This window comes from Prionailurus bengalensis, chromosome E3, assembly GCF_016509475.1.
Source record: "Prionailurus bengalensis isolate Pbe53 chromosome E3, Fcat_Pben_1.1_paternal_pri, whole genome shotgun sequence".
Classification (NCBI taxonomy): Eukaryota; Metazoa; Chordata; class Mammalia; order Carnivora; family Felidae; genus Prionailurus; species Prionailurus bengalensis.
In genome coordinates, this window is record NC_057357.1 from 40,703,554 (window position 1) to 40,754,633 (window position 51,080).

At 46.1% G+C, this 51,080-nt stretch overlaps 1 protein-coding gene and 2 long non-coding RNA genes across 4 annotated transcripts; 1 reads left to right on the forward strand and 2 right to left on the reverse strand.

The window, feature by feature from the left end:
* Window positions 1-1,731: 1,731 nt before the first annotated feature.
* Window positions 1,732-16,749, reverse strand: LOC122471881. The gene is made up of 2 exons (XR_006294295.1): window positions 16,421-16,749; window positions 1,732-3,268 (listed from the first exon to the last, which is right to left on the reverse strand). It is a non-coding gene; the product is annotated as an uncharacterized LOC122471881 (long non-coding RNA).
* A 3,052-nt stretch (window positions 16,750-19,801) lies between these two features.
* On the forward strand, window positions 19,802-22,021 carry LOC122471879 (serine protease 29-like). The gene is made up of 6 exons (XM_043561071.1): window positions 19,802-19,930; window positions 20,020-20,080; window positions 20,291-20,471; window positions 20,613-20,878; window positions 21,366-21,532; window positions 21,609-22,021. Exons 2-6 carry the CDS (start codon window positions 20,020-20,022, stop codon window positions 21,771-21,773), a joined length of 840 nt encoding a protein of 279 aa, XP_043417006.1. The 5' UTR covers window positions 19,802-19,930; the 3' UTR covers window positions 21,774-22,021.
* Window positions 22,022-32,270: 10,249 nt separating this feature from the next.
* LOC122471884 lies at window positions 32,271-50,817 on the reverse strand. 2 transcript variants are annotated; one of them, XR_006294297.1, is made up of 3 exons: window positions 50,147-50,817; window positions 48,325-48,543; window positions 32,271-32,356 (listed from the first exon to the last, which is right to left on the reverse strand). It is a non-coding gene; the product is annotated as an uncharacterized LOC122471884 (long non-coding RNA). The 2 variants fall into 2 exon arrangements; XR_006294296.1 differs by lacking the exon at window positions 50,147-50,817 and having other exon boundaries at window positions 48,325-48,877.
* Window positions 50,818-51,080: the final 263 nt, after the last annotated feature.

Genomic DNA, 51,080 nt, shown 5'->3' on the forward strand with positions numbered 1-51,080 from the left:
GAATCGGAACGTCTTCCGAAACTCTCGGCCTGTGGTCCTCCAGTGCGTCTACTTAGACCGCGTCGGGCACTACCAGAATTCCAGAAATGAGCTCACACAGAAAAGACGGAACAAACAGACACTAACCGTGGCCAGTCAGGCTCTCCAGGGGGGTCCCTCGGGGGTCTTGGAGATCCCGGACGAGCCCCCAAATGTTATGCCCAGAGACCACCAGGGAGCTGAGTCCGATGTAAAAGCAAAAGAGCCTTTATTTGAGCTAGCTCGAGCTCAATCCCCTACCTGCCCCGACGCATCGGTGAGATACCAGGGAGAGAGAGCGAGTTTCAAAAGCACAAAGGTTTTATTGGGGCCTAGGGGCAGTTGGCGAGGTAATGGCTGTGGCCTCAGCCGATTGGCTGGGGAAGGGTCCCAGTTCTGTTAGGCAGGGGAGGGGTGGTGGTGGTTACTCAAGGGGAAGAGGCGTGGTCAAGGTGAAGGACACAGAACAAGATGGAGTTGGCCGGCATAAGCCCGTCCTTTCAAAAAGCATACAAAACGGCTTGCGGCAACTGTGAACAACAGAATGTTGACGCATCTGGCTGAAAATCTCCGAATGAGGAGAAGGCCAGAACTCTGACGAAGAGGCACTGGGCCGCCAGATGAGGCACCCCCCGGGCGGCGCAGGGGGTTCCGAGCTCGGTCAGAAACGAGACGAGTGCGGGTCTCGAGCCGACACGGCAGAAGGACGCTGTTTGCTAGAAGACCTTCAAAAATTAAGGATCTCGGGGCCCCTGGCTGGCTCAGTCGGTGGGGGGTGCGTCTCTTAACCTCAGGGGCATGAGTTTGAGTCCCACGTTGGGCACGGAGCCTACTTAAAGATTAAAAAAAATGAAAAGTACGTTAAAACTTGAGGGTCTGTTGGGTCTTTTCCCCATAACGTGGTTGTATTACGTCCTCTTTAAAAACTTTTACTGTTTATGTATTCATTTTGAGGGAGACAAAGAGACAGCATGAAGGGGGGGGGCAGAGAGATAGAAAGAGAGAGAGAATCCCAAGCAGGCTCCGCAGAGGCCGACACGCCCAGAGGCCGACGCGGGGCTCCATCCCACCAACTGCCAGACCATGACCCGAGCTGAATCGAGAGTTGGACGTTGCAACAGGGGAATGGAGACCACGTCCTGAGTGAGGCAGGGACAAGCAGGGGTGTATGGCCAGGGGCAGGGGTTTCTGAACGGGCATTCGCTAAGAGGGGGCATCTGGGGACTCGTGCCAGAACCAGCCCACAGGGCCTCTGCTGAGGGCTGTGGGGAGTGAGGTGGGGGTGAGGCGGGGGTGGGGTCAGGGGTTTTCATCCCAGGTGGAGCCTGATGAGGTGCCAAGGGCACATAAAAGCCTTGAGGGCACAGAGAGAGAGGTCTCCTGGTCCTAAAGTCTGTCAACTTGAACAGTTGAGCAGACGCCAGGTTTTTTTTCCAGCAACAAGTGGAATTAGACAGTCCATGTCAGGACAGAGAAGACAGAGAACTTCCACTGATTAAAAGGAGTTTTGGCAGCGGCTTGGGAATATTCCTGAAAGCCTCCATTCTGAGGGAGACCAACAAGAGACCCCTGGCTCTAATCACCATAATCATTGACCCAGGAAACGAATGAGGGAGTAACTGCCCCATACAGTTACGGTAACCCGAATGTATTAGGAAAAACAGTAAAAGGGTGTTAGATTCCCCTTTGTTAGGGATGGCCTGTGTCTTTTTATTCCCCAGCACCCTGGGTTAGCTTTTGGAACACTTGTATATATTGCTCAGGGTTGTCTGCAACTGTGCTCAGGTCCTTTTGTTTGCTTAGAATATTGCAACGAAAATGGACCCTTCATGGGACCAAATTCACCATGAAGCATTTTAGTCAATAGATACATTGAATGTGCCTTCCTTTCGAGGGGAAGATATTTCATCTCTGACAATCCTGGATAAGGAGGGCATGAGGGTCTCACAGGTGGCTTTTCCTGAGAAGAGCCCTCAGAGGGCAAGTCTGCAAGAACTTGCTTTTCTCAGTGCCTTTAAGGCCAGAAGGTTGGCACCTAACTTACAAGTCTTACATAAGGACATTTTGACCATTTACCCTCTCTTTTACAATATAGATCTAACTTTAAGATAGTACTGATTGAGTGCCTCCCTCAGGAGACCTGGAATCTCTATTCGACAAGAGGATCCTTTGAAGGATTTTCTAAAATAATGTGCAGATACTCTGAACTTGAGATCCACGACCTACGATTTGACAACATTAACCAAAATAGCAAAAAGGGGAAACAGATGATCCTCTGACACCTTTTCTGTGCCGTGTCTGTGCTGGTCCTGAAGCTGAGTCTGGAGGTACTGATCATTTATTCCTATTGGATCAGCTCCCATCCTCTTTATGGGCAAAATCTTCAACTGGTCTTGGCAGAATCCACAGTGTACCTCCCGTCAAGATTCAAATTGACCTTGCAAAACTTCTGCCTAGAGTTAATATCTTTTCAATTACGAAGGCCTTCAAGGCATCCACACCATAATAGAATGTTACAAGGCTCATGGCCTCATGATCCCCTGCAGTAGTCCAGATAACACCTCTATTTCACCTGTGAGAAAACCCAACTGCTGAGGATAGTATTTTGTCCAGGAATTCCGAGAAATCAATAGCGCTGTAATCCCTCGACATCCCCTTCTTCCTAAACCTCACACTCTACCAACATCCACTCTTCCTGAAAGCAAAGTTTTCACTCTACACGACCCATGTGCTGCAGTTTTTAGCATTCTAGTTGATGAGGATAGCCAGTATCTTTTGACCGTCACACGCAGCGAATGACAATACATCTGGACTGCAACCTCCCTGGGTTTCACAGAGTGCTTCACGTGTCCCACAAACCTTAAAGGCTGATTTGGATGATGGAAAGCGTTCTTCAGGCTCGACTTTGTTACAATGTGTAGATGATTTGCTTCTCTGCTCCCCGGCTGGTGCCTCTTCACACGAAGACAGAACCCCCTTGGGAAAACTTCTGGTTTTAAAATGCCCATAAAATCTCCAAAGAAAAAGTACAGTTTGCTCAATCTCAGGTTAGGTATTTAGCTCACCTGTTCTCAGAACAAGGCCCACATCTAGATCCAGGCACTCGCGAGGCATCCACAATCTCTCACAACTTAAATCTAAGAGCCAATTACAAGGCTTTCTTGGACTGGCTGTCTACTCTCAAAACTGAATTCCAAACTTCTCTCTTAAGGCTCAGCTCAATGCAGGCTTTCAGACACCTGGGCAATATCTGAAAAAGTAAAAAAAAAAAAAGTAGTCGTTACTTCAAAAGCAACATTAGCGTTAGACACAAAGGGATCGTGATGAAAGGTTTAGGGAGAAAACATACGATTTCATGGTGCTGTACCCATGGTCCTGTACCCTCCTGTCTCACCAAATTATACCCTTTAACTTCAGGCTTTGTTATATGTAAATTATACCTCATTAAAGAGGGTTTCAAAACATAAAATACTAGAAGCAAATGTTGCAAAGTTCCTTTCAAATCCTGAAGTGCATGGGTGATATGAGTCTGTCTGCCCGTGTCTCAAAAATCCAAAATAATAAGACATTAAAAAAATTAATAACAGCAGAGTAAGCAGATCCTGAGTGCACCCTGTCCCACGTGTTCAACTACATAATATCCACATCCAAGTCCCTGAACCAGAGAGCGATCCACAGACTGGCAGAAGAAACTCCACACCTAAATAGAGAGAAGCTGCATCAGAAAGGTTAGGAAGGTCAGAAAGGTGGAGGCTGGCTGCCTGCAGAGAGGGCAGAGAAAGTGAGCCCTCACACCAGGGAGCTCACACAGAGAAGACTAATCTCCATAACACTTGGCATTAAAACCCAGAGGGGCTGAATCCCCTTGAATTTAGATCCTGGAGCTTTGGAGGTCAGCTGACCCAGCACTGGGTGATCCAGGAGGATGAGTGCTAGCCAGGTCCCTGCCTGTGTAGACAGGCAACGTCAACGTGGCATTTTACACATGCCAAGGCAACAGGAGACAGATGTATTCATGCTGATTCCTGTGTGTTGGAGGACTTCAACAATGAGGGAGCTCACAGGCACCATTCTTCTCCCCCAGCCTCCCAGAATAAGCATAGAAGCACCCACCAGAGGCTGAGGCTGCACAGACACTTGCTACCTAACCCGTTAGGCAGCGCGCCAGTCCCAAGGGTTCACAGGGGGACTCACCACACCAAGCCTGCTTGTCTCAGGGCAAACATTCTTTTTTTTTTTTTTCAACATTTATTTATTTTTGGGACAGAGAGAGACAGAGCATGAACGGAGGAGGGGCAGAGAGAGAGGGAGACACAGAATCGGAAACAGGCTCCAGGCTCTGAGCCATCAGCCCAGAGCCTGACGCGGGGCTTGAACTCACAGACCGCGAGATCATGACCTGGCTGAAGTCGGACGCTTAACCGACTGCGCCACCCAGGCGCCCCTCAGGGCAAACATTCTTAAAACCACAAGGGCACCCTGTCCGACAAGCTGCACGCATAGCTGCCACAGCACGCTGTGCACATCTGCACCTCACCCAGCTGTGCACATCCAGGCACCCTCATCTGTCTCACCCAGCCACATGTCCCCAGACACAGACATGCTCTGTGCATATCCTCACGCCCCTAGCTTCCACCGCTGGTCCACAGCCCGGAGCCACCAAAGGACATCGGGAAACCTGGCATAGGACTAGTAGCCTTGTGCAATTTTGCTAACACTCCTGCCCTGCTCCCAAGTTACCCAGCGGGCATACCACCCCACAGCTGGCCTGCCTGGGTCCCACTGACACCACTGAGTGTAAGCACAGCCCACAACAGGCACGCAATCACTGCAGACATCTACACTGAAAGGAAAAGTAACACAGACACAACAGCATTGGGTGAGCAATACCCATGCGATATCCTCCTGAAGGTCCAGGTCCTATAAATGGAGACGTGCACTACTGAGGACTCCAGGACCTCTTTTTCAGACCGTCGTTAATTCCAAGATCAGAAGGCACAGCTGACTTTCTCAACACAGAGAAATAGACCCAGAGAGACAGACAAAATGGACACATAGAGATGTTTATCCACAAGGAAAGAGCTAGTCAACCTCACAGCGAGAGATCTAAGCCAAAGAGATATTAGTAACATACCTGATACTGAATTGAAAGCAATGATCATAAGGATCCTCACTGGAGTTGCAAAATGAGTAGAAGAGTGAGACCCCTGACATGGAGATAAGAAATAACACAGTACACATTGAGGACACAATAAAGGGGAAACACGCTAGCTGGAATGAACAGAGGGATGGAAGAAGCAGGCGAACAAACTAGTGACCTCGAAGACTGAGTGTTGGAAATTAATCACACTGAACCAAGGAGAGCACAGGATTCTGCCACGTGAGATGAGACTAAGGGAACTCAGTGACTACAGGAAAGATAATAATATTCATATTGTAGGACTCCCAGGAGGAAGAGAATTTGGGGCCAAAAATGTATTTGAGGAAATAATAGCTGAAAACGTCCCCAATTGGGGGAGGGAAACAAACATCCACATCCAGGAGACTAGAGAACTCCCATCAACATCAACAAAATCAGGCCCACACACAAACATATTGTAACCAAACTTGCAAATTACAGTGACAGTAAAGAAAAACTCTTAAAAGCAGCAAGACAGAAGACCTTAACTCAGAAGGGAAGACCCATAAGGCGAGCTACCCGATTTCTGAACAGAAACTCGACAAGCCAGAAGCTAGCGACATCACATATTCAAAGTGCTGAATGGAAAAATCAGCAGCCAACATTATTCTATCCAGCAAGGCTATCCTTCAGAATGGAAGGAGACACAGACTTTCCCAAACAAAAACTAAAGGATTCTGTACCACTAAACCCGTCCTGCAAGAACTATTAAGAGGGATATTCTTTGAGTGGAAAGGAGAGACCAACAGTGACAGTTTAGAGACAGAAGACACAAATCAAGTAAAAAATGAATATGTCTGCAAAGCAAATCAGTTAAGGAACTCAGAGAAATGGATTTGAATTGTAATAACGTCTACCAAAAACCTAGGGAGGAGAAAATATTGGGTGCGAAGGTAAATGACCATCAACTTAATACGAACCGCTAAATGCAGAAGAGGTTATATAAACACCTGACAGTGACCATATGCTAAAACCAATCATAAATATGCTAAGAACAGAGATAAGGAAATCAAACTATATCACTAAAGAAAAGAAGCAAAACATGAAAGAAAGGCAAGAAAGGATCAGAGAAAATCATTAGAAACCACAGCCAAACAGGCAATAAAATGGCCATACGTACGTACGTATCAATGATTACTTTGAAGGTAAATGGAGTGAATGCTCCAATCTAGAGACGCGGGTTGTAAGCATGGATGAAAAAACAAAACCGATTTGTATGCCTATAAGTGACCCACTCTACACCTCAAGAATGATAGAGAGAGGACAGAGAAACATTGCACACATTAGTGTCAAATGAAACCTAGAGTAGCAACACTTATAAAAAAAAATACACTTAAAAAAAGTACATAACAAGAGAGAGAGGAGGACACTGTATAACAGTAAAGGGTACAACCCAAAAAGAAGATGTAACAAGAGTAAATGTATCCCACAATTCGGTGGGATTTATTCCCAAGCAGCCAAGGTGGTTCAATATTTGCCTATCAACCAATGTGACACAATACATCAGCAGGAGAAAGGATAAGGACCGCATGATCGGGGCACCTTGGTGGCTCAATCCTTTAACAGTCTGACATCAGCTCAGGTCATGACTTCACAATTCGTGAGTTCGAGTCCCATGTCAGACTCTGTGCTGAAGGCTGAGAGCCAAGAGCCTCCTTCGAATTCTGGGTCTCCCTCTCTCGCTGCCCCTCCCCTGCTTACGCTCTGTCTCTCTCAAGATTAATAAACTTTAAAAGAAAAGAACCATACGGTCATCTCAATACATGAAGAAAGGAGCATTTGACAAAGTACAACATCCACTCAGGATTATAACCCCCTAAACTAGGTTTACAGGAAACATACATCAACGTAATAAAGGTTATCTATGAAAACCCTGCAGTTATAATCCACCTCAATCGGGAAAATCTGAGAGGTTTTCCTGTAAGGTCAGGAAGAAGAACAAGATGTTTACTCTTACCAGTTTTAATAAATTACTGGAAGTCCTAGCCACAGCCAGCAGACAAACGAAATGGAACTAAACTGAAATAAATAAAATAAAATAAAATAAAATAAAATAAATAAAATAAAATAAAATAAAATAAATAAATAAAATAAAATAAATAAAATAAAATAAAATTGGATAGAATAGAATAAAATAAAATAAATAAAATAAAATAAATAAAATAAAATAAAATAAATAAAATAAAATGGAATCGAATGAATAAAATAAAATAAATAAAATAAAATAAATAGAATAGAATAAATAAAATAAAATAAAATAAATAAAATAAAATAAATAAATAAAATAAAATAAAATAAAATAGGATAGAATAGAATAAAATAAAATAAATAAAATAAATAAAATAAAATAAAATAAAATAAAATAAAATAAAATAAAATAAATAAAATAAATAAAATAAAATAGAATAAAATAAAATAAAATAAAAAATTAAAATAAAATGAATAGAATAGAATAGAATAGAATAGAATAAATAAAATAAAATAAGTAAAATAAAATAAAGAAAACAAAATAAATAAGCTAAACTAAAATAAAATAGAATAGAATAAATAAAATAAAATAAATAGAATAGAATAGAATAGAATAAATAAAATAAAATGAAGAAAATAAAATAAAATAAAATAAAATATAAAACAACTCCAAATCTGGAGGAAGTGAAACTTTCACACTTTGCAGAGTACATGACACTATATAGAAAACCCTAAAGAGTCCACCCAATAACTGCTAGAACTGAGAAATGAATTCAGCAATGTCACAGGATACAAATCACTGTCCAGAAATCTGTTGTATTTGGAGAAAACAATACTGAAGCAGTAGAAATAGAAATTAAGAAAACAGTCCTATTTACACTTGTACACCAAATAATAAGATATCTATGAATAAATCTAACCAAAGTGGTGAGTGACCTATACTCTGAAAAGTATAAAACAGTGATGAAATTCAAGATGACACAAAGACATGGAAGGGCATTCCATACTCATGGGTCGGAAGTACAAATATAGTGAAAATGTCTCTACTTCCAAAGCAATGGACACAATTAATGCAATTTCCATCAAAACACCAACAACATTTTTCACAGAACTAGAACAGTCCTAAAATGTGTATGGAACCACAAAAGACCCCAATCTTCAGAGTGAACAACCTTCATGTGAAGTGGTAATTATGGATGGCGTTATGCCTCTGGATCTTCTGCTCCAAAACACGGTAACTCTGGCCTAAGCATTTGAACAAACGGTAGACATATCCCAACCAGGGATCATTCTACAAAATACATTCTACACACGCACCCTCAAAACTTTGCAGATTATGTAAAATATGGAAAAATCTAAAAATTGTCATGGCCAAGTGGAGCCTAAGGAGACAGGATGACTCTACTGTGCCAGCTGGGATGAGTCTGGGACAGAAGAGGTTCAAACCGAAGCAATCTGAATACAAATATAAACTTTAGTTAATACTACCATATCTCTTCGGGATACCGATTGCGATCATGTACCAACTCATATGACATCCATAGTCAGAAAACAGTCTGTTGTATGTAGAGACTCAATAATATCTTCCCCATTTTTCTGGTAACTAGAAACCCATCACGAATGACAAGATTATTAGTAATCGTGGTTTTATGTGTGCGACACATGATATTATATGACTAGTTCTAATATTAGTTACTAGTGATGGCCAAGTACCTATTCTTGTTGTTCTTACTATTGTTTAATTGAAATAATAGCATTCACGGTAGAGAAAACTGAATGCATGATAAACACTTCATAGAAACATCTACTTTACATACTTTAAGATAATAACGTATGTATATACCACTCTATTATGTGGTCTGTAAATTAAGTGTTTTTCTGATCTTGAACGAGCATGTCATTGAAAGGCTTTCCATAAAGGTGGTTATCCTGGATAATGAATGATACTCAGATTTTACAGGATATACTTCATTTCATGCCTGAACACTGTCAAAACTAAAAATGTTCACACGGCCAGATGAATCATTGTGACTGGCTCAGTGATTGTAAAGAATCCTTGGTTTAATATTTTCACACATATTTTTTTATCAGGAATACAAGAGAATCAAATGTTTCCAAATCAAAGAGATATTCAAAGACTGGAAGAACAATAGGGAATTCGAGGGGTTTCAGAAGGATAAGATGTGACCATGAAGTGGCAGTCACAGGCAAGCAGCTTTTTCTGGTCCACTTTGACAGGTTTGCATGAGGATACGTGACTTGCCAAAGGATAGGTCCCGGAAGTACCAGAGGGAAAGACAACGCTTTAGGGACAGGTGACTTGGAAAGGGTGCTTCTGTGCCTAAATGATGGCTCAGCAACCTCGCTGGGGGTCGGTCCCTGGGTGAAAGACATCGAAAGGCCAACAGTAACCTAGACTCACAAAGATCTTAGTAACATAGATCAAAGTAACTTAGAGCCACAGAGTTGATCTTCCTCTATGATTAGGAGATAGTTACAGTGGCACAGGATATGATCATCGGGCCGCCAGTAGATGGCTAAAATCTTATTTCGGGCTATATATGTAATAAAAAATGTATAAATGAAATTTGGCTTTGGAATGTTAAGAAAAATCACAGGCCCACCATGGAGTTACTTATGCTAAGGCCCCATGTCACTAAACGTAATCTCATTCCTGTAGGAATGTAACCTTTAACCAGTCAGCAAAGAATTTCCTAGCCAGTGCTGGAAATACATCTCATAGATCCTTGCCATTCCCCTCAGAGAGGCAGTCTTGCCTAAACCAGGTATTCCATGCCCCTAATTTTTTTAAGTTTATTTATTTTGAGAGAGAGAGAAAGAGGGCCCATGCAAGGGAGGGGCAGGACAAGAGGGAAATAGAGAGTCCCATGACCACGAGGTCATGATCTGAACCAGGATCAAGAGGCAGACACTTAACCAAGCCATCCAGGCACCCCGAGAATGTGGAGTTTCAAAGGTTGGAAGCCTTGGCTGGGACACAGCCCCGAGGGCACCGGCCTACTCCTGAAGAGAAGGCAGCCAACAACTTGCAGGCAGATGGCATGGAAACAGTGATCTGGACAAAGCCTGGTGCACACAGTGGGGAGATTATACACTCATCGTGGAGACCATCCCTGAGAAGCAGTATTCACAATGAGAGGACAAAGAGCTAGGACAGAGGAGCTGCGTGGGGCCATTTCCCTGCTCTGCCCCCTGCCCCCTGCCCCCCAGCATAAACACAGAGCCGTCTGCTGGAAACAAGGCAGTTCCCACACTGGCTGCCTAAGCTGCTTACACCAACCCCACCTTCCTGTGCTCTGGCAAGACTGGCCTTCTAGGTCATTCAGGGTTGCCTCAGTCCCAGTGGAGCTGGCCCCTTCCCCAGAAGACCAGGTGAAGCCCATGACCACACCACCTCTCTTGACCAAAGAGTTGTGCAGGGCTTCACTTCTAGGAGCAGTCGTTTCAAGTCTCATTTAGCAAGCAGATCAGAGCAGACCTAGATCAGACTCACCACATTCTGGCCAAGGACCCTACCTTGCCCATACCACTGACCTGAAGGATAGTGCAGCCAGAACACAAAACAGTGCACGCAACACATGCCACAGACACTCCGTGAAGTGCCAGGCCCTGGACATTGGATGACCTCCTCTTCATAAAACCATTCAACTCACAGGCAGGTAACACAATGAGCTTTGGTAACACAGAGATGGCAAATACTCAACCAAAATTCCAAGACGAGAGGAAGGCATCCCAAATGAAAGAACAAGATAAGGTCATGGGCAGAGAAATGGAGGGAACACTTCCAAACTCATTCTATGAGGCCAGCATGGCCTTGAGTGCAAGCTGGACAAAGACCCCACTAAAAAGGAAAACTACAGACCAATTTCCCTGATGACCATGGATGCAAAACATCTCAACAAAGAGTGGCAAACTGGATCCGAGAATACATAAAAAGAATTATTCAGCACAACGAGGTGGATTTTATTCCTGGGATGCGCAATCGATTCAATGGCAAAACAACTAGTAGAATGTCACTAAATATATACCTATCAGTAATTACTCTGAATGTAAATCGACTACATGCTCCAATCAAAAGACAAGGATAGGGTGTCAGAACGGACAAAATAAAAAATAAATAAACAAAAAGAAAAAAAAAAAACAAGGCCCATCCAGATGCTGCCTACCAAGCGTTATTTGGACATATGTCACCTGCACATTTAAAAGGAGGGAATGAAAAAACATTTGTCATGACAACAATGTCAAAAGAAAGCCAGTAGCAATACTTGTATTAGGCAAAATAAACTTTAAAACCGAGAGTGTAGTTTGGTACCCTTTGGGTCAGTACCTAGTAGTAAAATGCATACACCCAATATTTATAGCAGCATTATCAACAGTAGCCAAACTATGGAGAAAGCCCAAGTATCCATCAACTGATGAAGGTATAAAGAACTTGTGTGTGTGTGTGTGTGTGTGTGTGTGTGTGTGCATGTATACGCATATGTACTCACGTGTATGCTCATATGTTTATAAATATTTACATACGCATATACAATGAAATGTAACTCAGCTTCAAAAAGAATGAAATCCTGCCACTTGCCACGATGTGGATGGACCTAGAATGTATTATGCCAAGTGAAATATGCCAATCGGTGAAAGACACATACATGATTTCACTCGTGTGGAATTGAAGAAACAAAACAGATGAAAACATGGGAAGGGGGCAGGAAAAGAGAAGAGTGGTGACAAACCACATGAGTCTCTTAACCGTAGAGAAGAAGAGTGAGGGTTGATAGGGGGAGATGTGTCGGCGCTGGGCTAGATGGCGGACCAGTATTAAGGAGAGCACTTGTTGTCATGAGTGCTGGGTGTCGTATGTAAGGGATGAATCACTGGATTCTACTCCCGAAACAGAGAATGTGCTATATGTCAACTAAGACTGATATTAAAAAAATAAATAAAGCTGTAACGAGTTGAAGACAGACACTATCTCATACTAAAGGGGACAGCCACACAAGAAGATCCAATGGTTGTAAATTTTGATGCGCCCAATATGCAATCACCAACATATAAAGCACTTAACAAAACCATAAAGGAATTGATAATAATACAACGATAATAGAGGACTTTAACACATCAGTCACATCAATGGACAGAACCTGTAAACAGAAAATCAACAAGGAAACAATGGCTTTGAATGACACACTGGACCAGATGCGTTTAACAGATGTATTCAGAACACTCCATACTAAAATGGCAGAGTACATATTCTTTTCAAGCGCCCATGGGGCATTCTCCAGAAATGATCACATTCTACATCACACATCAGACCTCAACAGGTACCCAAAGACAGAGCTCAGACCAAGCATCTTTTCTGACCACAAAGCTAGGAAACTTGAAGTTAACCACACTCACACACACACACACACACACACACACACACACACACACGGGGAAAGGCCACAAATAAAGGGAGGTTAAATAACATGCTACGAAATGAATGGGTCAAATAGGAAATCAATGAGAAAATACACTGAAACAAATGAAAATGAAAATACACTGGTAAAAACCTTTGGAATGCGGCAAAAGCAATCTGAGATGGAAGTATATAGCAATACAAGCCTACCTTAAAGAGCAAGAAAAATCTCAAACACTCCTAACTTACAACTAAAGGAATGAGAAGAACAGCAGAAGGAAGGAAATAATAGAGATTAAGGCAGAAATAAGGGATATACAAACCAAAAAGCCACTAGACCAAATCAATGAAACCAGGGGCTGGTTCCTGGAAAACAGTAATCAACATGAAAACCTCCTAGGCAGAGTTTTCACAAAGAAGAGAGAAAGGACTCAAATAAAGAAAATCACAAATAAGAAAGGAGAAACAACAGTCAACACTACAAAAATACAGTTAGAGGATAATATTATGAACTATATGCAACAAATTGGACACTCTGAGAAAAATGGACAAATTCCTAGAAACACAAAGACTACCAAAACTGAAACAGGAAGATACATAAAATCTGAAAACAGAAAGAAATCAAATCAGTAAGGAAAGAAAAAAATCTCCCCCAACACAAGAGTTCATGGCCAGAGGGCCTCCCTGATGAATTCTACCATCCATTTAAGGAAGAGGTAATATGTATTCTCCTCGAATTATTACAAAAAGTAAAAAAGAAGGAAAACTTACAAATTCATCTTATGAGGCCATCATTACCCTGATACCAACACCAGATAAAGCCTCCACCAAAAACGAAAACTGCCGGGGCGCCGGTGTGGCTCGGTCGGTTTACCGTCCAACTCTTAATTTTGGATTAGGACATTATCTTGCGGTGCGTGGGTTCGAGTCCCACGTTGGGCCCTGCCATGACAATGTGGGGCATGGCCAGGATTCTCTCTCTCCCTGTCTCTCTGCCCCTCCCTCACTTTATGTACTCTATCTAAGGAAAGAAATAAGCATTTAAAAGGATGTTTAAAATTTTTAAAATAAAACTGCAGACCAACAGCCTGATGAGTATGTATGCACAAATTCTCATTAAAATACCTTCAAATTAAAGTCAACAATACATGAATAGAATCATTTACCATAATCAAGTGGGATATATTCCCGGGCTGCAAGGGTGGTTCCACATTCACAGATCAATCAACATGATGCACCACAGTAATGGAAGAAAGGATAAGAACAATAGGATGCTTTCAACAGATGCAGGAAAACCATCTGACAAAATGTCACATCCATTCATGATAAAAACCCTCAGCAAAGTACATTGAGACTCAACCTACCTGCAAATAATAAAGGTCATCTAGGAAAAACCCACAACTCATCTCATCCTCAATGGGGAAACATTGAAAGTGTTTCCTCCAAGGTCAGGGACAAGACAGGGAAGACCCCTCTCACCACTATTATTCCACATAGTACAGGAAGTCCTAGCCACAGCAATCAGACAAAAAAAGAAACGAGGCATCCAAATTGGCCAGGAAGAAGCAGAACTTTCGCTGTTTGGAACTGACATGATGCTCTCTATAAACAACAGGAAAGACTCCAATGAAAATTGCTAGGATCGATATACGAATTCGACAAATCACAATATACAGAAATCAATGTACAGAAATCTATTGCATTTCTGTAGACGAATAATGAATTAACAGAAGAGAAAGTAAGGGATCCATCCCATTGACAGGTGCACCAAATACCCCAAGATACCTAGAATGAACCTAACCAAAGAGGTGAAAGACCTGTACTCTAAAGGCTGTGAAACACTGATGAAAGAAATGGAAGAGGACACAAAGAAAAGGAAATAGATTTCACCCTCATGGATGGGAAGCAGAAAATACTGTTAAAATGTCTACACTCCTCAAAACAATCTGCATATGTAATGAAATCCCTATCACACTAACAAAACCATTTGTCACAGAACTACAACAAATAGTCCCAAGATTTGTATGGAACGACAAAGACCCCAAACAGCAAAAACAAAATTGAAGAAGAAAACGAAAGCTGGAGGCATCACAATTCCAGACTTCAGGTTATATTCAAAAGCTGTACGGAACAGAACAGTATGGTCCTGGCCAAAAACAACATCAACAACAACACAGACGCAGAGATCAATAAAACAGAAACGCAGAAATGAAGTCACACCTATGTGGTCAATTAATTCTCAACACAGCAGGAAAGCATGTCCAATGGCAAAGAAAAGATAGTCTGGGGACACGTGGGTGGCTGCAAAGCGTGTGATTGTGGGTTCAGCTCAGGTCATGATCTCAGGGCAGTGCAGAGCATGTGTGGGATTCTCAGTCCCCATTTCTCTCTGCCCCTCTTCTGCATTCTCTCCGTCTCTCAAAAATAAACACATACACTTAAAAAAAATCTCTTCAACATATGGTTTTGGAAAAACTAGACAGCAACCTGCGAAACAAAACAAGACCAACAACGGACCACCTTCTTACAACATACACAAAAGTAAATCCAACACGGATAAAGACCTATGTGTGAAACCTGAAACCATAAAAATCCCAGAGGATAATTAACACAGGCAGTATTTTATTTGACATTGGCTGTACAAACGTCTTTGTAGATATATCTCCTGAGTTGAGGGAAACACAAGCAAAAATAATGGGACTTGGTAAAAGTAAAAAGCTTCTGTCACCAAGGAAATAATCAACAACACCTACAGAATACTATTTGCAAACGACATCTGATTAAGGCTTAGTGTCCAAAACAAATAAAGTCATACAGCACCCAAAAAAGGAGAAATCCCGTTAAAAATGGCCAGAAGACACGAATGGACATTTTCCCAAGGAAGACATACACATACCAAAGCCATGTGAAAAGATGCTCAACAATACTGATCTTCAGGAAAATACAACTCAAAAGTACAACGAGATAACACATCACATCTTTCAGAATGACAAAAATCAATGAATGTTGAAACAGCAGGTGTTGCCAAGGATGTGAGGCCAGAGAAACCCTCTTGCACTGTGGGTTGGAATGCAAACTGGTGCAGCCACACTGGAAAGCATCACGGAGATTCAAAAAAAAAAAAAGAAAAAAAAAAAAAAAAAAAAAAAGCAAATGGAACTACCTTACGATCCAGCGATTTCACTACGAGGTATTTCCACAAAGAATACAAAATAATCCTTCAAAGGGATACATGCACCCTGATGTTTACAGCAGCATTTTCTACAACAGCCAAATTACGGAAACTTCCCGAGCATCCATCAACTGATGAATAAGTTGAGATGTAGTATATGGAATGTAATATTATTGAGCTGTAAAAACAGGAAATCTTGTCATTGGCCACGAGGCGGAGGAGCAACAGAATGTTATGCTGGGTGAAAAATGCCTGTCAGAGAAAGAGGAATATCAGGTGATTTCACTAACACGTGGAAATGAAACAAAACAAAGCGGGGGGGTGGGGGGTGGGGTGAAGGACCCAGTGACAAACAGACTCTTCACTGGGAAACAAACTGAGGGCTTCCACAGCGAGGTGGGGAATGGGTGAAACAGCTGCTGGGGATTAAGAATGCACCTGGGATGAGCACCAGGTGACACGTGCAAGTGTTACTCTATATTGGACACCTGAAACTAACATTACACTGGGTCTTCACTCACTGGAATTTAAATTAAAAGGTAACACAAGGTTAATGACACCTACCTACCAGGTTTTCTGTAGTTTTCAATCACTTCACTAGGTTGGAAAAATAACCATGAAATTTTTAAAAAGGATGTATGATGTGGGGGACAGTTTGTGCCCTTACCTCGGTCTCTGGTTCCAGCAGGACGCAGAAACTGGGTCCCAGCTCATTCTTCTAGAAGGTCATGAGAATAGCATTTCATGTATTCACGTCCTAACGGAATGCAGCTCCCGTTCCTCTGAATTTCTGTCAGGGTTTCTTCCCGGAAACAAGCCTGAATCCGGAACAAACCATCGACTGCATCGATGAGGTGATGTCGTGGGACCCCGCAATCCATGAGTCCTTCAGTAAAATATGTCTTGTTCAAATACTGTCTGGGAAGGGGAGGAATGAAACACGGGGACAGCCCAGAAAATGAAAGTGCCTGTGCTGCCCAGCACCAGCTTGCCCAGGGAAGCCACCCAGCGCCCCCTCCTCAGCACTCAGCACAACAAGACAGCTTCTTCCCGGTGACTCAGGAGATGCCAAGTTGCTGCAAAGCTCCCAAGGTCTGCCCTGGGATGGGCGGCAGACGCGCTGGAAAGGCAGCTCTACTCTCTGTCCTGAGGCAGCGGCAGAGGCCCTGAGTCCTCTGGGAGCAACAGCGACCCTTCCTGCTCTCAGGTGTCCTGGGTCAGAAATGCCGATGGTGCGCCCTCTGCTGGCCATCACTGCCCAGGCAGAGGAACCCACCCCTCTGGGTCTGTGGTGCTGGAGCTCTCTCTGCTGGCCACCATGGGAATTCCTGCAATGTTGAAGGCCCCGAGGGCTCAGCTGAGGGACCGAAGGTGCTCTGGGCAACCCAGCCTGTTCTCCACATTGGGAAGGGTCTTAGTGACAGGGCCTGGGACACAAAGAAATCTTTTCCTTCTCCTTTCTTGTGAGTGAAGAATGAAACCGAATTTATTAACGTAATGACATCATTTGTAATGCTCTAAGCAATGTTCCCAGAAAAATAGACCACCAAATTACACATGCTGAACAAGAGGTAATGGTGTTGACCACCTAAGTGTTTAGGTTAGATAAAGAATGGACACTTTTGAGAGAGAGATACCGGCTTCCAGCTATGGAATGAATGCGTCCTAGGGATACAAGGGACAGCAATGGAAGAGAGTCCATCCTGTAATAATACTGTTGCATGCTTTCACAGATTAGCTACACTTGTGCTTAAGAACAACATAATTTAAAGACATATGGAAGGACTACAATGTATGCCTAAAACGAATACAACAAATGTGTGAAGAATATTTCAATTAAAAGTCGACATCCTTTATGCTATCTTTAATTTCTCTTTCTTTGCCAATAAACTATCATTCCTGGGTGCTTCGGTGGCTTACTTGGTTAAGGGTCCGACTTCCACTAGGTCATGATCTTGCAGCCCATCAGTTTGAGCCCCGCGTCAGGCTCTATCCTGACAGCTCAGAGCCTGGAGCCTACCTCAGATTCAGTATCTCCCACTCTCTCCCCCATCCCCAGCTCGGGCTCTCTCATAAAAGGAAAAAAACATTAAAAATGAAAAATCATTCCTAATTTAGAATCTGTGAAATTCTGTCTATACCAGATTCTCCAACATGACCATCTTGATGTTTAGAGCTTATCTGAAAAGTCACTAATAATATCTGATGACACATATGTGACAAGGTCAGCATGCAACTTACAGGGAGCTGCACATCTGTTTTGAATTTACGACATGCATCCGTGGCTTATATTTCCAATGAAATGTGCTTTAGGGATACGGATGGATGAAATAATGTCCATTAGTCATGTAGGTCAATTTCCTACAGGACCATCATGCCTTCAATTAGTAACTGCCATCTCTTCAAAATGAAAAGAAAGCTGGGAAAAGGAATTGTCTTTGAATGAGGTAAGAGAAGACTATGGTGTTTTGAAGGGTTCACCTACCTTCTGGAATTCTCAGAGTGGTTGTGGACAGGAGGATAGCAACCCACGATTTGGGCGCACACCGCTCTTTCCAGAGGGAGAATACGGACCTTCTTGTCAAATACTTTTTTATCAATATTAGCAGTTCAACTCTGCCAGGTCCAGACTGCCGGACCTGGGGGCAGCACAATGCCTCATGCCTGGGTTCAGAACATGAGGGACGCCAGCTGGTGGCGGGAGGGGGGAAACCCCACAGGGCCTGGGGCAGTGAGGCAGATGACCCCGGGACACCTCCCCACAGGGCGGGCTCTGGAGTTTACCTGCCAAAGAGCAGCACACTCTCCCTGAAGACATCCTTCTCCATGACAGAACAAAACGCTGAGCCCCACAATTGCAGGAGAAGTGACGGATGCCCATCTTTTCAATTGCAATGGCCTCTGCAGAGCTTGGCCCCAGGGATGTTGGAGTCGTAGAGTCATGAAACTATGATGCCCATGACACCGGCCCTTTCTGCCCCAGCACTCAGAGCCACTTCACACATCCCCTCTCCCCTGGCCCATCTCGCCCCGTCCACATACCTGGACCAGGTCTCCACTTTTCTCCTTGTACTTCCTCTTTGTCTCTGTTTCTCTCTGACCACACCTCTCTGTGTTTCTTCCTTTCACTCTCTGGATCTTGCCCCATTTTCCTATCACTCACCCAGTTTCTCTCTCCTTACCTGTCTCTTTGTCCACCTCTCCCCAGGCTTCAGGCTATCTGCTCTGTGCATGCAGCCCTGTCCAGGAGCACAGGGCACTCCTGTCTCTCTCTCGCTCGTCATGTTTTGTCCCAGGCCCTGATCATAATGGAGGAGAATCCCCCGTACAGCAGCTGCTCATGTTGACATTTGCTAGAGCAATGCTGGCAGCATGTGGACAGCCACACATTTACCCTTGGTGGCCCAGCCAGGACCCAAAAGCTGCTGGAGGGCTGGCTGCTTCCCTAAGCTGGAAGGAAAAAAGGGCTCACAGGGTTCAGGGTCCCTGATGTAGATTGGATTGGCCGATGTAGAAGGAGCCATTGGCTTACACCCAACTCTCCTGGGTGGTGTCGAAGGAACCTATCTCAGACCATGGACCTCTGCCCTCCCCATGCCTCAATACGGCATCAGGGGGAGCTTTAGGGGACACCGTGTGACTCGCCACAAGAATTGCATCATTTTCCCCCTTGGAGGCCACCGGGATGGGTGCTATTGGTGGCAGCTGGGAAGGTGGGCTGTGAAGCCGGGTTTGTCCACTCAGGATGGGGCGGAGGCCCGGGGACGGGGGGCGCTGCGCCATGTGCGGGGGTCTCTCCGTGGCCGTGATAACCGGGCCAACGCGGGGGAAGAGACGTGACTGCACTGGCCGGAAGCAGGGCAGGGTGGGTGGACAGCGCCCCGGGCCAGGCCTGCCACAGGCTCTGCGGCCTCTGGTGCTCAGACGTGTCGTGAGAATCGCAGTCAGCCGAGGGTGGGCAGCCAGGGTGGGAGTCTGGCCTCCCGGGTGTGTGATGGGGAACCGGCTCCCCACCCCCTGCACACACTCTGCCTGACACCCAGCTGCCTTTCTTCCCCATCCTCCACCCCCCCCCCCCCCAAATGGAACACTGCCCAAGCCGCCCGCCCACTTCCTGTGGCCAAAAGATAAAGGACCTCGGGGGCCCCCAGAGCAGAGACCCGTGGAGCCTGGCAAGGTAGGGGCGCTGTCCCCTCTCACACGGCTGCAGAGGCCCCTGGCCCCCTCTGGCCCTGAGCTGTCCCTCCGTGCCCTCTCTCTTTGCAGATGCTGTGGCTGTTGCTTCTGACCCCCTTCTTCTCGGGGACCTGCGTCGTGGGGAGCCCAGGTGAGTCCTGACCCCACGGGGGTCCTCCCTTCCCAGAGGCTCCTGTAACCTTGTCTCCAGTTCCAGTCGCTGGGGGGCCTCGGGACTGCCTGTTGTGCCCTCGGGGGAGGCCTAGGTGGGGACGGTGCTCGGCCCTGGGCGCCGAGGCCCGGCCTCCCTCCCCTCTCATGTTGCTTCCCAGCCTCCTTCCCCCCTCATGTTGCTTCCCAGCCTCCCTCCCTGAAAACGAGCTGGTGGGCATCGTTGGGGGCCACAGTGCCCCCCAGGGGAAGTGGCCTTGGCAGGTCAGCCTGAAAGTCTACGATTATAACTGGGCCTCGTGGGTGCACATCTGCGGGGGCTCCCTCATCCACCCCCAGTGGGTGCTGACCGCTGCCCACTGCATCGACCGGTGAGTCCCGCTCGCTGCCGTCCAGCTCTGGGAGAATCAGGAGGTGTGGGAATCTGGGCTCCAGGCTGGGTTCGGCCTCCCCGTGGGGTGGAGGGGGCCGCCCTCAAAGGACCCGCCTCCGTGGCTTCTTTGCGACCCCAGGAAGGACGCCGACCCGGCAGCCTACCGCATCCATGCCGGGGACGTGTACCTCTACGGGGGGAGGACGCTGCTGAATGTGACCCGCGTCATCGTCCACCCCGACTACATCTATGCCCATCTGGGTGCGGACGTGGCCCTGCTCCAGCTGTCACACTCTGTGAAATACACGGCTAACGTCAGGCCTGTCAAGCTCCCGTCGGCCCTGCTTGAAGTCACCCCAGAGGACGAGTGCTGGGTGACCGGCTGGGGCACCGTCACGGTGCACCGTGTGTACGGGGTGGGGGTTGGGAGGGGTTCGGGGCCGCGCGAGGCATTTCCCGACCTGGCCACACGGAGAAGTCCTGGCGGGTGGGCGGTTGCAGGTTCTGGAAAGGAATCGCCTTCCGACACCCTCCCCCACCCCACCCCGTGTGCGCCCCAATCGGGAGATCCGACCCCAGAGGCTGGAGGGTCCCTGAAGCACAACTGAGCTCGGGACCCAACACTGTGATGAGGAAATTCATATTCTTAGTTTTTTCCCAACTTATAGGAAGATATTGGGGAGGCGGGCAGAAACCCTCATCCCCCCCACCCCCCATTTTCTTTCCGGTCCTTCCAACTAAAGGCAGAATCCACCTTCCGGGTCTTAGGAATTTAGAGGCAGATGGGAACCCTGCACCCTGGGGTCCACACGGTGGCGATCCGGGCGGGAACGCAGGCTCGCGGCCGACAGCGGGGGCCACGCTCCAGCCTCCGGTCACGTCTCTCCCCCAGAGTCGCTGCCTCCGCCCTACCGTCTGCAGGAGGTGGCGGTGAGCCTGGTGGAGAACGCCGTCTGTGACCAGCAGTACCACAACGCCACCAGGTACCGCTTGGCGGGCAGGAGGATCATCCAGGACGACATGCTGTGTGCGGGGACCGAGGGCCGGGACTCCTGCCAGGTGAGTCCCAGCCCATCCCGGCCCCCACCCCGCGCTGGAGGCCAGCCGGGGCTCAGTGCTGTCTCTCCTTCCTCAGGGCGACTCCGGAGGCCCTCTGGTCTGCAAGACGACGGGTGCTTGGCACTTGGTGGGAGTGGTCAGCTGGGGCGACAGCTGTGCCGTGAGAAACCGTCCCGGGGTCTACGCTCGCGTCCAGACGTACGTGCCCTGGATCACGCAGCAAATCGGGAGGGGCCTCTGACCAGGGCCTGCTGGCCGTCCGCCCGGCTGGGCCCGGAGGAGAGACGCCTTCCTCCCCCCAGAGCCTGCTGCTTCAGCCTCTGCGCCCCCGTCCCTGCCTGGGCTCCGCCTTCGCTTCTGGCCTCCTCAGTGTCCGGGACTTCCCTGACTGCTGGGGGAAGGAGCAAGAAGATGCCAGGGGGAGGGCGGGAAGTCCCTGGGGCCCAGGGTGCCTCGCTGTGCTGTCAAATTAAAGAGCTTGAGGAATGACCAGAGTGTGGTCAGTCTTTGTGGAGTGGGCTCTCCGTGGGAGCGTGTCAGCCAGCCCCGAGGTACAGGGGGCCTCGCTGGGGCTGGTGTCCTACCAGGCTTGGCAAGGGAGAGTGAGGATCTCAGGGTTGGCTCCACTCTGCGGCCACAGCCCCCAGCTCTGTCCTGCACCAGAGGCCACCACGTGGTTCCAACCTTGCATCCATCCCTCCTTCCATCCCCCATCCTTCCAACCATCCGTCCATCCCACTTCTCTCGTAAGGCAAGATCTGTTCTCAGAATTAACCAGTTGCCATGCAAAAGTGACCTGGGTATGATGCCAATATGTCCTCCCCTTTAGGGACGTGCTTGCCCATCCTGGTACCTTCCAGTGAGGGTCTTCACTGGCTCCCCATGGGGAGTTGGGTATGAGCTCCAGATGCTGGGCAGCAGCTGGAGAGAAATGCCCCGTAGGCAGCCGGGTGAGGGGCTGGAGGCCACGGTGCCCCAGGGCCATGATGTGTGTGCGCTGCAGGGTTAGGGGGTGCCCTGAGCCCATGTGCCGGGCCTGGGGTGGGGCAGGGAGGGCCCATTCACCTGCCGTGCAGAACGGATGAGGGAGGCGGGAGGAGGGAGGAGGGAGGAGCTGAGGGGCAGGCTCCGTGGCAGGCCCCACCTGCTTCTTCTGGGCACCTGCAGCTATGGCTGTCCCCACCATTTGTGCCCCGTGGATGCTGCCCCCTGGACTAAGTGGCCGGCTCTGGGCCGCATAGGCCACAGAAGGACCAGGGCGGCCCCAGCTGGCCTGTCTGTAAATCCACGTTTGTTTTTCCTCGTACCCGGACAGGGGTGGGGATGGGTGTCCCCCACCTCTAGGAAGCCCTCCCCGGTTCCTGGGGGGCACACTGGCTCGCCTCCTCTGTCCTCCAGGAGTCGGGTCTTTGGGGCCGCCCCGGAGGGTCCCAGCTCGAGGCCCAGAGTGAGCCAGGAGACAGTCAGGCCCTCGTGACAGGCATCTGTGCCAGCTCACGCTGCCCACGTCCCTGCCCCGCGCCCGCTCGTGGTCCCGTGGTCTTCACCGCAGATCAGATGGGCACAGCCCCCAGCTGCCCAGCTCAGAGCAGGCACTTCCTAACCGTTTGCTGTGTGGCCAGGGCCTGATGACAGAGCCGATTAGGGGCCCTGGGAGGGGGCTGGACTTATCTGCACCTGGCCCCGGCTTGAGACAGAAACTCTGAGGGCCATCTGTGCCCCCCCCGCCAAATGTCTCTGGACACTGTGCCGTTTCTGCTCCCTATTTGACAGGAGAGCAAACTGAGGCACAGGGAGGGGAGTCCTGTCCCTAGGTGCCTTCCTTCTCTGGCCCCGGGGATGACCTCCCAGCCTGCTGGGGTCTCTGGTTGCCCAGGGGACATGGGTCACGTGGGCCCACGTGGTGGCCTCCGCAGGGGGACCCCTCCTCCTTGCCCACACCCCCACACTAGCCGCTGACTTGGCTCTGGCGGCGCTCGGCCCTGACCTTTCCTGGTCTCAACTGTGTGCGTTTGGTTTCCAGGCACACGGGAACCCCCCACCCCTGCCGTGCCCGAGGTGCGATTCATCTCTGATCTGCAGCTCTGGGCGTGAAGGAGCCTAGTCCTGTCTTTCCACCCTCACCCTGTCTCGGAGCCTTTCCTTGCCTTTCCTTGCAAGACGCGCCTCCCTCCACACCTCATCCGGCCCGAGGCCTACCCAGGCCTCAGAAAGTTCTAGAACTCATCACCCCAACAACGGACAGTGACAAACCCTGGGTGGGATTAGGGAAGGAGGAAGGAGGACGGATTTCTTGGTTGTTTCCCTTTTTTATCCTAGTACGTCCATATCCGCCAAGAGTTTCCAGGGGGCACGTACCACACTTGTCATAAAAATAACTTCCAGGTTAAGAAGGTGCAGCCTCCCTGCCCCCCTGTGCCGAGGTCTCACGTCACATGGCAGCCGAGGGGGTCTGATGGGCAGAGCCGGGGCCCAGTGTCCCGATGCCCCTCTGGCCCCCGCCCTCGCTGGGCCCCTTCCCTGAGGGCTCGATGCGCACCAGGGGAAGGTCCCGCCTCGGTTCTTCCACAGCCCCACTCGATGTGAGGTCAGTTCTAGAAGGAGTAGAGCGCACGTGTGTGAACAACTGAGAAATCTTCAGTCTACACGCACAAACACCTCCGACTGTGAAAATGTTATGCCCAGAATGCGTGATCCCCAAAGACCACCAGGGAGCCGAGTCCGATGTAAAAGCAAAGAGCCTTTTTTCGAGCTAGCTCGAGCTCAATCCCCTACCTGCACCGACGCAGTAGTGAGATACCGGAGAGAGAGCAAGTTTCAAAAGGACAAAGGTTTTACTGGGGCCTAGGGGCCCTTGGTGAGGTAATGGCTGTGGCCTCAGCCCATTGGCTGGGGAAGGGTCCGAGTCCTGTTAGGCAGGTGAGCCGGGGGTTACTCAAGGGGAGGAGGCGTGGTCAAGGTGGAGGACACAGAAAGATGGAGTTGGCTGGCGTAGGTCCTTTCATTCCTCCCTTGTCATGTAGCTTATGGACCCAATCATGGGACCGGCTGCATTTATGGTGACAAGGGGAATAGAGTTTGGAGGTTTACACAAAGTTCTGGGAAACAAGTGTCCCTGGGGTGGCTCTGGGAGGTCTGATTAAGTACTGTCCCCGAGCTGGTGTCTATGATCTGCCAGGTGATGTTTTGGGGGCATGGGGACTCCCGGCAGCATGAGCAATGACATGCAGAGTTAATAGAGTTACGAATATTCGGTGGGTGAGCTTGAGCGGGTTGTGTTGGTCCTGATTGACGGCTCACCGCGTGACAAAGTCCTTCTGGATCGAGGAGGGGTCCACTGGCCGAACGTGGGTGTGATGGACCCAGGTCGCGATGCCGTCTACTTTGAGAGCGGTGGGGGTTGTCAGCACCACAATGTAGGGTCCTTTCCGGCGCGGCTCGAGGGTCTCTCGGTGGTGCCTCTTAATGTAGACCCAGTCTCCTGGCCTGTACTGATGAGGTGTCGGGGTCGGGCCAGCCTCGTAGATGGCACGGAGGCGCGGCCAAATGTCCTCGTGCGCCCTTTGGAGCGCTCTCAAGGAAAGAAAAACTTCTTGATCTTTAAACTAAAGGTTGGGAATAATAGGGGGTGGCCTGCTAAACATGATCTCATAGGGAGTAAAACCCCAGTGTCAGGAGTGTTCCTAACCCGGTAAAGGCATATGGTAGGAGAGTCACCCAGTCCCCGCCAGTCTCCATGGTTAATTTGGTAAGGGTCTCTTCCAGGGTTCTATTCATTCTTTCTACCTGTCCTGAGCTCTGGGGCCTATAAGCACAATGTAATTTCCAGTGTGCCTCCACCGCCTTGGCTAATGCCTGGGTTACCTGCGAGATAAAAGCTGGCCCATTGTCTGATCCTACCATGGCAGGAAAACCAGACCTGGGTAAGATGTCTTTTAGGAGCTTCTTAGCCACCGTCTGAGCCGTTTCATGCTTGGTTGGGTATGCCTCCACCCAGCCAGAGAAGGTGTCCGTAAATACTAAAAGATATTTATAACTGTACTTTCCTGGTTTGACTTCAGTGAAGTCGACTTCCCATTGGGCTCCTGGTCTGGTGCCTCTGAGCCTGGTTCCTTTTGTATTTGAAGTGGCTCTCGCGTTGGTGAGTTGGCAGGTCTTTCAGCCAGATACAACTTGCTCTATTTTGGTGTCCTGTTGGTGAATCTTGATTCCGGCATGTTGGATTAAGTCTTTTAATTTCGGGCGCCCATGTGAGTAGACCGATGCATGTGCTCTAATATTGAGACTCCGAGCCGGTCTGGCAGCACGAGCTCCTTGTTAGGTGTATACCACCATCCCATTATCTCCTGGGCCATGGGGAGTTTCTTGATCTGCTGTAACTCCTCCTGGGAGTATTTGGGCTTGTCTGGTAAAACTGGGTCTCCCCAGCCTGGTAGTTGTTAAGCCGTTTTCCAGCTCCCAACGTTAGCGCCTTGGTAAGGGTGACGAGCTCTGCTCGCTGGGCTGACGTTCTGGAGGGTAGAGCCTCTGCCCATACGGTGTCCGTTTCGGGGACCACCGCTGCACCCGCATACCTGTGTCCGTCCCGCACAAAGCTGCTGCCATCAGTGAACCAAGTAGCCTCGGCATCGGGGAGGGGCCGGTCGGTCAGGTCCGTCCGGAATCCATGTACTTGTTCCAGGATTCCCGCACAGTCATGTAGGGGAGCACCTAGGTCAGGGTCGGGCAGCAGGGTGGCAGGATTGAGGGCTGCACTGGGGTGGAACCGCACTCGTGGAGGGCTGAGTAGGAGGCTCTGGTAATGAGTCACACGTGTGTTGCTCTGTCATCTATCTGGAGGCTGTTTCAGGATGCCTTCAATGGCGTGTGGGGTCGTGATCCAGATCTCCTGTCCTAGGGTCAGTTTGTCTGCATCCTTGACTAGGAGTGCTGTCGCCGTAATAATTCTTAGGCATGGCGGCCAGCCGGCAGCCACTGGGTCTAGTTTCTTGGACAGGTAAGCCACCGGGCGGTTCCAAGGGCCTAAGGCTTGAGTTAGAACCCCTTTTGCTATTCCCTTATGTTCGTCTACAAAGAGGTGGAAGGCCTTCGTAATGTCTGGTAGGCCCAGGGCTGGGACACTTAGGGAGGGCCTTTTTTAACTGATTAAAGGCAGTTTCTTCTTTTTCAGCCCATTTAAATGTTTTCCCCTCTTTGGTAGCTTCATATAGGGGCCCGGCGATCTCAGCAAAACCCTCTCGCTGCATAGCTGAGCCTTCTTCGCGGATGCCCGGTACTCTAAGTCCCCCAGGGTAGCCAGCAGGTCCTGGGTCCCTCGCTCTCAGTCTTTGGCTTTGTCGGCAGCAATCAGGGTGTCATCTACGTCATGTAGGATGGCGAGGCCAGGGTGCTCCCGTCTGTGCTCACCCAGGTCCTCGTGTAGTGCCTCGTCGAAGATGGTGGGCGAAGTTTTGAATCCCTGAGGTAGCCGTGTCCAAGTGAGTTGCCCACTGTAGCACTCCTCCGGACCATGCCACTCAAAGGCGAACAAGGGTTGGCTCTGGGATGCCAGTGGCAGACTGAAGAAGGCGTCCTTTCAATCTAGTACCGTATACCAGACCCTGGAGGGCGCCAAGGAGCTCAAGAGAGTATATGGGTTGGGAACAGTTGGGTGTATGTCCCTGGCCCTCTTATTTACTTCCCGGAGGTCTTGTACCCGTCGGTAGTCATTTGTGTGAGGCTTTTTGACCGGCAGTAGGGGGTGTTCCAGGGAGACTGGCAAGGAAGTAGTACCTCTAGGCTTCATAGTCTCCGGATGTGTGGCTGGAGCCCCTTCCGGGCCTCCTGAGACATGGGGCATTGTTTGATCCTTACTGGACTCTCTCCTGGCTTGAGCTCTACCAGGACCGGGGTCCTGTGAGCGGCTAGTCCTATCCCCCCCCCCCCCCCCCGTCTCTGCCCAAACCAAAGGGAACTCTTGAAGCCATCTGTCTATATTATCCTCTCTCGGGAGTGCCTCCTGGTGGAGGCGGTATTCATCCTCCAGTTTCATGGTCAGGACCTGGATGGGGTGACCCTTGCCATCGGTGACCTGAGGCCCCCCTTATCTGAAAGTTATCTGAGCTCCAATCTTGGTCAGTAAGTCCCGTCCTAACAGCGGGTAGGGGCATTCTGGTATTACCATAAAGGAGTGGGATACCCGGCCCATCCCCAAATCTACCGTTCTTCGGGTAGTCCATGAATACTGGCTCATACCAGTTGCCCCTTGGACCCAGGACTTCTTGCTGGCTAGTTTTCCTTGTGGGGTGCGGAGGACCGAATGTTGTGTTCCGGTGTCGACAAGGAAGTCAACAGGGGTCCCCTTCACTTTCAGAGTTACCCTGGGTTCGGGGAGAGGGTCCGAACCCCGACTCCCCTAATCACTCAGTTCATCTAGCTCTAGGACGTTTACTCAATCAGTCTTGCCTCCCTTCCCGCCGCCCCTTTTCGGACAATATCGGGCCCAATGCCCTATCTCCTTGCAGTATGCGCACTGATCCTTCTGCAGCCTCTGCCTCCCCCCCTTGGTGGTTCCTTTACCTTTTCTTGCGTCGTCTGCCAGCTGCCGGAGACGGCGGTCTCGTTCCTCGGGGGAGTCAGCAGTGGTAGCTAGTAGTATTCTGGCCAGGTCTCAAGTCTGCTTACTGCTGGCAGCCGCCATGGCGCGAGCCTGCTTGTCCTCAGGAGGATCCCGGTTGTTATATACCTTTTCGGCTACCACCAGTAAGTCCTGCAGACTTTTTCTCCTAGTGTATCTATTTTCTGTAATTTTCTCCTAATGTCTATGGCCGATTGGTTTACAAAGGCCATGATAACAGCTGCCTTGCTTTCCGGAGCCTCTGGATCCATGGGGGTATAGGTATGGAATGCCTGCATGATCCGTTCTAAAAAGGCAGCCGGAGATTCATCTTTTCCCTGTTGTACATTTCCTACCTTGTCCAAATTGGTTGTCTTTCTAGCAGCCATTTGGAGACCCGCCATTAGAGTCTGGCGGTAGACCCGGAACCTCTCCTTACCTTCTGCCATGTTGAAATCCCACTGGGGCCGAGTTTAGGGGAAGAAGGCATCTATCTGAGCCTGGTTGGTGGTGGGATTCCCGTCTGCACCCGGAACTAGTTTTCGGGCCTCATTGAGGATTCTTTCTCTTTCTTCAGTCGTGAACAGGACCTGCAAAAGCTGCTGGCAATCATCCCACGTGGGGCTAGGAAGGGCTTAAGCCAAGAGGGTGGGTAGAGGGGTAATCTGAGTCTGTCCCATAAGGTCCATCCAGTATGTTCACAGAACAAAACAGAGAAACACAGAAGCAGACCAACAGAGGGCCCTTAGAAAGTCTTCCAACTCCATGGAAGCAAAACTGAAAGCTAGCTTAGACCTTTGAGGGGATTCCACGTCCCTCCAAAACCGAGAGCTAGACGACGGCCTCACGCTGACCAGCGGGAGACACCCGCCTCGTCTTAGACCTTTGAGGGGATTGCACACCCCCCCAAAACAGATGAGGCGATTCCATGCCCCTCCAGAAGGGAGAATCGGAACGTCTTCCGAAACTCTCGGCCTGTGGTCCTCCAGTGCGTCTACTTAGACCGCGTCGGGCACTACCAGAATTCCAGAAATGAGCTCACACAGAAAAGACGGAACAAACAGACACTAACCGTGGCCAGTCAGGCTCTCTGGCCGGGGGTCCCTCGGGGGTCTTGGGGATCCCGGACGAGCCCACAAATGTTATGCTCAGAATTCGTGATCCCCAAAGACCACCAGGGAGCTGAGTCCGATGTAAAAGCAAAAGAGCCTTTATTTGAGCTAGCTCGAGCTCAATCCCCTACCTGCCCCGACACAGCGGTGAGATACCAGGGAGAGAGCGCGAGTTTCAAAAGCACAAAGGTTTTATTGGGGCCTAGGGGCAGTTGGCGAGGTAATGGCTGTGGCCTCAGCCGATTGGCTGGGGAAGGGTCCGAGTTCTGTTAGGCAGGTGAGGGGGGGGTTACTCACGGGGAAGAGGCGTGGTCAAGGTGAAGGACACAGAACAAGATGGAGTTGGCCGGCATAAGCCCGTCCTTTCAAAAAGCATACAAAACGGCTTGCGGCAACTGTGAACAACAGAATGTTGACGCATCTGGCTGAAAATCTCCGAATGGGGAGAAGGCAGCCAGAACTCTGACGAAGAGGCACTGGGCCGCCAGAGGAGACAACCCCCAGGTGGCACAGGGGGTTCCGAGCGCACCAGAAATGAGATGGGTGCGGGTCTCGAGCCGACACGGCAGAAGGACGCTGTTTGCTAGAAGACCTTCAAAAATTAAGGATCTCGGGGCCCCTGGCTGGCTCAGTCGGTGGGGGGTGCGTCTCTTAACCTCAGGGGCATGAGTTTGAGTCCCACGTTGGGCACGGAGCCTACTTAAAGATTAAAAAAAATGAAAAGTACATTAAAACTTGAGGGTCTGTTGGGTCTTTTCCCCATAACGTGGTTGTATTACGTCCTCTTTAAAAACTTTTACTGTTTATGTATTCATTTTGAGGGAGACAAAGAGACAGCATGAAGGGGGGGGGCAGAGAGATAGAAAGAGAGAGAGAATCCCAAGCAGGCTCCGCAGAGGCCAACACGCCCAGAGGCCGACACGGGGCTCCATCCCACCAACTGCCAGACCATGACCCGAGCTGAATCGAGAGTTGGACGTTGCAACAGGGGAATGGAGACCACGTCCTGAGTGAGGCAGGGACAAGCAGGGGTGTATGGCCAGGGGCAGGGGTTTCTGAACGGGCATTCGCTAAGAGGGGGCATCTGGGGACTCGTGCCAGAACCAGCCCACAGGGCCTCTGCTGAGGGCTGTGGGGAGTGAGGGCGGGGGTGAGGCGGGGGTGGGGTCAGGGGTTTTCATCCAAGGTGGAGCCTGATGAGGTGCCAAGGGCACATAAAAGCCTTGAGGGCAGAGAGAGAGAGGTCTCCTGGTCCTAAAGTCTGTCAACTTGAACAGTTGAGCAGACGCCAGGTTTTTTTCCAGCAACAAGTGGAATTAGACAGTCCATGTCAGGACAGAGAAGACAGAGAACTTCCACTGATTAAAAGGAGTTTTGGCAGCGGCTTGGGAATATTCCTGAAAGCCTCCATTCTGAGGGAGACCAACAAGAGACCCCTGGCTCTAATCACCATAATCATTGACCCAGGAAACGAATGAGGGAGTAACTGCCCCATACAGTTACGGTAACCCGAATGTATTAGGAAAAACAGTAAAAGGGTGTTAGATTCCCCTTTGTTAGGGATGGCCTGTGTCTTTTTATTCCCCAGCACCCTGGGTTAGCTTTTGGAACACTTGTATATATTGCTCAGGGTTGTCTGCAACTGTGCTCAGGTCCTTTTGTTTGCTTAGAATATTGCAACGAAAATGGACCCTTCATGGGACCAAATTCACCATGAAGCATTTTAGTCAATAGATACATTGAATGTGCCTTCCTTTCGAGGGTAAGATATTTCATCTCTGACAATCCTGGATAAGGAGGGCATGAGGGTCTCACAGGTGGCTTTTCCTGAGAAGAGCCCTCAGAGGGCAAGTCTGCAAGAACTTGCTTTTCTCAGTGCCTTTAAGGCCAGAAGGTTGGCACCTAACTTACAAGTCTTACATAAGGACATTTTGACCATTTACCCTCTCTTTTACAATATAGATCTAACTTTAAGATAGTACTGATTGAGTGCCTCCCTCAGGAGACCTGGAATCTCTATTCGACAAGAGGATCCTTTGAAGGATTTTCTAAAATAATGTGCAGATACTCTGAACTTGAGATCCACGACCTACGATTTGACAACATTAACCAAAATAGCAAAAAGGGGAAACAGATGATCCTCTGACACCTTTGCTGTGCCATGTCTGTGCTGGTCCTGAAGCTGAGTCTGGAGGTACTGATCATTTATTCCTATTGGATCAGCTCCCATCCTCTTTATGGGCAAAATCTTCAACTGGTCTTGGCAGAATCCACAGTGTACCTCCCGTCAAGATTCAAATTGACCTTGCAAAACTTCTGCCTAGAGTTAATATCTTTTCAATTACGAAGGCCTTCAAGGCATCCACACCATAATAGAATGTTACAAGGCTCATGGCCTCATGATCCCCTGCAGTAGTCCAGATAACACCTCTATTTCACCTGTGAGAAAACCCAACTGCTGAGGATAGTATTTTGTCCAGGAATTCCGAGAAATCAATAGCGCTGTAATCCCTCGACATCCCCTTCTTCCTAAACCTCACACTCTACCAACATCCACTCTTCCTGAAAGCAAAGTTTTCACTCTACACGACCCATGTGCTGCAGTTTTTAGCATTCTAGTTGATGAGGATAGCCAGTATCTTTTGACCGTCACACGCAGCGAATGACAATACATCTGGACTGCAACCTCCCTGGGTTTCACAGAGTGCTTCACGTGTCCCACAAACCTTAAAGGCTGATTTGGATGATGGAAAGCGTTCTTCAGGCTCGACTTTGTTACAATGTGTAGATGATTTGCTTCTCTGCTCCCTGGCTGGTGCCTCTTCACACGAAGACAGAACCCCCTTGGGAAAACTTCTGGTTTTAAAATGCCCATAAAATCTCCAAAGAAAAAGTACAGTTTGCTCAATCTCAGGTTAGGTATTTAGCTCACCTGTTCTCAGAACAAGGCCCACATCTAGATCCAGGCACTCGCGAGGCATCCACAATCTCTCACAACTTAAATCTAAGAGCCAATTACAAGGCTTTCTTGGACTGGCTGTCTACTCTCAAAACTGAATTCCAAACTTCTCTCTTAAGGCTCAGCTCAATGCAGGCTTTCAGACACCTGGGCAATATCTGAAAAAGTAAAAAAAAAAAAAGTAGTCGTTACTTCAAAAGCAACATTAGCGTTAGACACAAAGGGATCGTGATGAAAGGTTTAGGGAGAAAACATACGATTTCATGGTGCTGTACCCATGGTCCTGTACCCTCCTGTCTCACCAAATTATACCCTTTAACTTCAGGCTTTGCTATATGTAAATTATACCTCATTAAAAAGGGTTTCAAAACATAAAATACTAGAAGCAAATGTTGCAAAGTTCCTTTCAAATCCTGAAGTGCATGGGTGATATGAGTCTGTCTGCCCATGTCTCAAAAATACAAAATAAGACATTTAAAAACTTAATAATAGCAGAGTAAGAGGACCCTGAGCTCACCCTGTCCCATGTGTTCAACTACATAACATCCACATCCAAGTCCATGAACCAGAGAGCGATCCAAAGACGGGCAGAACAAACTCCACACCGCAGTAGAGAGAAGCTGCATCAGAAAGGTTAGGAATGTCAGAAAGGTGGAGGCTGGCTGCCTGCAGAGAGGGCAGAGAAAGTGAGCCCTCACACCAGGGAGCTCACACAGAGAAGACTAATCTCCTTAACATTTGGCATTAAAACCCAGAGCGGCTGAATTTCCTTGAGTTTAGATCCTGGAGCTTTGGAGGTCAGCTGACCCAGCACTGGGTGATCCAGGAGGATGAGTGCTAGCCAGGTCCCTGCCTGTGTAGACAGGCAACGTCAACGTGGCATTTTACACATGCCAAGGCAACAGGAGACAGATGTATTCATGCTGATTCCTGTGTGTTGGAGGACTTCAACAATGAGGGAGCTCACAGGCACCATTCTTCTCCCCCAGCCTCCCAGAATAAGCATAGAAGCACCCACCAGAGGCTGAGGCTGCACAGACACTTGCTACCTAACCCGTTAGGCAGCGCGCCAGTCCCAAGGGTTCACAGGGGGACTCACCACACCAAGCCTGCTTGTCTCAGGGCAAACATTCTTTTTTTTTTTTTTCAACATTTATTTATTTTTGGGACAGAGAGAGACAGAGCATGAACGGAGGAGGGGCAGAGAGAGAGGGAGACACAGAATCGGAAACAGGCTCCAGGCTCTGAGCCATCAGCCCAGAGCCTGACGCGGGGCTTGAACTCACAGACCGCGAGATCATGACCTGGCTGAAGTCGGACGCTTAACCGACTGCGCCACCCAGGCGCCCCTCAGGGCAAACATTCTTAAAACCACAAGGGCACCCTGTCCGACAAGCTGCACGCATAGCTGCCACAGCACGCTGTGCACATCTGCACCTCACCCAGCTGTGCACATCCAGGCACCCTCATCTGTCTCACCCAGCCACATGTCCCCAGGCACAGACATGCTCTGTGCATATCCTCACGCCCCTAGCTTCCACCGCTGGTCCACAGCCCGGAGCCACCAAAGGACATCGGGAAACCTGGCATAGGACTAGTAGCCTTGTGCAATTTTGCTAACACTCCTGCCCTGCTCCCAAGTTACCCAGCCGGCATACCACCCCACAGCTGGCCTGCCTGGGTCCCACTGACACCACTGAGTGTAAGCACAGCCCACAACAGGCACGCAATCACTGCAGACATCTACACTGAAAGGAAAAGTAACACAGACACAATAGCAGGGAGTGAGCAATACCCATGCGATATCCTCCTGAAGGTCCAGGTCCTATAAATGGAGACGTGCACTACTGAGGACTCCAGGACCTCTTTTTCAGACCGTTGTTAATTTCAAGATCAGAAGGCACAGCTGACTTTCTTAACACAGAGAAATAGACCCAGAGAGACAGACAAAATGGACACACAGAGATGTTTATCCACAATGAAAGACCTAGTCAAAGTCACAGCCAGAGATCTAAGCCAAAGAGATATTAGTAACATACCTGATACTGAATTGAAAGCAATGATCATAAGGATACTCACTGGAGTTGCGAAATGAGTAGAAGAGTGAGACCCCTGACATGGAGATAAGAAATAACACAGTACACATTGAGGACACAATAAAGGGGAAACACGCTAGCTGGAATGAACAGAGGGATGGAAGAAGCAGGCGAACAAACTAGTGACCTCGAAGACTGAGTGTTGGAAATTAATCACACTGAACCAAGGAGAGCACAGGATTCTGCAACGTGAGATGAGACTAAGGGAACTCAGTGACTACAGGAAAGATAATAATATTCATATTGTAGGACTCCCAGGAGGAAGAGAATTTGGGGCCAAAAATGTATTTGAGGAAATAATAGCTGAAAACGTCCCCAATTGGGGGAGGGAAACAAACATCCACATCCAGGAGACTAGAGAACTCCCATCAACATCAACAAAATCAGACCCACACACAAACATATTGTAACCAAACTTGCAAATTACAGTGACAGTAAAGAAAAACTCTTAAAAGCAGCAAGACAGAAGACCTTAACTCAGAAGGGAAGACCCATAAGGCGAGCTACCCGATTTCTGAACAGAAACTCGACAAGCCAGAAGCTAGCGACATCACATATTCAAAGTGCTGAATGGAAAAATCAGCAGCCAACATTATTCTATCCAGCAAGGCTATCCTTCAGAATGGAAGGAGACACAGACTTTCCCAAACAAAAACTAAAGGAGTTTGTACCACTAAACCCATCCTGCAAGAACTATTAAGAGGGATATTCTTTGAGTGGAAAGGAGAGACCAACAGTGACAGTTTAGAGACAGAAGACACAAATCAAGTAAAAAATGAATATGTCTGCAAAGCAAATCAGTTAAGGAACTCAGAGAAATGGATTTGAATTGTAATAACGTCTACCAAAAACCTAGGGAGGAGAAAATATTGGGTGCGAAGGTAAATGACCATCAACTTAATACGAACCGCTAAATGCAGAAGAGGTTATATAAACACCTGACAGTGACCATATGCTAAAACCAATCATAAATATGCTAAGAACAGAGATAAGGAAATCAAACTATATCACTAAAGAAAAGAAGCAAAACATGAAAGAAAGGCAAGAAAGGATCAGAGAAAATCATTAGAAACCACAGCCAAACAGGCAATAAAATGGCCATACGTACGTACGTATCAATGATTACTTTGAAGGTAAATGGAGTGAATGCTCCAATCTAGAGACGCGGGTTGTAAGCATGGATGAAAAAACAAAACCGATTTGTATGCCTATAAGTGACCCACTCTACACCTCAAGAATGATAGAGAGAGGACAGAGAAACATTGCACACATTAGTGTCAAATGAAACCTAGAGTAGCAACACTTATAAAAAAAAATACACTTAAAAAAAGTACATAACAAGAGAGAGAGGAGGACACTGTATAACAGTAAAGGGTACAACCCAAAAAGAAGATGTAACAAGAGTAAATGTATCCCACAATTCGGTGGGATTTATTCCCAAGCAGCCAAGGTGGTTCAATATTTGCCTATCAACCAATGTGACACAATACATCAACAGGAGAAAGGATAAGGACCGCATGATCGGGGCACCTTGGTGGCTCAATCCTTTAACAGTCTGACATCAGCTCAGGTCATGACTTCACAATTCGTGAGTTCGAGTCCCATGTCAGACTCTGTGCTGAAGGCTGAGAGCCAAGAGCCTCCTTCGAATTCTGGGTCTCCCTCTCTCGCTGCCCCTCCCCTGCTTACGCTCTGTCTCTCTCAAGATTAATAAACTTTAAAAGAAAAGAACCATACGGTCATCTCAATACATGAAGAAAGGAGCATTTGACAAAGTACAACATCCACTCAGGATTATAACCCCCTAAACTAGGTTTACAGGAAACGTACATCAACGTAATAAAGGTTATCTATGAAAACCCTGCAGTTATAATCCACCTCAATCGGGAAAATCTGAGAGGTTTTCCTGTAAGGTCAGGAAAAAGACCAAGATGTTTACTCTTACCAGTTTTAATAAATTACTGGAAGTCCTAGCCACAGCCAGCAGACAAACGAAATGGAACTAAACTGAAATAAATAAAATAAAATAAAATAAAATAAATAAAATAAAATAAAACGAAATATATAAAATAGAATAAATAAAATAAAATAAAATAAATAAAATAAATAAATAAAATAAAATAAATAAAATAAATAAAATAAAATAAAATTGGATAGAATAGAATAAAATAAAATAAATAAAATAAAATAAAATAAATAAAATAAAATAGAATAGAATGAATAAAATAAAATAAATAAAATAAAATAAAATAAATAAAATAGAATAAACACAATAAAATGAAATAAATAAAACAAAATAAATAAAATAAATAAAATAAAATAGAATAAAATAAAAATAAATTAATAAGATAAATAAAATAGAAAAGACTAGAATAGAATAAATAAAATGAAATAAGTAAAATAAAATAAAGAAAATAAATTAAATAAAATGAAATAAAATAAAATAAAATAGAATAGAATAAATAAAATAAAATAAAATAGAATAGAATAGAATAAATAAAATAAAATAAAATAAATAGAATAGAATAAATAAAATAAAATGAATAAAATAAAATAAAATAAAATAAAACAAAATAAAATATAAAACAAATCCAAATCTGGAGGAAGTGAAACTTTCACACTTTGCAGAGTACATGACACTATATAGAAAACCTTAAAGAGTCCACCCAATAACTGCTAGAACTGAGAAATGAATTCAGCAATGTCACAGGATACAAATCACTGTGCAGAAATCTGTTGTATTTGGAGAAAACAATACTGAAGCAGTAGAAATAGAAATTAAGAACACAGTCCTATTTACACTTGTGCACCATATAATGAGATGCCTATGAATAAATCTAACCAAAGTGGAGAGTGACCTATACTCTGAAAAGTATAAAACAGTGATGAAATTCAAGATGACACAAAGACATGGAAGGGCATTCCATACTCATGGGTCGGAAGTACAAATATAGTGAAAATGTCTCTACTTCCCAAAGCAATGGACACGATTAATGCAATTTCCATCAAAACACCAACAACATTTTTCACAGAACTAGAACAGTCCTAAAATGTGTATGGAACCACAAAAGACCCCAATCTTCAGAGTGAACAACCTTCATGTGAAGTGGTAATTATGGATGGCGTTATGCCTCTGGATCTTCTGCTCCAAAACACGGTAACTCTGGCCTAAGCATTTGAACAAACGGTAGACATATCCCAACCAGGGATCATTCTACAAAATACATTCTACAAACGCACCCTCAAAACTTTGCAGATTATGTAAAATATGGAAAAATCTAAAAATTGTCATGGCCAAGTGGAGCCTAAGGAGACAGGATGACTCTACTGTGCCAGCTGGGATGAGTCTGGGACAGAAGAGGTTCAAACCGAAGCAATCTGAATACAAATATAAACTTTAGTTAATACTACCATATCTCTTCGGGATACCGATTGCGATCATGTACCAACTCATATGACATCCATAGTCAGAAAACAGTCTGTTGTATGTAGAGACTCAATAATATCTTCCCCATTTTTCTGGTAACTAGAAACCCATCACAAATGACAAGATTATTAGTAATCGTGGTTTTATGTGTGCGACACATGATATTATATGACTAGTTCTAATATTAGTTACTAGTGATGGCCAAGTACCTATTCTTGTTGTTCTTACTATTGTTTAATTGAAATAATAGCATTCACGGTAGAGAAAACTGAATTCATGATAAACACTTCATAGAAACATCTACTTTACATACTTTAAGATAATAACGTATGTATATACCACTCTATTATGTGGTCTGTAAATTAAGTGTTTTTCTGATCTTGAACGAGCATGTCATTGAAAGGCTTTCCATAAAGGTGGTTATCCTGGATAATGAATGATACTCAGATTTTACAGTATATACTTCATTTCATGCCTGAACACTGTCAAAACTAAAAATGTTCACACGGCCAGATGAATCATTGTGACTGGCTCAGTGATTGTAAAGAATCCTTGGTTTAATATTTTCACACATATTTTTTATCAGGAATACAAGAGAATCAAATGTTTCCAAATCAAAGAGATATTCAAAGACTGGAAGAACAATAGGGAATTCGAGGGGTTTCAGAAGGATAAGATGTGACCATGAAGTGGCAGTCACAGGCAAGCAGCTTTTTCTGGTCCACTTTGACAGGTTTGCATGAGGATACGTGACTTGCCAAAGGATAGGTCCCGGAAGTACCAGAGGGAAAGACAACGCTTTAGGGACAGGTGACTTGGAAAGGGTGCTTCTGTGCCTAAATGATGGCTCAGCAACCTCGCTGGGGGTCGGTCCCTGGGTGAAAGACATCAAAAGGCCAACAGTAACCTAGACTCACAAAGATCTTAGTAACATAGATCAAAGTAACTTAGAGCCACAGAGTTGATCTTCCTCTATGATTAGGAGATAGTTACAGTGGCACAGGATATGATCATCGGGCCGCCAGTAGATGGCTAAAATCTTATTTCGGGCTATATATGTAATAAAAAATGTATAAATGAAATTTGGCTTTGGAATGTTAAGAAAAATCACAGGCCCACCATGGAGTTACTTATGCTAAGGCCCCATGTCACTAAACGTAATCTCATTCCTGTAGGAATGTAACCTTTAACCAGTCAGCAAAGAATTTCCTAGCCAGTGCTGGAAATACATCTCATAGATCCTTGCCATTCCCCTCAGAGAGGCAGTCTTGCCTAAACCAGGTATTCCATGCCCCTAATTTTTTTAAGTTTATTTATTTTGAGAGAGAGAGAAAGAGGGCCCATGCAAGGGAGGGGCAGGACAAGAGGGAAATAGAGAGTCCCATGACCACGAGGTCATGATCTGAACCAGGATCAAGAGGCAGACACTTAACCAAGCCATCCAGGCACCCCGAGAATGTGGAGTTTCAAAGGTTGGAAGCCTTGGCTGGGACACAGCCCCGAGGGCACCGGCCTACTCCTGAAGAGAAGGCAGCCAACAACTTGCAGGCAGATGGCATGGAAACAGTGATCTGGACAAAGCCTGGTGCACACAGTGGGGAGATTATACACTCATCGTGGAGACCATCCCTGAGAAGCAGTGTTCACAATGAGAGGACAAAGAGCTAGGACAGAGGAGCTGCGTGGGGCCATTTCCCTGCTCTTCCCCCTGCCCCCTGCCCCCCAGCATAAACACAGAGCCGTCTGCTGGAAACAAGGCAGTTCCCACACTGGCTGCCTAAGCTGCTAACACCAACCCCACCTTCCTGTGCTCTGGCAAGACTGGCCTTCTAGGTCATTCAGGGTTGCCTCAGTCCCAGTGGAGCTGGCCCCTTCCCCAGAAGACCAGGTGAAGCCCATGACCACACCACCTCTCTTGACCAAAGAGTTGTGCAGGGCTTCACTTCTAGGAGCAGTCGTTTCAAGTCTCATTTAGCAAGCAGATCAGAGCAGACCTAGATCAGACTCACCACATTCTGGCCAAGGACCCTACCTTGACCATACCACTGACCTGAAGGATAGTGCAGCCAGAACACAAAACAGTGCACGCAACACACGCCACAGACACTCCGTGAAGTGCCAGGCCCTGGACATTGGATGACCTCCTCTTCATAAAACCATTCAACTCACAGGCAGGTAACACAATGAGCTTTGGTAACACAGAGATGGCAAATACTCAACCCAAATTCCAAGACGAGAGGAAGGCATCCCAAATGAAAGAACAAGATAAGGTCATGGGCAGAGAAATGGAGGGAACACTTCCAAACTCATTCTATGAGGCCAGCATGGCCTTGAGTGCAAGCTGGACAAAGACCCCACTAAAAAGGAAAACTACAGACCAATTTCCCTGATGACCATGGATGCAAAACATCTCAACAAAGAGTGGCAAACTGGATCCGAGAATACATAAAAAGAATTATTCAGCACAACGAGGTGGATTTTATTCCTGGGATGCACAACCGATTCAATATCCGCAAATCAACTGATGTGATATATCACGTTGATAAAAGAAAGGATAACAACCGCATGAGCCGCTCAATAGATGCAGAATAAACATTTGACAAAATGCAGCAGCATCCTTTCTTGATGAAAAAAAAAAAAAAACCCTCATGAAAGGAGGGATAGAAGGATCGTCCCTCAATATGAGAATGTCCAGATATGAAAGTCCTACAGCTAATAACATCTTCAATGGGGAAAACCTGAGAGCTTTCCCCCTAAGGTCAGGAACACGACAGGGATGTCCATTCTCAGCACTGTTACTTCTGTTGGAAGTCCCAGCCTCAGCAATCAGACGACAAAAAGAAATACAAGGTGTCCAAGTTGGCAAGGAGGGGTCAAACTTTCCCTCCTCACAGATATGATGCTCTCCGTGGAAAACCCAAATGACTCCACCAAAAAACTTCTAGGACTGATACAGGAATTTAGGAAAGTCTCAGAATATAAAATCAATATACAGAAGTTGATTGCATTTCTATACACCAATAATGAATCAACAGAAAGAAAATTAAGGAATTGATCTCATTTACAACTGCACTGAAAAGCATAAAATACCCAGGGATAAATCTAAACAAAGAGGCAAAAGATCAGTACATTAAAACAATAGAGGGGCGCCTGGGTGGCTCAGTCGGTTAAGTGCCAACTTCGGTTCAGGACATGATCCCGTGTTTGTGGGTTTGAGTCCTGTGATGGGCTCTGTGCTGACAGCTTGGAGCCTGGATCCTGCTTCAGATTCTGTGTCTCCCTCTCTCTGCCTCTCCCTTGCTCATGGGCTTTTGCTCGCTCGCTCACTCTCTTGAAAATAAATAAACATTAAAAAAGTTAAAAGAACAAACCATACAACATCTATGAAAGAAGGTGAAGAAGACACAAAGAAATGGAAAAACATCCCATGCTCATGGATTAGAAGAACAAATATTGTGAAAATGTCAATACTACCCAAAGCAATGGACAAATTCAATGTAATTCCTATCAAAATAACACCAGCATTCTTCCAGAGCTTGAACAAACAATCCTAAAATTTGTATGGAACCAGAAAAGACCCCAAAGAGCCAAAGTAATGTTGAAAAAGAAAAAAACAAAACTGGAGACATTACAATTCTGGACTTTACGGTGCATCAGAAAGCCGCAATCATCAAGACAGTATGGGACGGGCACAAAAACAGACACATAGATCAAAGGAACAGAATAGGGAACCCAGAAATGGACCCTCAAAATTATGGCCGAGTCATCTTTGACCAAACAGGAGAATATCCAAAGGAAAAAAAGAGTCTCTTCAGCACATGGTACTGGGAAAAATGGACAGTGAGAAGAATGAACCTGGACTATGTTCTTAAACCTCTGGGTCTCTCTCTGTCTCTCTCTGTCTCTGTCTCTGTCTCTCTCTCTCTCTCTGACTCTCTCTCTCTTTCTCTCTCTCACACACACCTCAAAAGGGATGAAAGATCTAAGTGTAAGACAGGAGACCATCAAAATCCTAGAGGAGAAAAAGGGCAACCTACCTCTTTGATCCTGACTGCAGCAACATATTGCTTGTCAAGACTCCAGAAACAAGGGCGATAAAAACAAAAATGAACTATTGAGATCTCAAGATAAAAAGCTTCTGCACAGAAGAGGACACAATCAACAAAACTAAAAGGAAATTGAATGGAATGGGAGAAGATATTTGCAGGTGACCTATCAGATAAAGGGTTACTATCCAAAATCTATAAAGAACATATCACACTCAACACCCAAAAACCAAATAACCCCGTGAAGAAACGGGCAAAAGACATGAAGAGACACTTTAACAAAGATGACATCCAGATTGGTCATACACGAAAAGATGCTCAACCTCATTCGTCATAAGTGAAATACAAATCAAAACCACAATGAGATATCCCCTCACACCTATCAGAATGGCTAAAATTAACATCTCAGGAAATGACAGGTGTTGGCAAGGATGCAGAGAAAGGGAACGCTTTTGCAATGGTGATGGGAATGCAAAGTGGTGTAGCCATTCTGGAAAAGAGTATGGAGATTCGTTATAAAAAACAGTAAGAGAACTACACTACGACCCAGCAACTGCACTAAGAGGCATTTATCCAAAGGATACACTAACGCTGACTTGAAGAGGCACATGCACTCCAATGTTTATAGCAGCATTATCAACAATAGCTAAATTATGCAAAGAGCCCAAATGACCATTTACAGATGAATGGGTAAAGAAGATGTGGTATATTCATACAGTGGAATATTACTTGGCGATCAAAAAGAGTGAAATCTTGCTATTTGCAACACGGTGGATGGAACCAGACTTTATTATGCTAACCATAATATGTCAGAGAAAGACACACATCATATGATTTCTCTCATGTGTGGAATTTAATACACTGATGAACATAGTGAAAGGAGAGCAAAAATAAGATACAAACAGGGAGGGAGTCAAACGATAAGAGACTGTTAAATAGAGGGAAGAAGCTCAGGACTCCAGGAAGGTTTCTGAATAGGGGTATGGGCTAAATAGGTGATGGGCACTCGGGGGGGGGGAGCACTTGGGATGAGTACTGGATATATTTTGTAATTGATGGATCACTAAATTCTAATCCTGAAACTGTATTCCACTATAAGGTAACTAACTTGGGCTTAAATTTTAACAAAGAAGAAATATAGAAATCAGTAAAGAAATGTACTACCAGTCAAAAGAAAAGAATATTTAAATCAGACTCTTGGAGTGGAAACGAAAGACCAAAAGTGTTACAGACAAGAAAGGATCAGAGAAAACATCAAGAAACAATGGCAAAACAACTAGTAGAATGGCACTAAATATATACCTATCAGTAATTACTCTGAATGTAAATCGACTACATGCTCCAATCAAAAGACAAGGATAGGGTGTCAGAATGGACAAAAAAAAAAAAAAAAAAAAAAAAAAAGAAAAGAAAAGAAAAGAAACAAAACAAAACAAAAAAAAAAACCAAGGCCTATCTAGATGCTGCCTACCAAGCCTTATTTGAACATATGTCACCTGCACATTTAAAAGGAGGGAATGAAAAAACATTTAGCATGACAACAATGTCAAAAGAAAGCCAGTAGCAATACTTGTATTAGGCAAAATAAACTTTAAAACCGAGAGTGTAGTTTGGTACCCTTTGGGTCAGTACCTAGTAGTAAAATTGCATGCACCCAATATTTATAGCAGCATTATCAACAGTAGCCAAACTCTGGAGAAAACCCAAGTATCCATCAACTGATGAAGGTATAAAGAACTTGTGGTGTGTGTGTGTGTGTGTGTGTGTGTGTGTGTGCATGTATACGCATATGTACTCACGTGTATGCTCATATGTATATAAATATTTACATACGTATATACAATGAAATGTAACTCAGCTTCAAAAAGAATGAAATCCTGCCACTTGCCACGATGTGGATGGACCTAGAATGTATTATGCCAAGTGAAATATGCCAATCGGTGAAAGACACATATATGATTTCACTCGTGTGGAATTGAAGAAACAAAACAGATGAAAACATGGGAAGGGGGCAGGAAAAGAGAAGAGTGGTGACAAACCACATGAGTCTCTTAACCGTAGAGAAGAAGAGTGAGGGTTGATAGGGGGAGATGTGTCGGTGCTGGGCTAGATGGCAGACCAGTATTAAGGGGAGCACTTGTTGTCATGAGTGCTGGGTGTCGTATGTAAGGGATGAATCACTGGATTCTACTCCCGAAACAGAGAATGTGCTATATGTCAACTAAGACTGATATTAAAAAAATAAATAAAGCTGTAATGAGATGAAGATAGACACTATCTCATACTAAAGGGGACAGCCACACAAGAAGATCCAATGGTTGTAAATTTTGATGCGCCCAATATGCAGTCACCAACATATAAAGCACTTAACAAAACCATAAAGGAATTGATAATAATACAACGATAATAGAGGACTGTAACACATCAGTCACATCAATGGACAGAACCTGTAAACAGAAAATCAACAAGGAAACAATGGCTTTGAATGACACACTGGACCAGATGCATTTAACAGATGTATTCAGAACACTCCATACTAAAATGGCAGAGTACATATTCTTTTCAAGCGCCCATGGGGCATTCTCCAGAAATGATCACATTCTACATCACACATCAGACCTCAACAGGTACCCAAAGACAGAGCTCAGACCAAGCATCTTTTCTGACCACAAAGCTAGGAAACTTGAAGTTAACCACACTCATACACACACACACACACACACACACACACACACACACACAGGGAGAAAGGCCACAAATAAAGGGAGGTTAAATAACATGCTATGAAATGAATGGGTCAAATAGGAAATCAATGAGAAAATACACTGAAACAAATGAAAATGAAAATACACTGGTAAAAACCTTTGGAATGCGGCAAAAGCAATCTGAGATGGAAGTATATAGCAATACAAGCCTACCTTAAAGAGCAAGAAAAATCTCAAACACTCCTAACTTACAACTAAAGGAATGAGAAGAATAGCAGAAGGAAGGAAATAATAGAGATTAAGGCAGAAATAAGGGATATACAAACCAAAAAGACACTAGACCAAATCAATGAAACCAGGGGCTGGTTCCTTGAAAACAGTAATCAACATGAAAACCTCCTAGGCAGAGTTTTCACAAAGAAGAGAGAAAGGACTCAAATAAAGAAACTCACAAATAAGAAAGGAGAAACAACAGTCAACACTACAAAAATACAGTTAGAGGATAATATTATGAACTATATGCAACAAATTGGACACTCTGAGAAAAATGGACAAATTCCTAGAAACACAAAGACTACCAAAACTGAAACAGGAAGATACATAAAATCTGAAAACAGAAAGAAATCAAATCAGTAAGGAAAGAAAAAAATCTCCCCAACACAAGAGTTCAGGGCCAGAGGGCCTCCCTGATGAATTCTACCATCCATTTAAGGAAGAGGTAATATGTATTCTCCTCGAATTATTACAAAAAGTAAAAAAGAAGGAAAACTTACAAATTCATCTTATGAGGCCATCATTACCCTGATACCAACACCAGATAAAGCCTCCACCAAAAACGAAAACTGCCGGGGCGCCGGTGTGGCTCGGTCGGTTTACCGTCCAACTCTTAATTTTGGATTAGGACATTATCTTGCGGTGCGTGGGTTCGAGTCCCACGTTGGGCCCTGCCATGACAATGTGGGGCATGGCCAGGATTCTCTCTCTCCCTGTCTCTCTGCCCCTCCCTCACTTTTATGTACTCTATCTAAGGAAAGAAATAAGCATTTAAAAAGATGTTTAAAATTTTTAAAATAAAACTGCAGACCAACAGCCTGATGAGTACGTATGCACAAATTCTCATTAAAATACCTTCAAATTAAAGTCAACAATACATGAATAGAATCATTTACCATAATCAAGTGGGATATATTCCCGGGCTGCAAGGGTGGTTCCACATTCACAGATCAATCAACATGATGCACCACAGTAATGGAAGAAAGGATAAGAACAATAGGATGCTTTCAACAGATGCAGGAAAACCATCTGACAAAATGTCACATCCATTCATGATAAAAACCCTCAGCAAAGTACATTGAGACTCAACCTACCTGCAAATAATAAAGGTCATCTAGGAAAAACCCACAACTCATCTCATCCTCAATGGGGAAACATTGAAAGTGTTTCCTCCAAGGTCAGGGACAAGACAGGGAAGACCCCTCTCACCACTATTATTCCACATAGTACAGGAAGTCCTAGCCACAGCAATCAGACAAAAAAAGAAACGAGGCATCCAAATTGGCCAGGAAGAAGCAGAACTTTCGCTGTTTGGAACTGACATGATGCTCTGTATAAACAACAGGAAAGACTCCAATGAAAATTGCTAGGATCGATATACGAATTCGACAAATCACAATATACAGAAATCAATGTACAGAAATCTATTGCATTTCTGTAGACGAATAATGAATTAACAGAAGAGAAAGTAAGGGATCCATCCCATTGACAGGTGCACCAAATACCCCAAGATACCTAGAATGAACCTAACCAAAGAGGTGAAAGACCTGTACTCTAAAGGCTGTGAAACACTGATGAAAGAAATGGAAGAGGACACAAAGAAAAGGAAACAGATTTCACCCTCATGGATGGGAAGCAGAAAATACTGTTAAAATGTCTACACTCCTCAAAACAATCTGCATATGTAATGAAATCCCTATCACACTAACAAAACCATTTGTCACAGAACTACAACAAATAATCCCACGATTTGTATGGAACGACAAAGACCCCAAACAGCAAAAACAAAATTGAAGAAGAAAACGAAAGCTGGAGGCATCACAATTCCAGACTTCAGGTTATATTCAAAAGCTGTACGGAACAGAACAGTATGGTCCTGGCCAAAAACAACATCAACAACAACAACAGCAACAACAACAACAACAACAACACAGACGCAGAGATCAATAGAACGGAAACGCAGAAATGAAGTCACACCTATGTGGTCAATTAATTCTCAACACAGCAGGAAAGCATATCCAATGGAAAAGAAAAGATAGTCTGGGGACACGTGGGTGGCTGCAAAGCGTGTGATTGTGGGTTCAGCTCAGGTCATGATCTCAGGGCAGTGCAGAGCATGTGTGGGATTCTCAGTCCCCATTTCTCTCTGCCCCTCTTCTGCATTCTCTCCGTCTCTCAAAAATAAACACATACACTTAAAAAAAATCTCTTCAACATATGGTTTTGGAAAAACTAGACAGCAACCTGCGAAACAAAACAAGACCAACAACGGACCACCTTCTTACAACATACACAAAAGTAAATCCAACACGGATAAAGACCTATGTGTGAAACCTGAAACCATAAAAATCCCAGAGGATAATTAACACAGGCAGTATTTTATTTGACATTGGCTGTACAAACGTCTTTGTAGATATATCTCCTGAGTTGAGGGAAACACAAGCAAAAATAATGGGACTTGGTAAAAGTAAAAAGCTTCTGTCACCAAGGAAATAATCAACAACACCTACAGAATACTATTTGCAAACGACATCTGATTAAGGGTTAGTGTCCAAAACAAATAAAATCATACAGCACCCAAAAAAGGAGAAATCCCGTTAAAAATGGCCAGAAGACACGAATGGACATTTTCCCAAGGAAGACATACACATACCAAAGCCATGTGAAAAGATGCTCAACAATACTGATCTTCAGGAAAATACAACTCAAAAGTACAACGAGATAACACATCACATCTTTCAGAATGACAAAAATCAATGAATGTTGAAACAGCAGGTGTTGCCAAGGATGTGAGGCCAGAGAAACCCTCTTGCACTGTGGGTTGGAATGCAAACTGGAGCAGCCACACTGGAAAACATCACGGAGATTTATAAAAAAAAAAAAAAAAAAAAAAAAAAAAGCAAATGGAACTACCTTAAGATCCAGCGATTTCACTACGAGGTATTTCCACAAAGAATACAAAATAATCCTTCAAAGGGATACATGCACCCTGATGTTTACAGCAGCATTTTCTACAACAGCCAAATTACGGAAATTTCCCGAGCATCCATCAACTGATGAATAAGTTGAGATGTAGTACATGGAATGTAATATTATTGAGCCATAAAAACAGGAAATCTTGTCATTGGCCACGAGGCAGAGGAGCGACAGAATGTTATGCTGGGTGAAAAATGCCTGTCAGAGAAAGACGAATATCAGGTGATTTCACTAACACGTGGAAATGAAACAAAACAAAGGGGGGGGGGGTGAAGGACCCAGTGACAAACAGACTCTTCACTGGGAAACAAACTGAGGGCTTCCACAGCGAGGTGGGGAATGGGTGAAACAGCTGCTGGGGATTAAGAATGCACCTGGGATGAGCACCAGGTGACACGTGCAAGTGTTACTCTATATTGGACACCTGAAGCTAACATTACACTGGGTCTTCACTCACTGGAATTTAAATTAAAAGGTAACACAAGGTTAATGACACCTACCTACCAGGTTTTCTGTAGTTTTCAATCACTTCACTAGGTTGGAAAAATAACCATGAAATTTTTAAAAAGGATGTATGATGTGGGGGACAGTTTGTGCCCTTACCTCGGTCTCTGGTTCCAGCAGGACGCAGAAACTGGGTCCCAGCTCATTCTTCTAGAAGGTCCTGAGATGAGCATTTCGTGTATTCACGTCCTAACGGAATGCAGCTTCCGTTCCTCTGAATTTCTGTCAGGGTTTCTTCCCGGAAACAAGCCTGAATCCGGAACAAACCATCGACTGCATCGATGAGGTGATGTCGTGGGACCCCGCAATCCATGAGTCCTTCAGTAAAATATGTCTTGTTCAAATACTGTCTGGGAAGGGGAGGAATGAAACACGGGGACAGCCCAGAAAATGAAAGTGCCTGTGCTGCCCAGCACCAGCTTGCCCAGGGAAGCCACCCAGCGCCCCCTCCTCAGCACTCAGCACAACAAGGCAGCTTCTCCCCGGTGACTCAGGAGATGCCAAGTTGCTGCAAAGCTCCCAAGGTCTGCCCTGGGGTGGGCGGCAGAACGCGCTGGAAACGCAGCTCTGCTCTCTGTCCTGAGGCAGCGGCAGAGGCCCTGAGTCCTCTGGGAGCAACAGCGACCCTTCCTGCTCTCAGGTGCCCTCCTCAGAAAAGCCGATGGTGCGCCCTCTGCTGGCCATCACTGCCCAGGCAGAGGAAGCCGCCCCTCCGGGTCTGTGGTGCTCGAGCTCTCTCTGCTGGCCACCATGGGAATTCCTGCAATGTTGAAGGCCCCGAGGGCTCAGCTGAGGGACCGAAGGTGCTCTGGGCAACCCAGCCTGTTCTCCACATTGGGAAGGGTCTTAGTGACAGGGCCTGGGACACAAAGAAATCTTTTCCTTCTCCTTTCTTGTGAGTGAAGAATGAAACCGAATTTATTAACGTAATGACATCATTTGTAATGCTTTAAGCAATGTTCCCAGAAAAATAGAGCAGAATTTACACATGCTGAACAAGAGGTAATGGTCTTGAGCACCTTAGTGTTTAGGTTAGATAAAGAATGGACACCTTTGAGAGAGAGATACCGGCTTCCAGCTATGGAATGAATGAGTCCTAGGGATACAAGGGACAGCCAATGGAAGAGAGTCCATCCTGTAATAATACTGTTGCATGCTTTCACAGGATAGCTACACTTGTGCTTAAGTACAACATAATTTATAGACATCTATGGAAGGACTACAATGTATGCCTAAAAAGAATACAACAAATGTGTGAAGAATATTTCAATTAAAAGTCGACATCCTTTATGCTATCTTTAATTTCTCTTTCTTTGCCAATAAACTATCATTCCTGGGTGCTTCGGTGGCTTACTTGGTTAAGGGTCCGACTTCCACTAGGTCATGATCTTGCAGCCCATCAGTTTGAGCCCCGCGTCAGGCTCTATCCTGACAGCTCAGAGCCTGGAGCCTGCCTCAGATTCAGTATCTCCCACTCTCTCCCCCATCCCCAGCTCGGGCTCTCTCATAAAAGGAAAAAGAAACATTAAAAATGAAAAATCATTCCTAATTTAGAATCTGTGAAATTCCGTCTATACCAGATTCTCCAACATGACCATCTTGATGTTTAGAGCTTATCTGAAAAGTCACTAATAATATCTGATGACACATATGTGACAAGGTCAGCATGCAACTTACAGGGAGCTGCACATCTGTTGTGAACTTACGACATGCATCCGTGGCTTATATTTCCAATGAAATGTGCTTTAGGGATACGGATGGATGAAATAATGTCCATCAGTCATGTAGGTCAATTTCCTACAGGACCATCATGCCTTCAATTAGTAATGGCCATCTCTTCAAAATGAAAAGAAAGCTGGGAAAAGGAATTGTCTTTGAAGGATGTAAGAGAAGACTATGGTGTTTTAAAAGGTTCACCTACCTTCTGGAGTCCTCAGAGTGGTTGTGGACAGGAGGATAGCAACCCACGATTTGGATGCACACCGCTCGTTCCAGAGGGAGAATACGGACCTTCTTGTCAAATACTTTTTTATCAATATCAGCAGTTCAACTCTGCCAGGTCCAGAGTGCCGGACCTGGGGGCAGCACAATGCCTCATGCCTGGGTTCAGAACATGAGGGACGCCAGCTGGTGGCGGGAGGGGGGAAACCCCACAGGGCCTGGGGCAGTGAGGCAGATGACCCCGGGACACCTCCCCACAGGGTGGGCTCTGGAGTTTACGTGCCAAAGAGCAGCACACTCTCCCTGAAGACATCCTTCTCCATGACAGAACAAAACGCTGAGCCCCACAATTGCAGGAGAAGTGACGGATGCCCATCTTTTCAATTGCAATGGCCTCTGCAGAGCTTGGCCCCAGGGATGTTGGAGTCGTAGAGTCATGAAACTATGATGCCCATGATACCAGCCCTTTCTGCCCCAGCACTCAGAGCCACTTCACACATCCCCTCTCCCCTGGCCCATCTCGCCCCGTCCACATACCTGGACCAGGTCTCCACTTTTCTCCTTGTACTTCCTCTTTGTCTCTGTTTCTCTCTGACCACACCTCTCTGTGTTTCTTCCTTTCACTCTCTGGATCTTGCCCCATTTTCCTATCACTCACCCAGTTTCTCTCTCCTTACCTGTCTCTTTGTCCACCTCTCCCCAGGCTTCAGGCTATCTGCTCTGTGCATGCAGCCCTGTCCAGGAGCACAGGGCACTCCTGTCTCTCTCTCGCTCGTCATGTTTTGTCCCAGGCCCTGATCATAATGGAGGAGAATCCCCCGTACAGCAGCTGCTCATGTTGACATTTGCTAGAGCAATGCTGGCAGCATGTGGACAGCCACACATTTACCCTTGGTGGCCCAGCCAGGACCCAA

Coding starts and splice junctions, on each gene's coding strand:
- LOC122471879 (XM_043561071.1), top strand. CDS start 20,020: ATGCTGTGGCTGTTGCTTCTGACCCCCTTCTTCTCGGGGACCTGCGTC. Junction 20,472..20,612: donor GCTGCCCACTGCATCGACCG/GTGAGTCCCGCT, acceptor TTGCGACCCCAG/GAAGGACGCCGACCCGGCAG. Junction 21,533..21,608: donor AGGGCCGGGACTCCTGCCAG/GTGAGTCCCAGC, acceptor CTCCTTCCTCAG/GGCGACTCCGGAGGCCCTCT.